The sequence below is a fragment of the Balaenoptera ricei genome, chromosome 21, assembly GCF_028023285.1.
Source record: "Balaenoptera ricei isolate mBalRic1 chromosome 21, mBalRic1.hap2, whole genome shotgun sequence".
In the NCBI taxonomy this organism is placed as follows: domain Eukaryota; kingdom Metazoa; phylum Chordata; class Mammalia; order Artiodactyla; family Balaenopteridae; genus Balaenoptera; species Balaenoptera ricei.
The window spans coordinates 107,093-177,849 of NC_082659.1; the positions used below are offsets into that span (position 1 = coordinate 107,093).

A 70,757-nucleotide genomic window follows, 5' to 3' on the forward strand; every position below is an offset into this window, starting at 1 on the left:
TTGGGTAGTAAGAAGTGGACCTGGAGATCAAAGTCTGGTGAGACCCCGAGGCCTGTGCCCTTTTTCCCATGACAAATCAGATACCCACAGATTGGTGACTTTCCAGACTTCCTGCCTCTGTTTCTGGGTTGCAAATCACATCCTTTCCTGGGTAACAGAGGTGATGGGAGAGGTGGTGAGTGGTACCTTGACAGAGCAGACATCTATGAATACCATCAAAGCCCCATGTGAGGTCACCCTAGAGGAATCTTACTTTGACTTCTGTCTCTTTAACCTGGATCTGCCACCTTCAAGGTACTGAATGTATTCCAGGTTGTGCTACAGATCAGACACAGATAACCTGCAGGCTGGTAAATAGCGGTGCCGAGCCAAAGCCTGTGGCAGTAATCCTCCACACAGCTGATTGTCTTCACCCCGTGTGAAGGCCCCTCTGCTCACAACTGATGTGGCTGAAAACACAGCGAGCTTCTGTGTCTGTGGTGGGTGGAGAAAGACCTTTAATCATAAACCACAATATGAGGTATTAACAGGAGCGCTTTAACACCTACAGTTACACTTGGACTTACAGGGTGTTCATGAGCAAGATAAACCAAGGAAGGCGTTTTTTCCCCTCCTGGGCTGCCTGGGTTCGCTGTGGGTGTAGGATAATTGAAACCTCAAGCTGTGAGACCATGAATCGGAGGGTTTCCTGTATTACGAATGATGTCATCTAATAAGATGAGAGACTTCCAGTGAAATGCAGGAACCTTCAGGGTAATGTGTTTGCAGCAAGCAGGATCCTGAATTTATGGCAGAGGGGAGTGTGTGAGTTGACCAAAGTGGAGAATGATGAGAAGTCACTAAATTATGTATGACAGTCTTTACAGAGCACAGGAAGGAAGAAAGCTTAACGATGTTGCGGTTGAAGCACCAGCAGCAATTGGTGATGCATGGGTTGGAGGTTGGTAAGAAGAGAAACGGATCTATGAAGGCTCAAAGACTATAGATGAGTGTGACACGGGCCAAGCAGTGGATTTGGGAGGGGGAGGGGAACCAGGGGCTCAGCATATAATAAATTTTAGTGGCAAGGAGACAGCCAAGTCAGGTTAACTTGACATTAAAAATCACCATCTTACTCTATAGCTCTTTCCAGCCTGAGTCTTATCAAGGCAAAAAGAAAGAAAAGAAAAAATCTACAGTTAATGATGAAGAACTTTTCCCCTTTGCTTTCCCGGCATCCGCTGAAGGCAGTACATAATTTAATTACTGAATCTACAGGCTGGACCACGGAGATGAAGAATGATGTGCCTTCTGTAGTGAGAAATTAGATAGAACCAACTGTTTATTCTGACCATTCTTGCTCTGTTAGGTGAAAGGAAAATAGTTAACAAGCTTTTGTTTGGAGTCGAGGCTCAGATCTGGGACGTCCGGATCAGAACTCAGGACTGCTACCGTAGCTATTATTTATGCAGTCCTGACAGTATCCTCAAGCCCCACGTGGGAAACAGAAAGGGGTCCTTCCCTCATTCTCGGCCGTGTAACCAGTGTTCCAGCGACTTAGGGGCTAGACGTCTGAAGAGAGTAAGAAAGTTCAAGAAAATCAGATTTCGTTCCTTGGAGCAGCTGCCTTCAGAAATGTCACCCCAGGTCTTCCCTATTGACCCGCACCCTGTTTTTCGGATGTTTGTAACAATCGTAACAAGATATGCACAATCGTAGAGCCGGCAAGCGTTACGGGGACCACCAGGAAGGGGTGTGCACGGCGGCGGGGTTGGGAAGGGGGAGCTCGGGCTCGTCCCCCGACCGGCGCGGGAAGCGTAAGCCGGCCAAGCCCAGCGCTCATGCAAATGCAGCCTCGAGGCATTTGTGCCTCGAGGGCAGAGCCTCCCCGCCCGAGCCGGTTCGCTGCCTGCAAACAAGCCCCTCCCGCGAGGAACCGTGACGCCGCTCCGGCGAGGCCGCAGGCCGGCTGCGGGGGCCCAGAGCGTTCGCCCCTGCCCGCCGCCCCGCTCAGTCTTTCTGCTGTAGGCCCTTCCGGGTCTTTTACTGACATATCATACATATATATATATATATATACACACATACAGACACACACACATGAATATTCACACAGGTGCATGTATATATATATAACATTTCTTTACAGCGAGCGCTTTAAGTAGCTGACGGTAAATTCAAGCGGGAGGAAAACCCCAAACCCTCGCCAGCAACCGCTGAAACGACCCTCAGAGTCCGAGACCCGAAACTGCGGCGGTTTCGAGGAAGTCGGAGGCCTGCGCGCGGCCACGAGCCGTGCCGTCCGAGGGCCCGGGGCGGCGGGGCGACCGTGCAGGCGCCGGCCCAGGCCTCGGCGCGCGTTCGCGGGCGCCACGTGGAAGCCAGGGCGAAGCCCCAGCGCCGCCGGCACAGGGGGCGGGCGGCCCGCGCGCGGCCGCTCGTGCGCCGGCCCGGAAGGTCGCCGGCCGGCGGGGACGGGCAGGCGCAGGCGACCTGGGCGTGGAGCCCCGCCACCTTCCGGCCACGCGGCGGCCCCGCCTCCTCCGCCGACTTCCTTCCCGGGCGGGACGGCGGGACGGCGGGACGGCGGTGGCGGGACGGGCGCCGGCCTGCAGGTCGCGGGCCGGGAGCGGAGGGGCGGCCGGGGCAGCGGGCGGCCGCGGGGACGCCGCCTCCCGGTCCAACGTGCTGCCGGGGAAACGGCGCGGGGCCGGCGGCGCTTGGGCAACCTCGCGGGGGGCGCCGCGGCCTCCGGGGGGTCCGAGAGGCGCTGCCACGTGGGCGGCGGGGCCGCGTGGGTGCGCCCCGGGGTCGGCATCGCGGGGCGGGAGGAGCGTGGCTTGCGGCCGGGCCGGTGACCAGACGTGTCTCCCTGGATCCGTTCTGCAGCGGGGCGCAGGGCACCAGCGAGCGCCCACCCGAAGCCGGTAGTAAGTTCCCTTCCCTCCGCTCTCCTTCCTCGCCTGGCCTCCTGCCCAGCCAGCACCCCGCCGGGCCCCCGGCAGCGATTTCGGATGCTACCCCTTAAACCGCGTGGCGAACCAGTTCCGTCCAGCGTCGCTCCGCGTTAAGAGGGTTTACAGGCCCCTTAGGACCGGGGAAGCGTGCCCAGTGGGTCGCCGGGTTCCCAGCAGGCACCGACGTGCTGCACGGTCGCGTCCGCTTCACAACTAGGTCCCGAAGCCCAGCTCTGTTGGGAAAGCCTCCCCTTCCTTCAGCCCGCCTGTGCAGGCTTTCTCCAGACTTCTCCCTGAGAGCCACCGGGCTTCTGCCTTGCCCTCCTTCCTGGCCCTTGGTTCGTCTCCCTTGAAAGGATGCCCCCACCCCCTTACTGGAAGTTTTAGGTCCCTTCAGGGCTCTCTCCCCGTTGGAGAGACGCTTGTGCCTGCCCGCGAGTAGAGCCCAGTGTTACCGAAATCCTGCCTTACTCACGGCACTTGGCAGTCTTCATCGTTTCTCCTCTTTTGGTTCAGTACTCAGAGTGGATAACGTCTGCGCCACCTGGGGAAACTAGGCGGAAGGGAAGGCACACATGAATATCACAGTTGGGACAGCTCCAGATGGAATCCAACTGGCATGGAGAATAATCCAGTGTGGTTTAGGGAGAGTTACCTATTCTCTGAGCCTCTCTCTAAGAGGGATGTTAGTTACCTTTAGCTCAGAACGAGGCTTCAGTGAGATGATGTGTACAACCTTCAACAGTGTCTGAAATATAGTAGATGATCAATAAGTGTTCTCCTTTCCCTTTCCCTCTTTTGCTGGCTCCATTTGATAAGGGAGAGAGGTAAAGGCTGACAGTGATTTGTAGGGCAGGCATGTGTAGCAACTGGCAAAAAAATCCCATGAGAAAGCAGTAAGTAGATGTAATACCTGGGAATGCACATCCATACAAGCCGAATCCAAACTTCTGAAATAGTAACTTGATTTCTTATTATTTTTTTTTTTCTGAAGACCAGAGACCGTCTGGGGTTCATGTGCTGTGATTTCTGATTGATAAATGTAAATTGAAATTTTCTGAGTTTGGAGGTCCAAAGTTGAAGTGTGCTTGGGTTGAACTGGAAAGCAGATTGACCAAAATGTGTTTGTCCACTGCTGTTTTGTTGTGTTTTTCTCCTAGACCCAGCATGAGCGAATTTCCCTGTAAAAAACGTGACGACTATTTGGAATGGCCTGAGTATTTCATGGCAGTGGCCTTCTTATCGGCACAGAGGAGCAAAGATCCAAATTCCCAGGTAAGTGAGTTTTACAGGAGAATGTTTGGACACTCAGACACGGAGGTGCCTACAAGTGAGCAAATTACAAGAGGAAGAGGGTCAGTGGACACCTGCCAACTTACAAAAAGCAGAGTAAATCTGCTGTCTTTTGTGCTGCATTCCTGCCTGCTTACCTCTTCCTATGAGAGAGTAAATTGTCACATGCCATCGTTCACTGTCTCTCGTACCCCAAGGAGACAGAGCTCTTAGCCCCTCCAGAAGCTGCGTGCCCATCTTGGAGCTCTGTAGGCCTCTGGTCTCATTTATTGCCTCTCCAGTGGCAGACCAGCCACCCAAAGTCACCAAGCCTTTGGGCATGTTTTCCTGTAGGTCGGAGCCTGCATCGTGAATGCAGAAAACAAGATTGTGGGCATTGGGTACAATGGAATGCCAAATGGATGTAGTGATGACCTCTTGCCTTGGAGGAGGACAGCGGAGAGTATACTGGATACCAAATACCCTTACGGTACGGCACGTTGTGTGTTCCATTCTGCTTGTTCATAGCCTCGGTGAGTGCTTAAATACGGTAGATGGTCAGAAAGCACCATCTTCCTTTTCAGTTACCGACAGCCGGAAAGAAAAAAATCCTATTGAAGTACCCCAGTTTCCCGCCTCCCTCCCTTAAGTGCCAAAGAGAGCCAAGAAGTGGAGGCGTGGTAGTGGTCACACAGCCTGGCCCTGGGGCCAGGGCTCTGGCGCGGGCCCGGCGTGTTTCGCTGGTGGCGGGCTTCTCTGCAGCGTGCCACAGCCCCTGGGGGAGGTGGCCCTGCCATTTGTTTCTTGGCTACTTGGGAGCGGGGCCAGCTAACCAAGTGCTGGCCAGGGCTTTGCTCTGATGAGGAGCAGCGTGCATTTCCATCTACTGAGGAAATGTGGCTCAAGCTCATCTCTGGGAAGCAGGACGCAAGCTGTGAGCTGGACACCAGGAGGGGGACGATGCAGTCGCCTGCCCCTGTTCCCCAGGGCGCCGCAATCCCAGAGTGGCCGCTGGCCGGACCGCGAGCCAGATGCGTGGAACCGGAGGCCTTTGGCCTGGCCAACTCTGCTTTTCACCTTTAAATTAGGGGAGGGTGCTTGTTATAATCTGTTGCCTATCTGAGCCCCAGTGGGGACTCACTTCAGAGATTATCAGAGATTATCTGGGAGCGACCAGCCAAGCCTCACTTTTCCTTTAACTCCCTGGAGAATATGCAACTAATGCTATAAAGAGGCGCGTTGGGCTGCATATGCTGGTTGCTGAATTTTCTTAACGTTTGGACCTGACTTTATGTCTGGAAATGAACAGACGGCCTCTATTGGAAGTAACGTAGACACAGGCCATCCGGATGGGAAAGCTGTGCCTTCAGGAAATAAGGGTCAAGTGTCGTGTGAACGCTTTCTGTTTCATTGGCTCTTCCCTGCTAGGTTTTCCTCTGGAGTTTTTCTCACGAAGAACTCCAAGTCTACATGTAGCCTAATTTATATATTTTTACTAACGTTCCTGGACCTTAATCATGTTAAATAAGCCCCATAAATTTCTTTCTAAGCTGCTTCAGGGCAACTGCTTCGTTTTTGAAAGAAAAAGAAAAAACCGTGCCTGGAGGTGGAGAAGGAATTGAGGAATGAGACTGGGGAGACCTACAAAGCACTCGGGGTTCTCAGGGGATAAAGCAGTTTAGTGATTACGGGGATTTCATAGTCGGGTTAGTCCATTTAACTCGCCCCCTTGTCGGAGGAGGAAGAGTTGGATCCCGGGGAAAAGAGGGTAGAACTGCCTTCTCAGCCTCGGCTTTATAGCTGAGTGGAGCGCGGGAAAGATGTGCCAGCGTATTTTAGAAACTTGTGGTCATCCTGCTTTTGATTCTGTAAGCTTTCAGTGATGAGAAAGAAGGGAAATGATTCGTTATTTGTAGGCACACGCAAAGGTGATTTTTCACCGGACAGTTCAAGGTCCCATATAAAAATGAAAGGGTTGATGAATTCAAGGTCCACAGTGAGGTGTGTAAGGACCCCAGCCCTTATTCGCTGAGTCAGGGTGGTGGGCTCTGGGTCCTGGTGCTGAACTTGCCTGTAGAGGAATTCCTGGAAGGTGTCAGTCTGCGACGCTGAGGCTGGTTGCAAAACGATGCCAGCGGTCTGCACGGCGTAGAGCTGTCCTCACTGGTTACCGGGCGGCTCTCCCGTGGGGCCTGTGCCTCCCTCAATCACCATGAGCCCCAGGCACATTTCTGGCAGTGACCTAGAAGCCCAAGGCTTTGCAGCACGTTTACCATCCCCCGACTCCCCGCTTCCATAACCTCTCCAGTAGCTAATTGTGTTTGTTCTGAGACACTTGCCTTTTGTCCAAGTTGGAGAGTACCTTTCAGAGCTCCTTTCCAGAAGGAATTAAAAAAAAAAAAAACCCACACAGGCGTTTGTCCAGCTCCACTGATTGTTTTCTATTGAATGGTTGCTGAGTTTCAGGGCACTGGTTGTCCGTGTGCATTATTTTTTACTATCCATGTGATACCTCTAGGTTTTCAAAGCTCTTTGCCCCTTACTTATCAATTATTCATTTTACACGTAGCCGTGTTAGAATGTAGACAGTTTTCTTTCACGAGAGTAAGCTTATAATTTGATGTACCGTAAAAGTCGGAGAACGTATTAAATGGTTTTTAAAAGGCATTTAGTATCACTACCATCATAATACATGTAAAGATGGGCTTTAAGTCTGAATAACTATGACTGGCTGTAAACTATCCACTCGGTCTTGTCTTTTGAAGGGATTTTGGGTCACAGAGAAGTAAATGTTTAGGTAGCCTTGGATGTAATAGAAATGTTTGGTGCTAATTGACTAAAATGCAAATTCTTTTTTTCTGTTTTAAGACTTAAAGATAATTAATTAAAAAAAATAAGTGATAATGTCTGGACTTGGGTGGGCGTAACCCTTTCCTTCCTCACTGACATTAGCGGTGGCTGGGCTGTCTCAGGTATGACTCTGTGTCCATCCCTGTAGAGAAGCTTTAGAGGTTATCGAGATTCCAGACCACCGGCTTCCTAATTCTTCTGAATATATGGGGACCCTCTTTTAAATGTCAAAAAAGACTTCCAAGACCCCTATATGATGCTAGTTAAACTAGTAGTATCTTTTTTAAAAAACGGAGGTATGATTGACATACAAAGTTACACTAGTTACAGGTATAGGACATGATGATTCATATGTATCAATATTTGATATGTTTACAAATTTTTTTTCTTATGATGAAGATTTGCAAGACCTACTCTCTTAGCAACTTTCAAGTGTGCAGTACTGTATTATTATTAAGTACAGTCACCATGCTGAACATCACAGGACTTATTCATTTTATAACTGGAAGTTTGTACCTTTGACCCCTCTACCCATTTCTCCCACCCACCTCCCCCCTCTGGCAACCACCCATCTGCTCTGTGTATCTGTGAGCTTGTTTTTGTTTTTCAGATTCCACACAAAAGTGAGATCATACCTTTTATTAGTATCTTTTGAGTAAGAAGATCCATGATGACAAAAAGCTATTTGATATCAGTAACACTTTGCATTAATCTGAACTTTACTGATGTTTGGAAAAAAAGTGTATGTAAGTGCTAGACGTATGTTTGCCAGTCTGTGGACCATCCCTGTAGCCCTGGCAGAACCTCAGTGGTACCTTGGGGTTTGTGCCCATGGGGTCTAAGCTACCCGCTTCATTCATGGATGGGAACCTGAAGGCCCAGAAACGTTAAGTAACTAATACAATGCCACACAGGCAGGGTGACATCTTCTAATGCCAAAGCCAGTGCTCTGTGCTTCCTTGGGGGGGAGGGGGGCACGGGAATTCGGCTTTTCTGAAGCAGGTAGATGGCAGCACAGTGGGCCACCCATTTTCTTCTTCTCGCTATGCACTTGAGCAAACAGAGGTTTCGATGAAATGACCCCCCGGAGGTCGAGAGCTCAGGTGGCCTGTACCTAGGGTGAAGCAGGAAGCCGTTGGCACCTGGCTTCCCTTCACATTTCTCCCAAGGGGAGCTTGGGAATTGTGTAAGTTTAAGTTTACTGGTTAACGTATATAGCTTAATTCTCCTTATTAATTCTGTAAGTTTGGAAGTCATTAGTCTTGACTGACACTCTGTGGAAGGGGAGGTAAACACAGAATACGTGTAACAGAGTAGGAAGATGGTGTTTTTTCTGGGCTGTGTCTCTAGAGAGGCATTTTTAAAGGGTGTTTTTGTTCTTCCAGGCTTAGGATCAAAACTTCATTGAAACGATTTGATTATAATGTGGTATTAATATGGAAAATGAAAATTCCCCCTGCCAAGGAAACTGCCTTTTATCTCATCTTTTTCCTGAGAAATCCAAAAGATAGTATGATGTCAGTAACAGTAAGTGGCAGGAAGAAGTCAGCGTTATTACAGTGACACCTTTTCACATGAATGACAATGAAAAAGAACTGGAAAGGAGCAGATATATCTAATTCACCCTGTAGAAAAGCTTGGGAAGACTTCAATTTCTATGCGGGGTGGCTGGTAACCCCAAGTGAAGCGTTCAGCTGACACTTTCCGCTCCTTTCTCTTCGTGGGGTTCATCAGAGTGAAGCACATTTAATCAAAATACCAATTTTATAAAGTGGAGGCGAAATACTTGTGGTAACTCAGAGATCACTCTTTCCTCAGGTTTTCATAACCAATTTTGATGACATGGCTTACAGACCAGAGTGCTGGCGTAGAATCCGCTTCTTTCTTCCTCGGGAGCCATTGTTCAACTTCATGTTTTTAACAGAGCTCCCACGCCCATCAGACTTGAATGCATTTTCCTGCCATGCTGGTTCCCACTGGGGAAGGGATTGGTGGAGAAGCAGGCCTCTTTGCTTGGCCTCCTCTTCCACCCCAATCAATCAAGAAGCCAGGATTGCTTTGGCTGTTGCATCGCACTCGTGGAAGGGACCATAGTCGTGATGCCCCAAGATGGGGGGTAGCCCTGCACTCTGATGCACCGGGCAGACATGGAGACATGGGACTTTTTCCGGAGTCAGTTCATATTTATGCAGGAAAACTCTCACTGGTTAAGAATCTGCGCTTCCACTGCAGGGGACGCGGGTTCAATTCCTGGTCGGGGGACTAAGAGATCCCACATGCTGCGCAGCGTGGTCAAAAAAAAAAAAAAAAAAAAGTATAATGCTGGGAAGGAAAATGCTGGAAATTAATTAAGGCAAGAGTTTAGCGTGGCAGCTTGAAACAGTTTTGCCAGCGTGTGGCAGTGCTTCTTTATTTAAATGTATTCTTTATTTTTCAGATTTAGCATGTTGTTAAGCATGCATAGATGTCATTTTAGTGATTACTTAGCCATTTACCTTACCCCTTTGAACACTGACATTTTCCTGACTGCCATGCATGTGATATATTTCTTTGGCATCCAAAAGGTTAGTCTTGAGAAACTAATTTATCAAGAAGTTAGGAGGCTGATCCTTCTTAAGCTGCAACTTCCTCACAACTTGTAAGAGCTTCTTAGTCATTAAGATCAAATTTGTTCCCTCAGCCAGTTGAAACTGAATGCCCTCTGGTTTTGTTAGGCAGATCCATGGATTTGACGACTTGCTGTTTCTTTTCCTGCAGAATTCTAATTTCACTGGTGGCGACCCAACATCCCTCCCCTGCCTAGCCATCCAGCACTTGTGGCCTGACAGTGGGCCTAATTAGGGACTTTTGTACAAAATAACTAGTGTAACCGATGGAAAACCTTGGAGCAAGTTTACAGTAAAAAAATAAAGTATATTGTTTTTATGAAAAGAGGGGCAAACTCGGGTTTCACCGTGTGGTGTTTTAGACAAACAGGGAAACACAACGGCTTATGGATGAGGCGCCCCCTGAAATTTAACCAGCTTAACATAAGTGTATTTCACTTTCAGGTATAAGTGTTTATAAACAGCCTTCAGAAAAGAATAAATCATGATTTTGTTCATTTATTTGATTTTTCTCTATACGTTTTAATCTATAAATTCAGGGCTAATTATCTTCTAAGAGCTAGAGATTACTGCTTCACCATGAATGTCTACAAGGGATGTATAGTAACAATGTATCGTAACTACCTGTCCTGAAGAGCAGATGTAGGAAAAGCTCAAATGCTTATCTATAGGATCAAACCTACCCATGAAAATACACATATTGGTCTTTGTCTATAAAAAGTCAGTTTACTTCATGGACATTTATAATAAAACTTAAAAATCATTCAAGGTTAGTGATTTCCAAATTGATGACCAGGAAGGGGGCTGAAGTTTGTACAATCTCTCTAAATAAAAGGTTTGTTGAGAGATTAATAGCGTCAACAAAATGTCAGGGCCACACTCAACCTATTTTAGGTTGTATTAAGTATGTGAGCTCATTAATTATCTGAATGATAAATATAACTTCTTTAATTCTCTATGTTTGATAAGCCTTTGCTTAGAAACTCAGGGTTGCCACGCACTGTGGTTCCAGGGAGCACTTGACACTCCTTGAACCTTGGAATCTTTATTCTGTTGATCTGTTCTGTCCGTTATGCTGGTTTTGATTGATATTTTCTGAAATTGGCCTGAATTATTAAGGTTTTGTTTTGAGTTTTTTTCATCAAGACTCTATCTTTCATAAGCTTTGTTAATACTGGTATTAAACTAGAATATATATATGTATATAGTTTGCTCCCAGAAATATGCAATAAAATCTGGTTCCCAGAGATTTTGCAACTATTTATATTGTTTTTTACTTTTACTTCTTAGGACTTTTGTTTTATATTTGCGTGGGACTATACAAACCTTTAATATGCATGTTGGCTAAGAAAAGCTCCACGGTGCTTAAAATGACAATTATCAGGTTCAAGTGAGAGAATCCTAGACTGACTCTCCAGAGCCCGGGCTCCAGGGGTGGTGTATGTACATAAACCCAGGGATTGTGGGGTTGTCAGATACACGACTTGACGTTCACTTCTCAATATCTTTATGAAATAAATGATCACTGAGGACTCCTCCAGTTCTAGAGTTCTCAGGAAAAATTAAACAATATAGCTTTGATTTTATTTGATTAGGGCGCTGTTTCTCTGCTTAAGGAGTTTTAAGGGTGTTCGGGAAGCATCCTGGGGTGAAAGCTGCAGTAAACAGCTGTTGATGTCAGTGACACAGAGGGAATATGCATCTGTGCGTGTGGACAAATTAATAGAGAGAAACAGAATTTATTCCCCCCCTCCTTCTAGTGATTCAAACCTGCTCCAGTTCTGAGATGAATATAAACTGATGGAGATGGTACACAGATGTAGGTTGCCCCACAAACATGGATGAGAAAAGGTTGGAGAACAGCAATGAAGAAAAAGACCCCGTGCGTAAATAGAAGAAAATATATATGAAGAGAGGAGAGACACTTAGAACTCTTTGGAGACAGGAGGTTATTCTAAGACCAAACAGAAAGAAAGGACTTGAGAAATCCTTTTGTGACTCAGTCCGTGTGGTGATGTTTATTGAAACGTGGGTACTGGCCTGGCTTCAGGAAATCCCTTGATAAGTGGAGAATATTGGTGAAAGCAAGGTGGCTGGAATGTGCCTGTCTTCTCTCTGCTCATGCCGTCTGACGCGCAGGTTGTAGCCAGTGCGTGGAGGCGTAAATTTCATCTCTCTGCTTTCAAATGATAGATGCCGTAGTAAATTTAAAATATTGAATATGATAAGTGAGCATGAATTTTTAAATTCTACAATTAAAAGACTTTGTTCAAAATGCCATTAATTTTGAGTTTAGGTGGAAAAGGGAAGCAGAATCCCTCATTGTCCTTTTTCCTTCTGCGAGTGAGTTATAACTTCTAACTTGAGTTAGAAATTGAAATAAATACAAATGAGTCATCTACTCATATTAGTTTGAGTTTTCTGTTGGTGAGTTCTTGAGGCATCTTGCTTCCTTTTTAAAAATTGTAACTATATTTTATAATACATGACATTTTTCCAAGTACGTTCCCCTGTAGTCGTTCATTCACTCAGCAGATACTTACAGGGCGTCTATTTTACGTGTTCTGTGCCAGGTGCTCTACAGCAGTAAATAATGTACATGTTCTCTGTGTTCAAGGAGCTTGCAGACTGATGGTGGAGCAGGCAGACATGAATGGGATAAACAGATGTTATTGAATGTTTCTTTCTGAGGAAGTGACTGTCACACAGAGGTCTGAAGGATTTGATGGGCCCCCATCAGGTAAAGATGGGGTAGTGGGTGTTAGGGGATGAAAAGAGCATTCCACAGAGAGAGGTGCTTGGGTGAAAGCCCTGGAGGAGGAAGGCTCTAGCTCATTGTGCACCAAGGAGACAACTTGGCCCAAGCTTAGCACGTGAAGGCTGGAGTAACACGGCAAGGCTGGGGGCCCGCAAGGTCAGGAGTTTGGATGTGAAAGCTCACGTTGGGGTGTGTGGGAAGTGGATTGTTCGGGGGCAGGTGGAAACAGGGATACAGCCGGGGGCAGTTGCAGGAGGCCAGGCGAGAGGGCAGTGGAGAGGAGGCGAGGAGAGGGGTGCACTGGAGGAAGCGTCACGAGGGCTGGTGACGTGGGGTTGGGGAGGGAGAGCCACTCCTTCCAAACAGTTCTGGTCCGAGCGCCTAGGTTTGGGGGAGGAGCGAGGGAAATCTGGGCCTCTGAGGTTGCAGGTGTCTGTAAGAGCTCCCAGGGAGGGTGTGAGGTCGGCAGGTTGGGTGTGCGAGCGGACAGCCATGTCAGCGTGGCATGCCAGCTTTGGGTGACGTCACGGGCGTGGGTGAGGTGACGTAGGGAGAGGGTGCAGAGGCCGGGCCCTGGCCAGAGCCCTGAGAACCACGGAGAGAGGTTGGTGGAAGTGGAAGGGCCTGCAGAGAAGGGCAGTGACATCAGGGAGCGCACGGAGCAGTGCTTCCAGAAGGAGGGAGCGGCCGGCCGCGTCCGAGGCTGCTGAGAGGTCCCAGGAGGTGGAAAGGTGCCTGTGGGGATGAGCACGTCAGAAGTCACGCTGACACTGCAGAGAGCGGCTCCGTGGAGCGGGAGGGTGGGAAGGCAAACCGGAGCCAGCTGAAGGAAGGACAGAAGGGGGGGAAATGGGCAGAGCGGAGAGAGGTCCGGTTTTGAGGTGTCTGGGAAGAGAGCGGAACGGTAGGGTGACGGGATGGCGGCCAGAGGGAGGGGGCCGAGGTAGAGGTTTCTGTTGTCTGTCCGAGGGGAGGGTCCGGGTGTGTTTTCCTATTGTTACAGCACGCATTTGCATGCAGCTGGGAATGGTCCAGGAGAGGGAGACAGATGAGGGTGTGAGAGGGACGGGCCCCAAGCTCACAGATCAGCAGTGAGGGGAGGACACCAGGTGCGGGCAGAGGGGCGGGTGACAGCCGACCTGCGACCTTCGGTCGTGGAGTCCCAGGTGGAGACGTGATCCGCTGCAGCATTTCAGCAGCGGGCGGTCATGGGCTGAAAGGGGAGGGGGCTGCGTGGGGCAGGGAGCCGGGGCCGCCCTGGAAATGCAGGGCAGGGCCGCAAGTGTGGTCTGTCCTGGGAGTCCTGAGTTAGATCCGGTAAGCCCCGTGTTCTGCACGCCAGATCGGGATCAGCGTGTCACCCGGGGTGTGCCTTGTAGAGCTGGGATCAGTTAGAACACAGGCCCCGACTGATGTTCCAGCGCCCACTGGTCAGTCCCGGTTCACCTTTGAAAGCTGTTAACCCGAGAGGGAAGCTTTGAGGCTGGACAGTGTGTCTTTCCGTCACAACGCTGTCCAGCCGTGGTGAGTGCTCTGCTTCTCTCTGTGCTTCCTCGGTACGTGTTAGACATCAAACAGTGTATGTATCGCACGCGGACAGTGGGAAGGGCGGCGGGCTCAGCTCACCCCTCGATGAAGTGCGCTGTCTCCACTCCCTCGTCCTTCTGACCTGACTGTGTCCTTAGCACACAGGGAAGCAGAGCAATTAGACTTCTGGGGGCTCTATTGTCAGTAATGGAGACACCACAGCCAGAAGTCTCTCTAGCCCTAAGCACTACCACTGGGGCTAAGTGGATCCCCTGGGTGCCCTGAGTTGCTGCCAGCGGCCTTAGCAAGAGGCGGGGAGGAGAAGGGGGCAGGGGATGGGGACCAGGGCAGGGGAGGGAGGGAGGAAAAACGTCTGTCCTCCTGTCCGCCCAGCCGAGCAGCCCGGGAGGAGAGGTCGGGGGCACCGACATTTACCAGGTCCATCTTCTGTGCTGTGCTCGTCACAGATTTTAGTCTTGGTGGCGGGTCTCAGAGGCAGGTCTTTGTGTGTGTGTGTGAAAGATCACAATTTTAATTTTTTTTAATTTAATTTTTTAAATTTTTTAACATCTTTATCGGAGTATAGAACTACCATACGACCCAGCAGTCCCACTCCTGGGCATATACCCTGAGAAAACCATCATTCAAAAAGAGTCATGCACCACAATGTTCATTGCAGCTCTATTTACAATAGCCAGGACATGGAAGCAACCTAAGTGTCCATAGACAGATGGATGGATAAAGAAGGTGTGGCACATATATACAATGGAATGTTACTCAGCCATGAAAAGAAACGAAGTTGAGTTGTTTGTAGTGAGCTGGATGGACCTAGAGTCTGTCACACAGAGTGAAGTCGGTCTGTTTCTTTCAGGTGCGTAGGCCAGGAGGCTGAGGCTTCACCGGATGCAAAGGGTCATTCACAGAACTAGCAGCTGGGGGCGGGGCCAGAGTCTGAGGAGATGGCTGGGGTCCATGCAGGAGGAAGCGGGGCTCTGGGGCGTCTCTGGACCAGCCCAAAGCCTTGTTCCAGGAGTGGCCTGGGCCAGGGCAGCTGAGCCTGGGGCTTCATGCAGAGCCTGGAGGATTCGACTGCCTTTTTTTTTTTTTACATTATTTTTATTTTATTTATTTTTTTAACACCTTTATTGGAGTGCAGTTGCTTCACAATGGTGTGTTAGCTTCTGCTGTATAACAAAGTGAATCAGCTATATGTATACATATATCCCCATATCTCCTCCCTCTTGCGTCTCCCTCCCGCTCTCCGTATCCCACCCCTGTAGGTGGTCACAGAGCACCGAGCTGATCTCCCCGTGCTGTGTGCTGCTTCCCACTAGCTATGTAGTTTACGTTTGGTAGCGTATACATGTCCATGCCGACTGCCTTTTGAGGGAGCTCACCCTCTTCGGATCCCAGATCTGGCCAGAACGCCCTTCTGCTGTCGTTTGCTCCCAGCAGAGACCCCCTCTCTGGGCACAGGGTAGTAACAGAGCAGCCCCCAGACGTCTTCCAGGGGCAGGGCTGGGGTCCTCTGCATTAGCACTACTCCCTGTTTTTATGTTCACTTACAACCTTAGACGGTAATAATAGACGCCTCTGCACTGGAACTATGCGCCCCTCAATGCCAGAAGCTAGGGGCGCAGTCGCTTTACCTTCTGAAGAGAAAAGCCACTAGCCGTGCAGGGGGCGGGGCTGGCGGGGCAGTCGTGTCCAGTTCTTAGCAGAGGGCTTCCCACTGTTCCGGTGTGGCCAGGTGAGGCCCAACTGCTGTCACCTGTCGCCTCTGCTTAGGAGGACCCCGCTCCCAGCTCCCCCAGGTCTTCATCACAGCAAGACCCGGCTGGATTGGACGCCGCTGTTCTCAGCAAACACGTGCAGTTCTGATTTGGCAACAGTGCTTCACCGGCAGAATTCTCTCTACTTCACAAAGCGTTTTCCTCCCGTGCTCGGCATTGTAACCTTGCAAGTTAGGAAGGGAGGTACTCATATTCCTGTTCATTGTTGAGTGAGGCTGAGCTTGAACCCTGGTGCCCCGGTGTAGGCAGGTGCCAGGTTTTAGCCCCCTTGGTTCTGAAAGCCATCTGTAATCCAGATACATTTTTCTGCAGGAACAGTATTGCCTGCGGATTCAGCTCCCCTCTGCCTACAAACAGTGCATTTAAGCCCTCGTTTCCTGGGTTTTTGCCACACTTCCCACCTTCCGTGGCCTTTCTTCTGTAGTGCCTGCAGCCCTGGCTCTGGTTTGTCCGTGCTCGGGCGTCTTCTGCCTGGCGGGGCATGGGCTCTGCAGGGGGGACCCGCCAGCTCCTGCAGTGCCAGCGCCCAGGCCTGTAGGCGCTCTGCCTGCAACCAAGACTTAGAACGACACGCATCTGGGAGGCGTCTACAGTTGGAAACCACTTTCCCTCCCTGCTGCAGCCCGGTGCCAAGGGATGCCCCTCTGGCGGGGGTAAGGGGGGACGGGGACGGGCAGAACTCTCCGTGAGAAGCCGTGGGAGGGAAGTAGGCTTTGGAGCGTTAGACGCTGTCAGAGAGGAAGACCATGGCGGGGGCTCTGGGGCAGAGGCTGGGGGGCAGAGGCTGAGAAGAGCGGGCGGGGCCCACCAGGCCTGTGCCGTTGGGCTTGTCTCGGAGAAGTAATGTAGTTGTCCCTTCCTGAGCCGGTTCTCCCTCTCCCCTACCCACCGTAACCTCAGATCCTTTGAAAACTCGATCGCGAGTCCAGTCACTGCATTACCAACATGGAAACTTGGCGGAGCGGCGGTGAGGCAGAGGACTGACGGTGTTTGGGGCCAGATTCTGGCAGTGTTTGCTTCGGATTGGGGGTAGCCGTGACGGCAAACACGTTGCGACCTTTGTGGGGTGCTGGGGGTGGGAGGTTGGGGAAGGGTTAAATCTGGAGGCTACTCTCTTGTTTAGCTCTTGACTTGAAGGATGGGTCCTTTGCATGCTGGTGGTGATAGATGAGGCCCTGTCAGGACATCTTTCAATAATTAAGAAATAAGTAGTTGAAATTCCAGCCCATCTCCTGAAGCAGTGAAGCGCTTCCCTGAATGGACCTGTTAGAGGAGTGGGTGCACGTCCCGCCCCTCGGTGGAAGCCTCCATCAGACGGGCACCTGAGGGGCACCCAGAGCGGGGGGTACCCGTGCTCCGAGAGAGACGGGTCCGATTCAGCCACTCTGATCCCTGTGTGACGCCAGAAGTCAAAACACTTGGACCCTGATTTCAAGAAGTAATGACCAAGAGCTTTGTCATCAGAACAGAAGTGGAGTATCTTCTAAAAATTAACGTTGCGTTATTTTTTTAAATGCACAGGTCAACCTTGAACTCGGGTACCCCGTTTTGTGTCAGTTATTAATTGCAGGGTAGAGCGTCCCACCTTTTCACGGCCCTCAGCACACCCTTCTTGGCTCTCGAGTCTGGACCCTCCCTCTTGGCAGCAAGCTGAAGTGTCCGTGCTCAGAACGCGGGTGGCCGCCCGGCCCCGAGAACCATCACAGCCATCAGTCAAGGGCACGGGAGCGTTCCCCAGGGACGCTGAGGCTTGTACAGTACAGCCTGGAGAGTGTTGGCAGAAGGCAGGGCAGGTCAGGCTAAGTTCCACAGGTGCTCTGTGTCTGGACCTTTCACCTGCCCTAAGCCAGCTGCTTCACCAGGCTGCCCCACTTTCCAGGTCAGCCTTGGTGGAATAGCCCTCAGGCCCCAGGAAGTCATTTTCTTCAAGTAAAAATCCTGTACTACTAAAAATGAGGAATTTTAAACAACCTGGAGGGTTTCTTTAACTGGAATAGAAACATAGTTTTCCTGACCCCAAATTTTATCAGGCCCCAGTACCTCCCATCATGTCCTGGTAGCCACATGACGATCAGTTTGGGGTAGAATCACACTATTAAATTATTTGTGCAGCAGTTAACAATTGTTTAGCCTTATTCTGAGGTTTCTTTTCTTTTTTTTTTTTTTAAACCTATTTAAGTAACCTTAACAATGCTACTGTCTAAAATAGATATTGTATTAGTCTTACATGAAACGAGATGAAAGTTAAATCTATAAAATGTTGAATCTCTTAAGTCTAACCAAGGATGGAATATATCCTGTTAATTTGTCAAACTTCTAGAGAAACGCCTACATGAGACAGTAAGGATTAATCAAGCCCTAGTAAGAGGGAATTTGAAAAATACAGTTTTCTAATTATGCAGTCTCTTCTCAGTGGGCCAAGGTTAATGCAGTTCTGAATTCTGACAGTTAGTAATATAAAAGAAAAAAAAAAAAAGACCAAAGCATGTGAATTGTCTTATAGTTACCTGAAACAGAGGTTCTCCTTCTAGCAATCAAGAACTTCATACGCATTAATCTGATATTTTCAGCGTTTGATTCTTTTCCTTTTAAACAATGTTGAGAATCGTTGAAGGTTCCTGTGTCACTCTTTGTGCTTAACAGATATACATGTAGTATTTGGAGATTTCTTTTGCTTATTGCTCAGCCAAAGATGAGTAATTCTAGGTAAATGGAAAATTTGTCTTCTTGTGTGTGTGTAACAATTTAGCTGTCTTTTGAATACTTTCTAGACACTGTGTATCTTGGGAAGACTTGGTCCTGATTCCTGCTATGAATGTAGCAACTAGGCTTATCTCGAGATCAGTAGCAGAGCCACCCTCCTTGGTGGGTTTTTGTACTCAGGCCTATTTGTAGTTCTTGCTGCAGCTCTTCCTAAGCCACATCATAAAAACTCTAGCACTCAAAAAAGATAAATGTCTTCTTTAATTTAGTGCCATCAGATATCTACAGAGTGTTTTTAATCATAGTGAGAAAAGTTGCAGAGGAGACTCAGCCCACCCAAAGAAGAGGCCTGCAGAGAAGATGGGAAAAATTGGGGTTAGAAATGTAGATTTCCGAGTTTTACAAGTAGATCTGTTCTCTGAGAATCTACGGATGGATGAATCCTTAAAGTCCAGGACTATGGCAGGAAAACGAAAGAGCAGGGTTGAACCTTGGGAAATGCCCAGAAATGTGAGAGCAGGACAGGGACCCACAGAGAAGTGGTCTGGTGATGCTGAGAGGGTTAGAGCAGGGGATGTGGGGTGGTCACGCATCAAGGGCCAGGAGAGCAGGGAACCCAGAGACTGCAGCCAGAAAAGGACTGGGTTTAGGTAACTACGAGGCCGCCCGGCGGGGTGTGGGGACGGCCTCCTGTCAGCTCACGGAGCAGATCCGACACATCACATCTCTCCCCAGCTACGCACCACACGTTGGGGGCTTGGAATTAGCCCTGCGGGAATATTTCCACCACAAAGATCGGCAGAGGCTATAAATTAGGGCTTAGTTGTTTTTGTTTGTTTAGTAGTTGGTTGTATACATGTAGTAGCACATTACAGAGGCCAACAGGTTTCCACAGACTGGTATTTCTTAAGCTTTTTACATGGCGATGCAGCATGTTTACATAGTTTACACCCGAAACAGTTTTCAGGAACCTCCTTAACCTTGCCACGTGGCATGCATTCTGATCTCTCCCCTTCTCTTTCCACCTATTTCCTTAAAAAGGAGGAAAAAATGCTGTTTATAACTCACTAAACTGATCTCACGACCTACGGTTGAGAAAGCATTGTTTTACAGAAAACTAGAGGTTCTATATGCATCATAACACCAAGAGGTGATTATTTTAAAAATAGAGTAGCAGTTGTAGATAAGACAGTTTCATCTCGAAAGGAAGAAGAAAAGAGACCCAAAATGCTGGAAAGGCAGCCTCTTCAGAATGGGGGCTAAGTGTATGTGTGTAAAGGAGAAGAAAAATGGAACAGCGGGAGCCCCCATCATCGGAGATGCCGGGTGAGGGGCTGCCGAGGGCGGGGCCTGGCCCTTGGCGACAGGAGAGAAGCCTCATGTTTTGTTGTGACAGCCTGTCTTGGAGAAGGTCAGCTGTTCTAGAGGATGAAGGAAGGGAACTGGACACATTGGGAAAAAGTTAAAAACCGGATTCCCTTGGGATTGTAAAAACTGCCTTTATTTAGTTAGTTGGAGCCACTGTTACTCCTGCAAACCAAAGAGCACAGCTTTCAGTGGCAAGACCTGGCCGTGAACCCCGGGCTGACTCTTGTCGCAAAGCTGTCTTTCCAGACTTGCCCGAGAGGACGCGAATACGAGGGAAAGATGCTTGGCCCCGGAGCAAGCCCATCACAGGCAGGCCCGGCTGCTGGGCGCTCCTTGTGGCCTGGAGTGGACCCCTCCGGGCGGTTACCTGTTAAGTGACCAGTGGAGATGCCAGACCAGGTGAATGAATCCCAGCCTCCACCCTGACTGGCCCACGTTATACAAGCCGAACGGACAGTCGTCAGTCACGTTGGTCTGCCCACAGGACAGTCTGGGGCCCGAGGCCTGTCTGCCTGGTGCCGCCTGGGCGGATCGGCCCCAGAGAGAAACACGGGGCGGTTCTGGAGGGGAAGCGAGGGTCAGGGCCGCGGAGGCCGAGAGGTCAGCCAGGCCAGAAGCACGCAGCCTTTCAGACTCGAGGATCTGGACCCACGGCGCAGGGGTCCCGAGGTGGGAGGGGCCGGGGGTTCCTCCCCTCGACCCTCAGGTGCAGGCTCGGGAAGCAGGTGCCAGGTGGCTGGGGTGGGTGTTCGCCACGTCTGGAGCTGGGGGTGTGCAGTGCTGAACGAGGGCGGCGAGGTGTGGATGGGACGCCTGAGTTTCGCACTCGTCATTGTCTGGTTTTGAACGTGTGGGATTGTGGGTCGTGACCTGTTGCCTTTCCAGAGCCTCACGTGTGCCTGGCACTCAGCCATGCTAAATGCCCAGTAGACCTCTTGTTTCTCTACCAAGAAGCTTTGTATTTTCCGTCCTGTGATCTTGTGGTTAAGAGAAAGGAAGTCTGTTTATAGTCCAGCGAATTATTTCTATAAACCACCCTTTACACAGGGGTGTCGGATGCTGCCCGAGAGAATCTGTTTCATCTGATAGTTTTCGTTAATGAATCCAGACATAATGTTATATTTTGCCCCAAACTGCCTCGGATGAATTAGAGGAAGATAGTTGTAGTCAGTGTGACAACTTTTAGAGATTCATAAGAGGACGATATCATAGTGTTTCCTAACAGATTCAGAAACTGTAGTTCTGAATATTAATACCAGCACCATCAAAAAATAGTTATTAGGTGGGAAAGCGTATTTTTGATATTTGAATTTAAGAGGACTTTCTGTATTTCCCAACGTTGCCATCAAGACTTGGAATCTGAATTTCCTCCTTTATTCATTCAGTAAACATTTAACACCCATATGTTCATGGCATAGCATTAGGCTCTGAGGGAGTTACAAAGAACCTAGAAGCCTGGGCTCTGCCCTCAAGGGGGAAATAAAAGAAACAAGTACATCTAATTGTTTTTAACACTGAGCAGTGTTGATCCCAGCTTGGGAACATCTTGGTCACCGGGGAAGGAAATGGGGCCGGGGGCCCCTCCGAGGCCAGTGCCCTGACAGCCCTGAGGGTCCCCCCAGCCCTCGGGGTTGACAGGACAAGGTCTCAAGGAGCCAGGCTCGGGTCCCTCTGCAGCCAGCGAGGATTGTTCTCTGACGGGCTGTGACCTGATTAAGCACGGCTTTTTTTTTCCCTTTAGATTTTCTTAACAATGCCAGAGACTGTTCATTTCTACACACAGCTAAATCGTGGTGTTCATAGGCTAAGGTGAGCACCGCCAGCATCTCCTGAGAGGCCCCAGCTCAGCTCAGCTCTCTGCCTGCAGGACTGCAGAGCTGCTGCAGGACTCACAGGGACACTTACAACGTCCCCTGAAGACGGGAGGCCTGCGGAGGACGGTGGACCAGGGTCTGAGCCAGAGCAGGCCCTCAGTAAAAGTTCATTGACTGAGTACATCCGAGCTAAAATATACAAGAGCCACGAGTTTAGGCCACTCTTTTTTTAAGGCCTTGTCGACAAAAAGAAAAACGCAGAACGTAAGAGCCGGGAGTTGAGTTTTATTCAGGGTCTTACTGAGGACTAGAGCCAGGAGACAGCCTCTCAGAGACCTCTGAGAAACAGCTCTGAAGAGGTAGCGAGGGATGTCCATATATATAGGATTTCGGCTAAGGGGTTTGTGCAGTCAGCATACAGTATAACTAGTCACAAGGAAGAGATATCGCAGTTAATGAATTTAGTGCTTTCCTAAGTAGGGGAAGATGCAAGAATCTGGGTTCATAAAAATATTTTCTTGGAATTGACACCTAATTTTTCCTGAAATGTGTATCTAACTAAGGGCCTGTTGTGCCTCTTTTCCAAAAGCACAGAGGGCGCCCTCCTGTTCTTCGTCCCGAGCTCCTTTCAGGGCGCACGGTAGGTCAGCGGCTGCAGTGGCTGACGACTTGATCTTGTAGAACTGGGTGGTGGGCAGGATTCTTTGTTTGACAGCCTCAGTGCTCCTGGAAGAAGGTGCTCGGGGTAGGAGGTTGATAAGGTGGAGAGAGAGGGGGAGACCTACGAAGGCCCCCGTGTTTATAATTAGAAGCTTTGTATGATTTGGACCAGGGCCAGATGGTAATTCATTCAGTAAACATTTATCTAGCACTCGTGTGCCTAGAGTGTGCTAGGTCCCCTGCAGATATGAGAGGGTTCTACACGGCAGTGTTTTCTAAGCGTGTCTGCAGCTTAGAATCATGAGGGAGAATCTCTTAGAAATGCCAAAGCCCAGGCCACACCCCAGACCATCACAGTCTCCAGCTGGGGGACACAGACATGGCGGTTTCCTCCCTGGGGGGTTCCACCAGGCAGACACGTCTGCGAATCACCACCCCAAGGAGAACAGTTTTAGAGAGCGCACCCGGAAACGTAAGTAGGGATATTAGAAGTCAGTACAGCAGCCTCAGAAAGCAGGCAGGGGATTCTGGAGTGGGTCCGGGAGGTGAGTACTGCTGGTTCCCTCGAAGGAGCGCCCTGTGGATTAGGCGGTGGGAACACCTAGCCTAGCAGCCTGGGAAGGCGGGCGGGCGTCAGCAGGTGCGGGACGGGAGAGGAGGGAGCCTCCTCAGCCTTGAATTCAGGCAAGTCTGGGGTGACCTTGTATCACTGACCAGTCTAGCAAGAACTTGACTTTCCACGGTCGTTAAGTGGGTGGATGTGTTTCGTAGGGAAGACAAAGCACTGGTTATCCGATGGCATTTTTCTTCGGCGTGTGCGGGCTGAGGACCATGAGGTGCAGCAGATCCCTGGGGACAGAAACGCTCAGCTTCAGTGCCGGATTCTCTTGCTCTTAAAATTGCCCCTTGCCCTCGGAGCGGCCCTGGTGAACATCCCTGCATGTGCGGATCAGCACACAAATGGGCCGTTTCATGCTGGTGGTTCCACCCCCAGGGTCTCGTGGAGCGGTGAGCTCTTGCTCTGCTCGTGGTGGGTGAGGACAGTTGACCTTGGCCCCTCCTGGCTGCTGGAGGTGCCGACAGACCCAGGGCTGCTGCGGTGTCCGGCTTCGCTGCTCATCGCCAACCTGTCAGACCACACGGCCCGCACTTCTCAGGACTTTCCGTCTCTAATCATTTCTTTAAAAATTGAGTCTATTATCTGTGTTATTTCATAGGGGCAAACGGAATGCCTCAACACTCTTAGCGAATTCTTCATGAGCTTGCAATCTAAGTTTTTCTTTCTTTTTCCTTCAAACCCACAGTGTGCCACGCCGAGCTGAATGCCATTATGAACAAAAACTCAGCAGATGTGAAAGGCTGTACCATGTATGTCGCCTTGTTCCCGTGTAATGAATGTGCTAAGCTCATCATCCAGGCAGGTAGGACCGGGCCGTTCCCATTTGTCACATTTGCATTGCTGCCTGCTCACCGCAGATGTGTTTGATCTTAAATCGCTATTGTTTAGATCTAAATTAACTGCACTATCAACTTTGCAAGATATTTCCTGTGTTTTGTTTTTGAATGGTGCCAGGTATTCTAAGACTAATTGCATCCTCTGTGATTCTTAGCATGTTTTTAATTTAGTTTGCAACTTCCTAAACTGCAAGCTGCCAAAAAACAACACAGGCGTTGCATATAATTACTGTCAATTTACTATTCTCTGACATATTGTGCATAGATTAGGGGGGAGGGAGAGAAATGAACTTCTGTCAGAAACAAGGTCAGCTGGGAGTCTCTGTATGAAATTTTAATTTGTGTCTAATATATGGTAGATATATGAGGACCTAAACATCTTTTTGCATACGAATGTCATATGACTCAAATGGTACAACTTGAAGTTTTTCTTATATTACGGTTACCATAAATCTGCACCATTGTGTTCTGAATATTTCACCTTTTTCAAACTGTCACATCTAAGATTCAGCTACACTTTATCTCCATAAAGCTCTCGGCTTGAGATTTAAAGACTTACCATGTTAGCCAGAGGTGTGCTTTAACGGGGCTGTTTATCACGAGCCCGTGGATCTCTGAGCAGAAGAGGTCTGGCGGGACCAGGATGAAGGGTCTCAGTTAAGGGATCTCGTGGGCTCCCTCACTGGTGGCGCACGACCCTTCGCGAGTTTTCCTCGCCATCCTTAGGCACAGCGGCGGCGGCAGGTGCGTGGGAAGAGCAGCCTCCTGTGGTCCCTTCTGAGACTCGCGGAGGACCAGGGTGATTGGTCAAGTGCCCTCCAGATTCTTGGCCCTCAAGTTAGAACTGCCTGGTGAGACAGGGATAGGAAACAGATCTGCCCTCTGTCGAGCTGGCTTGGACTGGTCTGCAGAGCCATTCCTGGCAGCACGGTGGTCCTCATCTCTGATTTTGCCAGTATTCTCCACCACCCCCGTGAGCCTCTTGAGTTAGGAGTCGTTGCCTTGTGAATAAAGAATATTTGGTTGCCTGCAGTAAAGAAAATTTGTTAATCGGATCAAGGCTTGACTATTTGACATGTTTTCACTTTGCATTTATTAAAAAAAAATCCATACAGGCTGGAGGGCAGATTAAATAGAATCCATGTGCTGCTGTATTTGAGAGCAGCAGATACATATTTCAGTCACTGGACGTTGTGTGCTCGCACCCTCAGGAAAGGTGATGAATCAGACTCCACCAGGGCTTCTGTCCGCACGCCTGTTGTTGTATCTCTGTGTGCACATGATGAGGTTTCTTTCACTGTTGCCTTTTAAGGGATAAAAGAAGTCATTTTCATGTCTGATAAATACCACGACAGCAAAGAGACGACAGCCGCGAGGCTCATGTTTGAAATGGCCGGGGTTTCCTTCAGGTGAGTGGGAGGCACGTGGAGAAGAAGGTAGTAGGAAGGCCTGATGAAGAAAACACATTTGGCCTTGTCTGATGTTTAATTTCTACTTGTGATGCCTGACCTCCGCACTTGGAAGCATCTTTTTATTTATTTTATTTAAAATTTATTTCTTAATTGAAGTATAGTTGATTTACAGTGTTGTGCTAATTTCTGCTCTATGGCAAAGTGATTCAGTTATATATATGTATACATTCTTTTCCATGATGGTTTTTCAGAGGATACTGAATATAGTTCCCTGTGCTCTGCAGTAGGACCTTGTTGTTTATCCATTCTGTATATAAAATCTCACATCTGCTGACCCCAACCTCCCTCTCCGTCCCTCCCCTAACCCCCTTCCCCTTGGCAACCACAAGTCTGTTCTCTGTGTCCACGAGTCTGTTTCTGTTTCATAGATAGGTTCATTTGTATCATATTCTAGGTTCCACATATAAGTGATATCATATGGTATTTGTCTTTCTCTTTCTGACTTAGTTCACTTAGTTTGATAATCTCTAGTTGCATCCATGTTGCTGCAAATGGCATTGTTTCGTTCTTTTTTGTGGCTGAGTAATATTCCATTGTGTGTGTGTGTGTGTGTGTGTGTGTGTGTGTACACACACACACACACACACACACAACATCTTTCTTATCCATTCATCTGTCGATGGACATTTAGGTTGTTTCCATGTCTTGGCTATTGTGAATAGTGCTGCTATGAATATAGGGGTGCATGTATCTTTTTTGGATTAGAGTTTTGTCTGGATATAGGAAGCATCTTTTTAAATATGATGGGCTAAGGCTCTAAAGATTATCCTAAGGGTAGATTTTTACGGGCAGTGACAGAAGTATCTGAAGACAATCTGTGTAATGATTACACTTTACTTTTAGTAGCTTTCCAGGGCTTGAACTAATTATTCTGGTAGTGAGAAATTTTAAAATTCACAAGTTTTATAATATTAACATTAAATCTTTTTAAATTTTGCAGATGTAACATCTCTGGCATAAAATATTTAAGGTGAAAATAACCTGCCAGGTTGGAACACTGGGAATGCTTTTTACAGTCATAGTTTAAATTGAGATTTGAAGTCATTGAGATTTATATGCTTACCTTTGGTAGGCACAGACTGGGAGGTGTGTGTTACTTGCAAGTCAGTTCAACCACCTTTGGTTTCTGGTAGAAACTTCTTTTAGACTGAAAACTTTTGAAGAAGTTCCTTTACAGTATTTGGGGTCAGCAGTTGGGGTCCTTGTAATTGGTAACATACCTAACCTTTTGGATTACTCATTAGGGATATAGGTTATATGTAATGAATCTCTTGCACTATTGTGCCTTCTGAGACACATATTATTTACATAATATTAATTAGATATTTACTGTATACTGATTTTTTTTAAAGAATATGTTTAGTCCCCATGTATGTTCTTTTTACCTGTTTGAGAAAGTACATAATGAGTAAAAAATGTCATGGGTTTATTTTACTTCTGCATTTATAGAACATGATTTTAAAAATGACTCCTCACCAGAGCTGGTTGTTTTCTATTGAGAGCAAAAGAAAATTTACTCTTTTTTTGCTTTAGAGCGATTCCAAGTTGGCTGCAAAAATTTCCTAGACAGTAAGATAAATCTGGTGGGGAAACTCGTCATTGGATGTCATGTCATGCAGCTAACTTGTTAGAAATCCTCTGACTTCCCGATAATTCATGAACTCAGCTAGCTGACGAACACGCAAACCAAGGCACCCCATGCATCTTTTTTTGTCCTAGTCTTTTCCAGTCCGTGTTTCTCTCGGTATGGTGCACTGTAATTGGCTCCTTTAGAGACAAAATATCAAGCGAATACCTGGAAATTTTTTTCCTCCCCGCAGAAAATGTAGGTTAAGCCAAAGTAAACAAATGGCTCTAACTACTCACCAGATAATATCTTTATATGTTTTGTTTCTTACCTTTAGGAAATTCACACCAAAGTGCAGCCAGATTGTCATTGACTTTGATTCAATTAACAGCAGACCGAGCCAGAAGCTCCAGTGAGTTACATCTCATTAAATCTCCAGAAGATTGGCATTGTCCTCTTCTAAGAAGCTGCGAATGCCTTTCATCGTAAAGTTACACATAACTTTTTAATAGCCGGGACGGCAAAAGTCGACATCTGAAGAATGTAAAAGCTCACATCTTCCTGACTCGCTCCCTGTCACGTGGAATCTGCATCTGTTGAAACCATCGATTTAGGGTTTAAAAGGAAGGAGCTGTGGGTGCGCCCGGGGCCGGAGCGGCGCCTCCCCTCCCGTCCCCCGGTTCGCTGGGACGCGCGTGGTTGCGCAGACGGGCGTCAGCCGTGCGTCGCCCACTGCGTTTCACAGCCGCTCTTCGGCGCCACGTGTGCTGGGAGGACGGACGAATAACTGTGGCTGAGTTCCTAGCGGGATGAGCAGACACGCTGATCTGAACATCGGGCCGAATGAAGCGTCGCATGTAACGCCCTTGGGGAAAGGAAAGGAGCCGCAAGACGCAGCGTTTAAGTGTTTGCCTTCGAGAGCTGAGGGAGCCCCCAGCCGCCCAGCCGCCCACCCGGAAGCCCTGGACGGGGTGCGCCTTCGTCCCGGCAGATGACGAGTGCAACCGAGCGGGCGTTCTTTCCGGCTCTGCTGGCCTGCTCCCCACAGGGCGGTGCGCGGAGCGCCGCTGCGCCGCGGGGACCTCTGTTGTTCGTGCTTCTTACTCTGGCTTTGTGGGTGACGCGGAGCTCTTACATGAGTGTATGTGAGTAATGAGTCGTTCCCGGGGAAGGCAGCCCGTCGCCCTGCGTTGCCCCCAGGTCCACAGCCTGCCCGGGGGGCGGAGGCCCGCACCGGCTGCCCCACGTGCCAGCACGGTTCATTTCCAGGGCTGCTGTCTCCTATCCTGTAAGTGAAAGGGATGTGAGGAGACGTCAGTTCCGTCCACATCTCTTGGTGCTGGGAGCTCACTTGTGCTCCTGGCGCCCTGCCTTCACTGACACGCATCTCACCTTCCTAATCACTTCGATTTGGGGAATGGGTAGCAGTGCACCTTGTCTTTAATCTCATTTCACTTTTATTCAACGTGCTCAGTACCTTCGCTGAGAAAATGGTTTCTTTATCCTAAAGATCATGACCGTTTTAAAGTGCTCTTACATCTTTATGAGTTTTTATTTTGTCTCTTGAGTTTTGGATTCCATATTCTGGGGCATTTGTAATTTGGCTTCTTACCAACATTATTAAAATCTTATTAAAATCCGCCACACCGAGGTATGCTCATTTTTATGTTATAATTATGTGCCTGACAATCCGTTTGTCATTTCTGTGTTGTCTGTGAAGCACGCTGCATATGTTTTAATGCTCAGAGAGCAGTTTGAGGCACGGATGCGGTGTGCCTTCCCCAGGGCTGAAGGGCGATGCGTCTCTGTGGACCAGATTGAAGATGTCCAGGAAGGCTCTCTTCCCTCTCTCTCCCCAGCGTGCCCTGCTCCTGTCTCAGGTGTGGCCATCTGACAGGTCATCTCCGCCACCTGACAGGTCCCAGGCCTCCTCCCTCCGTCTCCAGTGCTGGCTTATCTGCTGCTTTCCTACCGTATTCTTTTTCTAAATCTCCTTTTCTCGCCTCAAATTTTTTCTCTCTTATCTCCTCCAAACCCCCTGCCCTCTGCTCTAAAATGCATAAAACAAAAACAAAAGGTATGTAGAAGCAAGAAATCAGTAAAGATATTGAAAGATAGAAAATATGTTAGATTTTTCTGTTGCTGTGAATGAGTTGTGAGCCCTTTTAGCAAGAAGTATGTTGTTGTTTATGTCACATTCGTAAATATGTCTAGGGGCTAGCACCCCATACGGTCAGCCCTCTGTGTTGACGGATTTCTGCAGCTGCGGATTCAACCAACCTCACATCGAAAATGTTCAGAAAAAAAATTCCAGAAAGTTCCAAAAAGCAAAACTCGGGTTTGCCGTGCACCTCACAGGCAGATACTGCGTGTTTTATGTATTGGAGGTCGGTGGCAGCCCTTCTTGGAGCAGGTCTCTCGGCGCCATTTTTTCAGCAGCATCTGCACACTTTGTGTCTCTGCATCACATTTTGATAATTCTCACAATATTTTAAACTTTTTCTTTATTAACGTTTATTATGGTGATCCGTGATCTTTGAGGTTACTGTTGCAAAAAGATTATACGACTCACTGAAGGTTCTGATGATGGTTAGCATTTTTTAGCACTAAAGTATTTTTTGATTAAGGTATGTGCATTTTTTAGACATAATGCTGTTACACACTTAATAAACTACCGTAAACATAACTTTTATATGCACTTGGAAACCTAAAAATGTGTGTGACTTGATTTATTGTGATACTTGCTTTATTGCAGTGGTCTGGAACCGAGCCGGCAGTATCTCCAAGGTCTGTCTGTACATAGTGTTTATATTGTGTACAGCTATTTACATAGCGTTTACATTGTATTAGGTATTATAAGTAATCTAGAGATGATTTAAACTATACAGGAGGATATTCGTAGGTTATATGCAAATACTACGCCATTTTATTTAAGGTACTTGAGCATCAGCGGATTTGGGTATCCACGGGGGTCCTGGAACCAGTCCCCCAGGATACCAAGGGATGACTACAGTGCATCTAATTTATTTAACTTTGATACTATCTTATATTTTGTCCCATTTTGTTACATTGAGTTTTAGTGGAAAAAAATTTTTTTTCTTTTCCTTATTGGGAGGAGGTTAACGGGGAGGATCCTTGCTAAGAAAGAAGCACGTCTTTTGACAGTCCGGTGGGTTGTGTATGTGGTGGTGATCCCCCCGGTGTGGGTATATCAGGCTTCCAGATATAGACCATGTTGCTGAGCTTGACTTCCTGGTGACTGGAATGTAAGTAATTACGTGTTAGTTTCCCGTATCACTATAGGAGTAGTGGAATCTTCTGGCCAGAGAACTCTGTAGATATCAATGTTCCAGTTAATAGAGGTTTGCTCTGAACTGTTGCCTTCGGGAACAGTGTTCCAGAAGAAAGGCAGTTCGAGCCTTCTTTTGCCTTGCAGTGTCTGCTAGATAATTGTGGTGAACGGCGGTTGTATCCGAGGCAGTTTTGCTGCCTGTCATGGGTAATAAATGACAATAAGGAAACCATCTTTCACTGAACCGTTGGTGGGAGAACTCCATTTAAAAGGCAAAGTTTCTGAGGGAAATGATAGGAATTCCATTTCCCTGACACATTTTATGCTTTTTCTTCTTTTTCAAAGAATCCATCCTTAAAGACTTCTGAAGCCCAACAAGATCCAGCAGTGGAAGTGATCTAAGATATTAGCCATTTCCTCCTAAATTAAAAATTAAGCAAAATAAGGGAACAAGCATAAAAAGAAAAATTGAGAAGAGCTTGAATAACAATTTAGGCCTATATGACCAGTGATCTAAACTTCCTCTATTCCAGGCCTGAGTTCTGATCTTCCAACATCTATATCCACTTGAGGATTAAAAATATTTAGGTTGGCGAATCGATTGTTGCAGAAGGAGAGCCCGAGAATGCAGGACAAGGAGTTTTCCTGTGAGTGACACGGGTGAGAACTTTTCACACGCATAGTTCACTTGGTTTTGCTTTTTAAAGTGAGGCTACTCTGAACGTGGTAGATTGCACAAGTCATCAGTCAGGAGGGCTTCCTTAAGCTCCGCGGGAGGACCAGGCTGTCTGTGGGAGAGCCTGTGCTCTGCCCACTTACCTCCTGCCAGGGAACCATGGTGATGGGGGATTAGCATCGGCAGAAGCCAGCAAAAGAACCCTGGGCCCAGGACTTTTTGGAATCGGTATCACATTTAGAGGGAAAGGCTTATCCCATTTAGATGAGAAGTGCCCAAGAATTCTGGAAAGACCTAGAGCTAGGCCGATTTTTCAGGACTGTTGGAGCGGTCGAAAGCCATTAAATTCAAAAGCCATTAATTCGGCTTCCCTGGTGGCGCAGTGGTTAGGAATCCGCCTACCAATGCAGGGGACACGGGTTTGAGCCCTGGTCCAGGAAGATCCCACATGCCGCGGAGCAACTAAGCCCGTGCACCACAACTACTGAGCCTGCGCGTCTGGAGCCTGTGCTCCGCAACAAGAGAGGCCGCGATAGTGAGAGGCCCGCGCACCGCGATGAAGAGTGGCCCCCGCTTGCCGCAACTAGAGAAAGCCCTCGCACAGAAACGAATACCCAACACAGCCAAAAATAAATAAATAAAAATAAATACATTTATTTTTAAAAAAAGCCATTAATTCCAAAAACGTATTTAAAACAGAGAAAGACTAGCGGCTGGCAGCTGAAGGTACGGAGCGGACTTGAAGCGGGAGCGCGGGGCTGGAAGGGAGAGATCTGCTTGGCAGTTGGCCTCCAAAAATAAGGGCAGCTTCAGACTGTATGAATCTCCAAATCGTTATTGAGTGCCTAACCAAGCATCAGGTGGGTTCTGCAATGCTCCCTCGTTTAGAGTTGGAAGACAAAGAATTGTCAGGTGAAGCCCAGCTTTGCCAGTCTCAGGCTAAATAACACTCGCCACCTGCCAGGGCCTGCTGACGCGACCTGCAGTTTATCTTCTCTGGGCTTGAGTTGTCTGCAGTGTCCATATCCATCTGGGTGAGGCCAGTGGGGAGAGGGCAGGGGTCAGAAGCGGGTGTGTGCAGATGCCTGGCTCTTACTCCATTGCCAAGGTCAGTTATTTTAAAAGATTTTAAAGGTTTTTCATTAAATTGAGCTCAGTATTTCCAAAGAAAATCGGGGAAGAGTTCTGTACGCCACCTGCGCATCACTCAGTAGCAGAGTTGCTCGGTGGAGCCCACGGATCTCCCAGGCCTGGAGCCTGAAAATGACGCTGCCCTTATTTTTGGAGGCCAACTGCCAAGCAGATCTCTTCCTTCCTGCCCTGCGCTCCCTCTTGAAGCCCAGTCCGTATCTTCAGCTGCCAGCCGCTAGTCTTTCTCTGTTTTTAAATACATTTTTTAAATGTAAAATATACATAGCAAAATTTACCCTCAACCATTTTCAAATATACCGTTCAGTGATAACTAACTACATTCACATTTTTGGTGCACCCATCACCACCATCCAGCTCCAGAAGTCTTTTCAGTTACAAAACTGAAACTCGGTGCCTGTTAAACAGTAACTCCCCATTCCCCTCTCCCTCCAGCCCCCGGCAACCAGCATTCTACTTTCTGTCTCTGAATTTGACTAATCCAGCTACCTCCCATAAGTGGAATCATACAGAATTTTTTCTTTGTGACTGGCTTATATCACCTAGCACAGTGTCCAACGTTTGTCCATATTGCAGCACGTGTCAGAATTTCCTTCCTTTTGAAAGCCGAATAATACTCCATTGTACATCACATTTTGTTTCTCCACGTGTCTGTTGATGGACTCTTGGATTGTTTCCACCTTTCAGCTGCCATTTTGTTTTGAACGTCTGATGTTCCTCTACAACCTGGCATCGTCCACGTGGGTCCCTGACTGCCTCCTTCCCTCCACCAGTCACCCAAACATCCTGGAACATTCCTCGCGTTTTTTTGTGTGTGTAAACCAGCCTTTCTGAGAGGCTTGTCATGTGCTTCCTTTGCTCGCGCACAGCTTTCTATGTCTCTTTCAAGACTGAGCTGGGATCCTGCCTTCTCTGTAAAGTCTCCCCAGGCCTTCCTCAGCTGGAACTGATCTATTTCTTCTCTGAAATCCTACAGCAGTTATTGTCAGCAACAATCTTTTCGGCAGTGAATCATGCACAGTTTTATGACATCTCTCCTACTGTCTAGAACTGTTATTGAGACATTTCATTTAACTTTTCACAATGATCTCTTCCTGCTCTAACAGGATGATTAACTCCACGAGAGCATGTCTGTCTCGTGTATCTTTGTACCCACTGCCTTCCATTCCACCCACATCTTTGAATCGTACCTTACATAGATGTGTTTAATATTTCCATTTAAAAGTTACGGACCTGATTGCACTTTAATTCAGTGAAGCAGCTGATGAGGAGCCAACTTCCTAAATCATTTTTTTCCATGCCGATTGCCTCATGAACAGCCTGAAGAAATATGGTCAAACAGAATGCAAGAGAAAGAAATCTTCCTGTTAGCTTCCGGGGTTAACGGGCACATTTATCTTTGAGAGAGAAGGGAGATTATTATTTAAATGTCTTATTTTTAGCTTCTGTGTTTCAGTTAAAGCATTCTTATATATGGTTTTGGATTAGGAGGTTGGCAATAATATACGCTCTTGCCAGGACCCTAGAGATGATGTTTCCATTTAAACCCTTCTGATTAGAGGATGCCTTGACCTTTACAGGTCTTAAATCACTATAGACTGCTTACTGTTGCAGGGATGCTTTATTTTAACTTTTGTTAGTGAAAATTGTTACATCTTTGGTATTGTTAAAAATGCCATTCGGTCCGGGTTTTAGATGGGCATTTCGTTACTGAATTGCTTCCCCTGCACAGTAATGTGTGGCGTGCAGCCTTTTGTGCTCATTCTCCTGCCTTTCCCCTGTTCTTCTTGAAGAAGCAGTCATCAGTGATATATGCAGCTATAAGTAACAGACGCCTGACTCTCAGCGGCTTAAGCAAACAATATATTTTTGTTACATAATAACTGCACTTGCTGGAGTTAGTTCAGCAGCTCAATGATGTCGGCAAAGATCTAGGCTTTTTTCTTTATTTTTACTTGGCTTTCTTTAGCATTATGTCTTAAAGCTTGTTTTGTCAAGCGCCAAGCGTCCCTATTAAGTACAAGAAGGAGGAGTTGGGAGGTGGGGTAAGCAAGAGACTTCTCCCCTCTTGCCTGTCCTTTTTATCAGGAAAGCAGAAACTTTCCCAGAAGCTCCCAGCTAATATTCCTTTATGTCTCATTGGCCACAAGTGGGTCAGTGGTCCCCTTAGCTGCAAGGGGGGCTGTCAGGGTGCTTGCATTCCAAGTTCTGTAGCGAAGGCTGCAAGGGAGAAGGAGGTTGGTAGCAGATGTTACTAAAGATTCGGGCCTTACTTGAGAAATTGCATAATGGTCTAATTATGTAATTTCTACTCAACTGCTGTTCACATACTAGGTGTTCAAGTATTGAGTTGAAAAGTGATACCTCCCTCACAGGAATTTTGTGGACTTTTGTATTGACTTTCAAACTCTTGTGTAGAAAATCTTAGTTTCTTATTTGGACAGAGCTATAAAAGAGAAACAACATACACACACACACACACACACACACATACACTCACACAACATTTGAAGGTAAGTTACATCATAGCCTTTGGCCCCTAAGTACTGTGTGTGTTTCTCAAGAACAGGGCTGTTTTCATAGATAACCACAGTATACTTATCGACTTCAGTAAAGTTAATATTGTTACAATACTTTAACCTCATTCATATTCCAGTTTCGTCAATTGACCCGATAACTTTCTTTGTAACATTTTCAGTACAGGATCCAGTCTAGGGTTTGATATTACATTTAATTGTCATGTCTGTTTAGCCTCTTTAATCTAGAACATTTCCACAGTGGCACTGATTCCTCAGAGAGCCCCTTTTCCCGGCTGCCTTATGCTAAGATTCCTTAGATGCAGCAATTTTCAAACTTTTTGGTCACAGGGCCCCTTTACCACTTTTGTTTACGTGGGTTATTGCAATTGATATCTAACCACGTTAGAAATTAAAACAGAAGTTTGACAAATATTTTAATTGATTTAAAATAATAAACTCTTTACATGTTAACATAAATAACATACTTTTGTGAAAATAACTATTTTCCAGAACAACAAAACATACTTTGTGAAAAGAGTAGCATGGTCTTACATTTCTGCAACTCTTTTAAATGTCTGGCTTAATAGGAAACAGTTGGATTGTCATTTCTAGCGTGCTTTTTATGTGTTGTGATACGTTATTTTGGTGGAAGTATATGAAGGAAATCAGGCCACATGCAGATAGGTAGTTAGAAAAGGGAGGAGTATTTTAATAGCCATTTCAGAAAATTGTAAATACTCTTCTTTGATACCACACCAGAAGTTGATGTGATAGTTTCTTAAAGCATAGCTGCTATGTAAAATATGAAGCCACATCAATGAACGTTTCCTGTTATCTTACATTGAAATCCACTGGTCTATCTTGTACTTTGAATTGATGCTTTGCCCGTGCGTGCTGTTATAACATGCCTTGGTCATTTGGAAAATCCTGGTTCACTGAGTTATGTAGATCTTCCACATGTTGACTCCTTTCATGCTACAGTATCCAAAAATCACTTTTATAAATATCACAACTGATCTCATTCGAAAGATCCTTTAAGTACTGGGAAGCTGTCGAACTCATGGCGCCAGACAACAAGTTTACCGCAACTCTGTTTTTGTCTTAGAAGCTTGACCTTTAGCGTTTCTTTTTCCTTGATGCCCTGAGTTCCAATGGAGACTGGGACCGCTTTCTGGGCCTGCTTATTCCTTGCTTCCTTCTCACTGAGTGGGAACGGTGGCGTTTCTGTCTAACTCCCACGAGGCTGATTGGCCCTCTTCTTGGTAGAGTTTGAGCTTTTAATTACCCGCGGCAGCCCTCGAAGAGGTGGTAAGCGACAGGCATCACCACCACTTGGACAACACAGGTCGGCACTGCTTAGCGCGGCTGGTGAGAGCCACGACTAATGAGGCCGAGGTCACGGACTCGGCCCCGAAGCCCAGGTAGCCGGCCACCCTCCAGATCGCCGCCCAGCCGGGTCAGCTGCCTCCGCAGAGGCCCGCTGCCTTCTGGAAGGGGGCCAGGGAGGCGCGAGCCAGCAGCCAGCAAGGGCTCCTTTCGTTTAAAACCAAACAAAATAAGAACAGGGTCTCTCATGTGCCACCCCCGGTGGTCCCTCTCTAGGAATATCAGACTTAATTACTTACATTTCATTTGTTAGCCATTGGCTGGTTAATTTTTTAAAAACCCGATGATTAATTCGCATTCTTATAATAAGCAACATTAAGATCTATTAATGAGAGTTCAAATGGATCAACGATTTAATTTTCTTATTAAAGTGAACCGGGAAAGTATTGTTCAGGAGGAACTCCATACTGTGAGCGTGCCCTCTGCCTGTTTTGTGACCTTGACTTGTTTTGCGAGCCAGAAATGGAGGGCAGGACAAGCTGATCGCGGTGCGTCCGCCCGCAGCTCTGACTCCCCAGGGCGAAGCCGGGCTGGGCGAGAGGACGGCGGAGTGTCCACGTAGCTCGCAAGTATCACAAGCTAAGGAGGGCGAGTCCGCTGCACCCTGCCCTGTCCCTTTCCTGCTGTACCCCCGGTGACGCTCGCCGAGCCAGGCTGACCGCAGCCTGTGACCCACGTCACACCCAGGACCGGGGCGGGGGGGCGGGGGGGACGGTGCACTGGCTTCAGAGACGTGCCCGCAAAAGCGCGCCTGTCGGTAAGTCGAGCGCTCCGGTGCTGGGCATGAACGTCCGTGCTCACCGCGCGTCTGGATTAAGCAGCCCCCGGGAGGGAGGGTTCCAAAGGGCAGGCCCAGCTGGCGAAAGGCGAGGAAAGAGGCACAGAGCCGCGCCGTGGCACGAGCCTGCCCCAGCCCCCGAACAGCGATCTAAAAGCATCGGTTGAAAAGCGTCGCGGCGCCTTCTCCCGAGCGGTGGCGCGCGGCACGGAGGCGACTCGGCGAGGAGCTTGTCGCGCGTCACGGAGCCGTCGGGCTGCACAGGCCCGGCTGGGCGGTGCGCGCGGAGCGGGAGGCCCGGGCCTGAGCCCAGCGCTCCGGGCTCTGCAGCCTGGACGCGGGACCAGAGCCAGCGCGGGTCCCGAGGGTCGGTCCCCCGCCCGTCCTGCCGCCTGGGGGGCCCCGGCTGAGCGAGCAGCGCATGAGCTGCCCCAGCCCCGAGGGTGCTGCCAGTGCACTTGGCGCCTGCGAGCGCTGGGGCGCCTCGGCCCCGCCGGGAAGTCAGCCGGGGCCGGCGCAGGCCTCCCGGGGCCTGCGGGCCGGTGCTCTTCCCGCGGGCTTCCGCGCGCTCGCTCCGCGCGGCGGGGACGATGTTTCCGTTCAGGCTCTTCGGCGCCTCGCCGTGTGCGGCGCGCGCCCCGCCTGGGATGGCCCTCTCCTCCCGCCTGTCCGCTCCTGGGCGCGACCGTGGCCTTGCTCGCCGGCCGAGGGAGTTCTGTCCGCCGGCTGCGGTTGGGGGGCCTCCGCTCCGGCGGGAGCGGCGGCGGCCTTGCAGGGAAGGTGCCAGGCGCTTAGGTGCCAGCGTGGTGCCCGTGCGCTCGGAGCCCTGGAGCTCCGTGTGAATCTGCGGCCGCGGGAGAGCAGCCTCGCGCAGCGGTTGCTGAAAAACGGCAGAGTTTACAGTCGTCTGTTCTGGAACCGTCCACTTACCCAGGCTTCTGCAGCTTCAGAGCTAGAACCGGGATGGAAATGCAGGCTCCCCGACTCTGCGGCCTCGCCAGGATCCCGGCCTGAGTCACACTGAGCTAAAGCGGGCACGCGGGGCTCAGCAAACTTCCACCCGCCGCTACATTTCCAGCCTCCCTCCGAACCCCCTGTTCTTGATGCTCTGACCCTGCTGGCCTCTGTTTTGTTTCTTGAACATTCCTTCCCAGGTCAAGGCTGCCGCACTTGCTGTTTTTCCTTCCTGGACGGGAGCTCCCTCCCCCAGCTCTTCCCATCACTGAACGCAGCTCAAGTCTTGCCCTTCCGAGAGGCCAGCCCTGACTGCCTGCTCTCCGGTGACCTCAGCCTCTGGTTACTGTTATCGTGCCCAGTAGTCTGCCCAGCAGGGGTCGTGCTGTGTAGCTCCTGGAAGCCCCATCCTCTGGGTTCTCTGTGAATGATGCCCCTACGGTCGGGCCACAGAGGGATCCTCGGAAGCTTTCTTATCTTGGAGTAGGGCTGATCACGGTCAGGCCAGCTGCAGGGGAGGCAGACTGCCAAGTTCCAGACCCTGGACTCAGATCTTCTGCGGGGGTGGGGCAGGTGCTGGGGCGACAGGCCAGCTACAGCTTTGGAGACACAGTGCGGACTCACAGTTGCGCAGTAATTGGGGCAGGTGATGATGGGAGGGATGGAAGGCCACAGGTTTTCCAAGAGGCAGTGAGCGAGCGAGGGGACGAGCCCGCGGTGGGGACCACTGGCGGCTCAGAGGAGCCAGTGAGGGGCGCCAGGAGTGGGGGTCTAAGTGAGCAGCAGGGAGAGACGGTCAGCAGGTGACAGAGCCCCAGTCACCAGGGCAGGACCGCGAGAGGGGAGCCGCCGGAGCAAGGCAGGTCACCTGTCCTCAGGGGGCTGGGCTGTCAGGCAGTGACCTCATCGCCAGAACTGGGAACGGGCTGCGTGGAACCTCGGTCACCGGGACGAGCCAGGGGCTCAAGCTCCTCAGTCCCCGTCTTAAGGACCCATCCTTCCTCCAGTATGTCAGGAAGCTCTGCTCAGGGCTAGGAAGCCAGGAGGACGTGGACTCAGGACACAGTCCCAGGAGGGCGCGGGGAAGAGCTTATTACGACTGAGAACCACATGGAGAAAAAAAAAATCTGATCATTTGATACATTAAATACAGTCATTTTTCACTTGAACATTTACTTGCATTACACCCTCCTGGAACGGTGTCAGAAGAATACATAACCCCACCCCCCTTTTTCTTTTCAAATAACAATTTTTTCCAATGACACAGAAGAAAGGATTCCCAAGTTGGCTCAGGGCTCCCATCACCTCGTGTATGGCATCTCACGGAGAAACCTCAGCAGGAAAACCAGAGTTCACTCTGTCCTGCCGACACCCCCTCCCTCTCTTGGGATTTAAACAAGGATGTGTGAGGCCAACAGAGACTCTCGGTAGAAAGTCTCACGAAAATTGGTGCTAAGTGTGATTTTAAATATGGCTGGTGCCCAGGGGTGAGGTGGGAGGGAGGGATGAACAGGTGGATTTTTAGGGCAGTGAAACTACTCTTAATGATAGAGCTGGATACTTTTGTCAAAACCCACAGAATGTACAACACAAAGAGTGAACCCAAATGCAAACTACAGACCTGAGTTCATAATCACATATCGATATTAGATTATCAGTCATGACAAACGTGTCACGCTAATGCAAGATATTAATAATAGGAGAATTTGTGTGCATGGCTTCTAGGGGGAGAGAATTGAGGGATAATATGGGAACTCTCTGTACTCTCAATTTTTCTGCACATCTACAACTGCTTTAGGGGCTTCCCTGGCCGTCCAGTGGTTGAGACTCTGCTCTTCCACTGCAGGGGACGTGGGTTCAATCCCCAGTCGGGGAACTAAGATCCCACATGCTGCGCGGCAAGGCCAAAAAAAAAAAAAAAAACTTCTTAAAAATAAGATCTGATATTTTAAAAAATCTAAACTTCCAGCTATAAGATAAATAAATACTAGGGATGAATATGATATGGTACAATATGATAAATATAATTAATACTGCTGCTGTACATTGTGTATGAAAGCTGTTAAGAGAGAAAATCCTGAATTCTCATCACAAGGAAAAACATTTTTTTTAATGTTGTATCTCTAGGAGATAATGGATGTTCACTAAACGTATTGTGGTCGTCATTTCATGATGTGTGTAAGTCACATAAGTCTGCTGTACACCTTACACTTACACAGTGCTGTATATCAGTTATATCTCAAAACTGGAAGAACACAATCTAAAAATGAAGTGGCCAGGTCACAATGAACAATTTGAGTGAGAAGCCACTCAGAAAAGTACAAAAGGGCCAGAGAGAAAGGGCACATGCACCCTGTTTCCTTTGCTACTTTTTACACCATAAGGATGGACGTACGCGGATGAGAAACCCTTCTCGCGTTTGCACGACGATAGTAGTAATGAATTATGAGGTTTCTGAGGTGGATAGGTGTACAGCTATCCAAACAACGGAACAAAAATCACCAAAGTAAGTATCAGGATCTCCTTCACATTCTATGGTCTTTTTGTCTGTTGGGATCTCTTTCTCCCTAGGTGTGAAATAGAGACAAGTTAGATGAGTTTCCCTTTCTAGTATATTTAAAACAGGATCTTGGAGTCAAGCAAAACTGGAAGAAAAAAATTAGAACTAGAAAGGCTAGTGCTGGGTGAAATTCAGCAGAAGGGCTCCATAGTGAAACAGACTAAGGGTGGTGAGGAGTTTGAAGGTTGAGGGAAAAATGGAGAAAAAAATAGTTATTCTTGAAGGCCTGAAATAGACAAAAGTGGAGACATTTAAAGGGATAGGAGCCCCGGGAAGAAATAAGTCAAGGACAGCACTGAGGAGAGGGTACAGGTTCTTAGGATAATAGAGAGTGGCCAGTCCTTTCAGGAGGAGCCGGATGGGGTTACGGGGTAGGTCGACTGACCCGAGTGCTGCTATCGTGTCTGAAATGACCCCTTTACGAAACAGCCGCCCACCGCCGTGTGCACGGCAGCGCTGGTCACGAGAGCCAAGAGGTGGAAGCAACCCAAGAGGCCACTGATGGACGGGCGGATAAACAAACTGTGGCATCTCCATGCAATGGAACATTATCCAGCCTTAAAAAGGAAGGAAATCCTGACACCTGCTACAACACGGATGAACCTTGAGAATATTATGCTAAGTGAAGTAATCCGGTAACAAAAAGGCAAATACTGCATGATTGCACTTATACGAGCCACCCAGGGTAGCTAAAAATACATAGAGACAGAAAGTCGCAGGGTGGTTACCAGGAGCCGAGGACAGCGCGGATGGGGAGGTTGTTTAATGGATACAGAGTCTCAGTTTTGCAAGACGAAAAAACTCTGGAGGACACACTTCACACCACTGAACTGTGCACTTAGACATGATTAAGATGGTCAATTTTATGGTATTCGTGCTTTACCACAATGAGAAATAAAACCAAAACAGCTGCCCCACCCCTGGAGTGGTCACCGGGGGCCACATCGTGAATTTTCTCATCATTTTGGGGGACCTTCTGAGCTGCACTCCTGACTTAGCCCCCTTGCTCTGTCCCTCTCTACAGTCACTCAGTCCCCAGCCATCCTTGCTCTCAACTCAAGGATCCAAGGAAGCACATGCTCAGCTCCCTGCGTTATGCCTTGTTTTCTCTGCCTGAGGGTCTCGGGCTGTCTCAGGAGGATGGCCCTGCCTTGCCCGCTCCCTAGGACCCCACAGTGCAGACTGTCCCCCACCGTGAGTGCCCCTTAGCTCCCTGGGCCTCTCACCCCGGGGCTCAGCCAGATGCTGCTCTCGTTGGCATACGTACAATTGTAACACGACTGTGCAGGGAGCAGGGCTCGCTCTGGACCCCGTGCTCCCGAGAATTCGAGGCAGAGCCGAATTTCTATTATCACTTAGTAATTGGAGTTTTGCAGGCTTGGGATTACTGCTAATGGAAAGCAAATGGGCTAAGAATCAAGAAATAAGCACTTCAACAGCCAGCGCCACTCAGTAAAGCAAGGAGGCTATCGTGGCACTTCACGTGGCTAGAGATCATCATTTGTAGAAAGATTTGCAAACTCCTCACTGGCCCAGAGACACGATGCCCTACTAGGCTGTCCAGCGGCCCTGCCCCGCCAGGCGGGAGCGGCCAAGTGGCTGCCCCGGGGGAAGCACGGCTGGCTGCCCGAGGCCCAGGCGCACCTCCTTGGCAGGGGAGAGGTTTAATTTTGTCTTCACTCTCTGTCTGGTACCCACACCTCAGAGAAGCCCTCGTATGCCCCTTCCTAGACTCCGTCAGCCTTGTCACCCGCCGCGGCCCAGAGGACAGGCGGGGACAGGCCTGCTGCCGGCGAGGAGACTGGCACAGTGGCTCTTGACTCTGGGAGAGAGAAGCGGCTCTAAAGACTGACGTTTCCTGGGGTTTGCTGACCTCTGGTCTCCGGGCTCATCTTGCCCTTTCTCCTTCGGGGATAGTGTCAGCCCATCATACATTTACATGAGGGGCCTCTTCTCCACAGATCACACCACCCCCTTTCCAGTTGCTAAAAGGCAATTTAATATGCAGAAGCTCTGCTAGAACAGCATTAGGTTATGACATGAGGAAATGGAAAAAAGAAAAAAACAACAACACAACAACCTAAGCCCACTCTCCGCCCTTCAGTCGTCCTCTGAGAGTGACGTGGCCATTGCCCAAGGACGGGGCAGGTGTGCTGTGGTCTTGGGCTCAGCCAACAGGAGGGAAACTGAGGCAAGTTCAGCTGTTGGCCAAAGGCTGTCAGGACTCATGTGAGTTCTCAAGTTCAAGTTGGTCCGAGGGCTGGAGGGGCTCAGGTTTCCACTCCCTCGGGCTGGCAGACGCTGGGACATTTCCAGACCACCTCCTGGAGGTGTCCCTCAACCCCTCCACTCAGCGGTGACTTCCTCACTTAGCCATTAAATGTCACTGCAGCCCTTTCGCACAGGGGACAGAATCTACATCTAGCCGTAAAAAAGGTGATGAAATGAAAGAAGTTGTGAAATGACATTTTTTTCCAGCAGGTTTGTCATATCTCCTGCATGGAGGAAAATTGCTTTCTGTAAATCTTGGTCCAACAGAACAAAAACACCTATTTCTTTCCAGTTGGGGAGACAGCCATTCTCATCGGCATAATGAAGGTATTGTAAGCTGTGACTTTTACAAAGTCTGAGGGAAACCAATCTGAAATCTTGACAGATATGATCTTTCCAGGATGCACTGTTCATTGACGGTGGCGAGAGACCTCAATTAATTTACGAACGAGGACAGCGGGATGTGACCCCTTGTGCATAGTCTAGGTGGGGCTGTGCCTGTCTGCATTTATGTTCTGGTAATTTAAAAGGATTTATATTAAGCTTTTCTTTCATTTTGAGAGTAGATTAAAATTCTAATGGAAACCATTTGTATGCATTTGTTGAATTGAATAGTATTTATGGCTGTGTTAAAAAAAGCGCTGCAAAATTCTGCTGATAATAAAGTCAGTGAAGCAAGAATAAGTGTAAAAACACGAAGAGAAGGCTGAATAGAAACCATACTGTATTATTATATGCAAGTAGAATGAGGCTGGGATCATACAAGTAGAACGAGGGAGCCAAGCGGGCAGAACGAGGCTGGGATCATACAAGTAGAACGAGGGAGCCAAGCGGGCAGAACGAGGCTGGGATCATACAAGTAGAACGAGGGAGCCAAGCGGGCAGAACGAGGCTGGGATCATACAAGTAGAACGAGGGAGCCAAGCGGGCAGAACGAGGCTGGGATCATACAAGTAGAACGAGGGAGCCAAGCGGGCAGAACGAGGCTGGGATCATACAAGTAGAACGAGGGAGCCAAGCGGGCAGAACGAGGCTGGGATCATACAAGTAGAACGAGGGAGCCAAGCGGGCAGAACGAGGCTGGGATCATACAAGTAGAACGAGGGAGCCAAGCGGGCAGAACGAGGCTGGGATCATGCAAGTAGAACGAGGGAGCCAAGCGGGCAGAACGAGGCTGGGATCATGCAAGTAGAACGAGGGAGCCAAGCGGGCAGAACGAGGCTGGGATCATGCAAGTAGAACGAGGGAGCCAAGCGGGCAGAACGAGGCTGGGATCATGCAAGTAGAACGAGGGAGCCAAGCGGGCAGAACGAGGCTGGGATCATGCAAGTAGAACGAGGGAGCCAAGCGGGCAGAACGAGGCTGGGATCATGCAAGTAGAACGAGGGAGCCAAGCGGGCAGAACGAGGCTGGGATCATACAAGTAGAACGAGGGAGCCAAGCGGGCAGAACGAGGCTGGGATCATGCAAGTAGAACGAGGGAGCCAAGCGGGCAGAACGAGGCTGGGATCATGCAAGTAGAACGAGGGAGCCAAGCGGGCAGAACGAGGCTGGGATCATACAAGTAGAACGAGGGAGCTAAGCGGGCAGAACGAGGCTGGGATCATACAAGTAGAACGAGGGAGCCAAGCGGGCAGAACGAGGCTGGGATTAGGCCCCGGAATGGGATAGGTTTCCTTATTTAGTGTAAGGTTTTTATAGCTCTTTTATGACTTAAAACCAAATTTACATTTCAAAGTAGGCCAGATCGGGCCTCACAAATCCAATGGCCATGTCACCCTTTCCCATCGTTCTTGAACCTGTGCCAGTGTCCGGGACACACGGGAAGGAAGAAAAACCTAAGCAGCGACCCGGAGAAAAGACGCTGATCCCAGGAAAAGAGGACACAGCGCGTAAGAGGCCAGAGGTTGGCAAGTAAGGGGCAAATCTGAGCTTAGGAGCGTCGGGCAGGTGGCAGGGAGGTTGCCCCCGGCACCTTCGGGGCGGGACCAGGGACGTCCCGGTGCTCGGATGTGTCCGTGCGCCCCTGGTGTCCACGTTCGTTGCCGTGGCCACTTGGCCGGTACCTGGACTTGGCGACACTGCAGTGACCTCCGTGGTGAAGGGCAGGGCGCGCTCAGCGGCCTTACGCCAGCCGCGGAACGAGTGCCAATGACGTGACGATCTGCGAACACAAGCATGCACAAGGCTTTCTCTCTGTCACCTTCTCCAGGGGACAGAAGCTCGGGCCTCCTATCTTGCTGAGAGGGCAGAGAAAGCTGACATCCTGCCGGCATCCATCTCAGAGCCGACAGAGGGCATTTCACCAGGAAACTCACGTTTTCTCAGAAATAGCATCTTAGAGTCAGGGAAACAGCAAGCATGATGGTTAACAGCTCTAAGCGAGAAGATGGAAATTTCCTGAGAGCCCACACTGCTCTGCTCCTGGGCTGCTGTTCTTTCCTCCCAGTTGTAAGCATATTCTTTAACAGAGTTGCACGGATGTCATAAAATGCCTTACAATGCATCAGAGCGGAATTGTGCGTTAGCGAATTTCACAGATGTGAAGCTGTGTTGCTGTCAACAGAAGCCTGCGCGGAAAATCAGGGGTCTCTTAAGAAAGTACCGTCTTCTCTCAAAGTTACACCAAGGCCGGAAATGCGGACGTCCCCACACCGCCCAAAGCACAGCCCTGCGAGTCTCACCGGCCCCAGAGTCTGGACACTTCTCTATTTAGTTCACATTGCCTCTGTGAGGCTAAAACATGGGTCTCTCTGGTCACCTGTGTACCCCTGGCACCCAGCACAGTTCCTGGCACACAGAAGGTGCTCAACACATCTTTGCTGAGCTAAACATATATGTTCTAGGCCCCAGGGGAGATGCAACATGAGTGAAACAGGAAAGGTTCCTGCTGGTCCCAGGCTAGAAACCTCAGCCGGGGTGGGTGGTGTCTGCACCTAGTGGGCACCCAGCTCAGGTCTCAGCCTAAGTTTAAGTTACTAGTGACAAGTTTTCAACACTTACTTTTCTATTAACTGCCCTTCACCCCCAATATCAGAACACAACTTTATATAATTTAATAGAAACCCAGGGCTTCCCTGGTGCCACAGTGGTTAAGAATCCCCCTGCCAATGCAGGGGACACGGGTTCGAGCCCTGGTCCGGGAAGATCCCACATGCCGCGGAGCAACTAAGCCCGTGCGCCACAACTCCTGAGCCTGTGTGCCACAGCTACTGAAGCCTGCGCACCTAGAGCCCGTGCTCCGCAACAAGAGAAGGCACCACAGTGAGAAGCCCGTGCACCGCAACGAAGAGTAGGCCCCGCTCGCCGCACCTAGAGAAAGCCCGCGCGCAGCAACGAGGACCCAACACAGCCAAAAATAAAAGTTAATTAATTAATTAAAAAAAATAGAAACCCATAAGCCAGTTGCTAGAAATTTTACATACTTTTGTCCTCCTTGGATTCCCAAATTAATCCTGGAAAGCAGGTGACATTATCATTATCATCGTCTCATTCACAAATGAGAGAAGAGTCGTGGAGAGATTTGATAGCTCACCTATTGTCGTATAACTGCCGTGCAGGAGAGGAGAGCTTGATTCCACGTTTGATTCCAAGCCCAGTTAGCAAGTACTGGCTGGGCGTCGGTGCCCGGCACCGTGCTGGGCAGGGTTAGGGGGTCGCAATACACGGTCGCTGCCCTCAAGAAGCTCACCAACTGACAAGGGAAGCCCTTCATAAGCAAAAAAAACAAAAAGATTGCCTAGGATGCCAAGCATTGTCCTAGCGGGATGTGTGGAAACTCGCTTGGCCAGACCAACCCACCAGGGCAGGTGGCGGATGGCACCGGGTTTTCCGCAGGAGGGGGACTTGCACTCGTTCTCGGAAGATGAATAGTTTCGCCAGGACCGCCACAGGAGTACCAAGGCAGGTAAGGTCTGTGCTCAAATGTCACCTTATCTGTGAGGGTGCCCCTGACTCCCCCATATAAAGAGCAAACCCACTCCCATTCGGCCACAGCACCCTGAGCCTGTTTTGTTTCTTTCCGCCCGGCACTCAACATGTACAACACGCCCCATGTATTAGGCTGAATGGTGGTCCCCCCCAAATGTCCACGTTCTCATCCTCAGAAGCTGTGACTATGTTAGCATACACGGCAAAATGGACTTGGCAGATTTGATTACGTTAAGGATCTTGAGATGGGGAGATTATCCTGCATTATCCAGGAGTCCCTGACGGAATCGAGTCCTTATAAAAGGGAGGTGGGAGTTCAGAGGAGAGAAGATGCTCTTCAGCTTCTCTTGAAGATGGAAGAAGCTTCTAGAATGTGGGAAGCCATGAGTCACTATTAGATGCTGAGAAAGACAAGGATGTGGATTCTCCCCTGGAGTCTCCAGAAGGAGCCAGTCCTGCTGGCTCCCCAATTTTAGTCCTGTAAGACCCATTTTGGACTCTAACCTTCAGAACTGTAGGAGAATAAATTTGTGTTGTTTCAAGCCACTACATTTTTGGGAATTTGTGTTACAGCAGCAATAGGAAACTCATACACCACACATCTCCTGGGTATGTGTTCATCACCTGTTTTCCTCCACTGGAGGATGAACTCCACGAGACTCAGGGACTTTCTCTACCGTCTTGACCCTTGTATCCTTGCTGGCACAGAAGGGGCACCCCATGAGTGCTTGTTGAATGAATGAAGACAGAGAGAGGCTGTGCAGAAAGAGGAATGACTTGTGGGGAGGGGTCCTGGGGTAGGAAAGATCACGGTGTTCTCTAGAATGGCAGGTGGACTTGGCTACTCCATTAGCTGCAATGGGGGAAGGGGCGGGGTTTGGAGATGCTGGAGGGAGCTGATGCTGGAGCATTTATCCTGTGAGTGAGGAAGAATCTTTATGGGTGTTATGTAGAATGGAGGCATGACCATATTTGCTTACTGTTTTCTAAGTGAATTTTAAAGTATTTTCCCTGTTTATTGTTTTTTCTTTTTAAATGCTCTATGGAGTTATTTCTTTTTGTCTTATTTTATTTTATTTTATTTTATTTATTTATTTATTTATTTATTTATTGGCTGCATTGGGTCTTCATTGCTGTGTGAGGGCTTTCTCTAGTTGCAGCGAGCGGGGGCTACTCTTCATTGTGGTGCGCGGGCTTCTCATTATGGTGGCTTCTCTTGTTGTGGAGCATGGGCTCTAGGCGTGATTTTATTTATTTTATTGCATTTGCGCCCCTCCTACCATCTCACTGTAACTTCTCCTTTGTCTTTGGACGTGGGGTGTCTTTTTTGGTGAGTTCCAGTGTCTTCCTGTCGATGATTGTTCAGCAGTTAGTTGTGATTCTGGTGCTCTTGCAAGAGGGAGTGAGCACATGTCCTACTCTGCCATCTTGAACCAATCTCCTATTGTTTATTGTTACAAATTGGGAATATATACAAACATGGGCTAAAAAATAAAAATCACTCATAATCTCATTTCCTAGAGATAGCCACTGTTGCCATTTTAGTGGAGGTGTGTGTGTATTTCTCCTTTCAAAATTGGGATTATACTTTATATACTACTTTGAAACTGGCATTTTTCCCTTAATGTGGATTTCCCCATGTCATTAACTATTCTTATAAAAGCATGATATTTAATGACTACATAGTATTCTATCATACTACCGTAACTAAATTTATTTAACCAGTTCCCTCTAACTGGACATTTCTTTTATTCCCTCAATATTTTGTTATTAAAAGTAATAATAGCAGTGCCTGGTATATGGTAAGCATTCAAGATTTGTTGAATAAGTGAATGAATGAATGATTCAGAGAACATTCTCATGCATAAATCTTTCTTGTATCTCTGCTTCTTTAGGAAAATGATTCTTGCAAGTCAAAGTGTTGGGTCAAAGGCTGTATTTTTTTTTAATGACTCTCAACACATATGGCCGAATTGCCTTTCAACTATGTTGTAAAAGTTCTAACCCACCAGCAACATATGAGTGCAGAATTCCACTGCACCCACTGCCTCAGCGGTGGTACTGTAATGTTTAAATCCCTTATTTGCATTTTAGAAAAGTTTCCATGGGGACAGGGAGGTAGGTAGTAGTTAAGGGGTCGTGTGAAGTTCAGGCAAACAATGGTAGGAACCCGAAATATAGCCACGGAGGTTATATCAGAAAGAAAACAGATCTGAGAGCTATGCAGGATGGAAAGTCTATGGGACTTGAACGCAAAAGATTGGAAGAGATGTTAGAATCCAGGTTTCTGTGTTGGGTAGAGTATTGGTTAGGAATCTTTGTTGCAAATGACAAGAAACAGCTCTGACTTCATTAAGTAGGGCTTTATTGTGAAGATATGGAGCGAATCACAGAGTCAAAGCTGAGGCACCAGGCCCCAGAAACACTGGGACCCCAGCACCACTCAGGGATCCAAGAGGCAGAAAGGAATGGACACCACCAGCTCAGGACCCTGCTCTCAGGACATGGCAGTTTCTGTGTCACTTTACTGAAGGTTCAAATTCCACGGGGAAGGATTAATCTGGTTCACTTTGGGTCAACTGTCTATCCTGTCGCCAGAGGCAGTGGGGCCCATTCGTGGACAATCCTGCCAAGAAGATCGAGGGGACTATACTGTTCCCTGCAGAAGACCACTTCAGTGAATGCCAGGTGTGCAAAAACCAATGGCTGACTTCTCCATATGGGGGTGCCTTCGTGGCAGCAGGGGTTATGGAGGTGGATGGAATATTTGGGACAAGTGGGGTGGTCCAGAGCTGATGAGGTCATTACTTCCTATGTTTTAACAGTTCCTGCTCATATTTCAATGTCTCAGTGAATACAGGGATGACTCCCTTCTAAGAAGAGGAGATGGGAAGGAGATAGAAATAGGCCTTCTTGACCTTGTTGGGATCCTGGCTCAAATATCCCTTTGCCTTTGCCCTCTAGCTGCCAACAAACAGCCTTCACTGAATCCACTGTGACAGTCAGTCTGTGACCACCCATATTTTATGCTCCATCTATCACACCGCAAAGTTGCTTTTGGGAAGCCGCTGCCCACCCAGAGACATTTCCCCCAGCCCCACTTGCATTGAGATAGAGCCACGTGACAAGTTCTCATGAATGGAAAGACTTGGAACAGGGTTTTTTAGAAGCAGATGTGCCTTCTCTATTTTCTTTTCCCCTTTTCATTAGCTTGAAGCAGACGGGATGGTTGAATCACAAGCTGCAAGGAGCCTGGCACCCTGAATCACCACATGGGAAAGCTATACACTGGCCAAGAGCCATCATGTGAGTGAGAAACAAACTCCGAGTATGCTACACCATTGAAATGTTGGGGTTTATTTGTTACTGCCACCTCATAAACTCCTCTGGATACTCATTTAATAAAGCGCTGAGAAGATTTAAACTAGCAGTGGGCAAAAAGGACCCTATAGGATTCCAGAATAACATGATTCTTAAAAATATAGACAATAACCCAGCAATTCCACTCCTAGGTACATGCCCAAGAGAAATGGAAACATACATCCACACAAAAATTTTATACGTGAATGTTCCTAGCAGCATTATACATAAGAGCCCAAGAGTGGAAACAATTCAAATGTCCATCAGCTGATGAACAGATAAATAAAATTAAATGTCCATATAATATTATTCAGCAATAAGAAGAAACTAAGTATTAGTACATGCTATAATATGAATAAACCTTGAAAACTATGCTAAAGTGAAAGAAGCCAGTTACAAAAGACCACGTATTATAGGAGTCCATTTATGTGAAATATCCAAAATAGGCAAATCTATAAAGACAGAACTAGATGAGTGGTTGCCGGTGGGTGGCAGGGGGTGAGGGCAGGCTGGGAGGAAATGGGGGGTGACTGCTAATGGATGTGGAGTCCCTTTTTGGGGGATGAGAAGGTTTGACAATTGATGGTGGTGATGTTTGCACAACTCTGTGAATACACTAAAAAGCACTGACTTGTACACTCTAAATGGTGAGTTGCATGGCATGTGAACCATATCTCAATAAAGCTATTTTTTTTTTAAGAAAGAGAGAAACATATAGGGAATAACAACACAATGAGATCATGACAGGAGGAAACAACTAAACCCGACCGACCATCTCCCCTCGTCCTAGGGACCAGTCTCACAGGGCAAAGGCAAGGCAAGCGACAGCTTCCGGATGAAAGCAGAGCCATCTAGCAGTTCTGCAGAAATAAGCCGAGTGCCTGTTTCACAATGAGGGTGAAGACTCTCCGGATTCCACAGGATAACAAAGCTTTGTTTCCAAATAAAGTATGAAAATGAAGATCAAAGGGGAGCTGACCCAGCACCAATCCTAAAAGGGTTCAAAGAGACCATAGATCTTTGCTGGCAAAAGTATTAGAACTAAAGCGACACAACCAAAGACACTTCACAAGAAACTGAATCATAGAGAAGAGCGACTTGAGCTTGTCAGTATCGCCAGAACTGGAAGGAGATCGTGTTGGCGCCTGGAAGCGTGTGAGCAGGTGAGGAACAGCCGAGCTGAGATGAACTCAGACACCCGTCAGGGTGCCACTGTGAAAAGCATGAAGTCCTCTCCCATATGACATATTATTGGGATGTGTAAACATTACTTTCATCTGAATGGAAGGAGAAAAACAAACAAACAAAAGAAGCCAAAGGGACTCTCAAATATTTTACTGTGAATTTGTACTCTGAAAGGAAAATCAGAAAACTGAATTCATGATGACTGATTAAAAACATCATTGTTTGCAGGCAGAGATCAAAAGCTAGCAAGATTGTGGTGCCTTAATTTAGGGGGGACTCTGCTAGCCCCCAGTCAATGAATCTCAGACTTCTTAACCCCCCACTGTAAGAGCTCTGAGCCCCCAGATACCTCCCCCAACTCCAGGCAGTCCTGGGGACCCTGGTTTCTGAAACCCAGGGCAGACCCCCGACTGAAGAGAGGCTTGTGGAACAGATGTTCTGTTTTGTGGCATTAGCAAGTCTTAGGTGCTCACCAAGGTCTGACCGATTCCAGACGAAAACCTTGGAAGCTTTCTGTCAGAAGAGAGAGGCATGCAGCATTGATAGGGAATTTCAAGTTTGATGAAGTAAAACACGGGCTTTGCTCCTAACAAGCATACGATTTTATTAGTTCCGTAGACTTTTTCTCTCGAGAAGGCACCTCTTGCTGCCTTTCTTAGAGAAGGAGTCCTCTGTTTTATTGTGGCGGAAGGGAAGAGAAAAAGGTAGGGGCTTTTCCATCCTCCTGCCATCTGGTGGGTCAGCGGCACTTTATAGATGGGGAGACCGCGGTGTGGAAATGTTTATTTTCTCTCCCTGGTCCCGAATTCAAACCCAGCCCTGACCTCCAAGTTCACGGTCTTTCCATCGCTTCCTACAGCCTCCAGAGAAAAACGGCTTCCCCTTCTCCCCCTTGTGCAAGAAAAATGAGCTTACCTCGTTTCCTATGGGGGAAAGTGGTGGGAACAAAATTACCTTGTGTTAGTAGGTAATTCATGCTGCTGGCTGCACTGAATTATTTTGTTAGGTTCAGGCTTCCTGACTTCCGGAGGCTCTTATTTATGGCTTATTTTCTGGTGCAAGTTAAGAGTAAAGTGGATGCCCATCCTTTCTGGTTAGCTCAGAGGCTGGACCCGGCAAAAGCTGAAGGGAGGCTGTGGGACGGGATTCAGACTCACTTCTGCCATCCCGGGTCCTGGCTGGGCTACAGCTCTGTGTGGTTCTATGTGGTTGAGATTTTTGTGAGAAACGTGGGTGCTGGGATTCCTTTCTCCAGCAGCGTTTCCAGGACCCCGGTCTGTGTTGGAACATGGGGGGCTGTGGCTTGGTCACCTGGTTTGAGGCTGGTCCTTTTGGTAAATGCAGGAGAGGCTGCTCCTTCACTAAGACCCAGAGGGTGACGGGCAAGTCTCTCGGGGTGTTTCCCGTCCTCAGCCTCACCTCGTGCCACTTCTCCAGCGTGGCTGCTTATTTTTTCTCCCCTTAGCCACTGCGGCCTGCTGACACCAGAAACACATGGGAAGTTTTTCCGAGTGTGGTTTTAACTCAGGGATTCTTAAACTCTTGGGGGGCAAGGACAACTTTGGCCCTAAAGGGATCTATGGATCCCTTTCCAGAACAATATTTTTAAATGCATAAAATAAGATACAGGGCATTACCATGGAAACCAGTTATATTGATATACAATTATCAAAGTATTTTTTAAAACTCACTTGTGATAGAGAAAATACGTGCTTTTTTATTAATGACTTAAATAACAAGATCCCTGATTTAATAACCGCCATAGTTTTGAAGTAGTGATAAGGGTAAATAATATTTCGAGATATTTGCAGCAATTAGCACTGGGGTGTGAAAATATCTGTGATTTCTATTGGGAACAAACCACAGGAACTAATACTGCCATGGGTCAGTGCTTGCATTTATAATGAAAGGAAATGTTAAATTTCAGCTAGAGGTTAGTGAAAATAAAGAAGTAATTGTTTTCTTACCCAACTTGAGGGTCCCCCTGAATTCACAGAACTCCTGAAAAAAGCCTAGCTTTCTTCCCTCAAGATTTTTTAGAGAAATAACTAATTTATTACTATTCTTGTTATTTTCCTTTTTCCAGTTCTTCTAATTTCCGAATTACTTGATTTCTCATGTTCGTCCTCTCTGCAGGCTCGGAATTCTTTTCTCAGTCTTTTGAACAACTTTCCTTTCTTTTTTAAAAAAAGCATTTTACTTCTCTCTTCTCTGTCTTAAGTCTGAGGTCCTCCCATCTCTGGAGGCTGGAGGTCCACCCTCCTCTGGATTCTAGGGTTTTCCCGCTTCTGGAGTCTGGGGTCCTCCTGTCCTCTTGTGCCCCTCACCTGTGAATCGCCTGTAGTGGCCCCTACCTTTTTGCTTTTTTGCCTGTTTAGCCCCTAAAACAATTTTGAAACAGTGTGTATCTCGTCACACATTTTTAGGTAAACAGCTCAAATTTTTAATTATATGTTTAAATCATTTTAAAAGATTTATTTTCCTGCATATTTTATATCGTCTACCTGCTTTAAACACATATTGTATTAAAATCTTGGAGCTGCAGATTTTAGCTCATCCAATTCATGAAACCAAAATGACAAAGCCAGTCTTTGCTCTCACATCAATCAGCGAAATCAGACATCATTTGGTAGAAGATGTATCAGTCCCCATGACGACCACCTCAGTTCTGCATTTGAGTCCTGGCCTCAGCTGGAGAGAGGTAGCCGGTGGGCAGAGACGGATGCAGGTGGAGGGATGGGGCGGTGCCTGGGCTCCTTGCCCAGGTAAACTGCTCCCGTCAAAGCGTCTAACGCTCTCCTTGCCTCACCCTCAGGGTGTCCTCAGGAATAGTGCATTCTGGCATTGTCCCTTTTCTGGTGTCCTAGAGATGTTTACACTCCAGAGCGATTCAGGATGAGTGACGGGAAGCTTTTCTTTTTTTTCCCCTCCAGGTTTATTGAGATATAATGGACACACAGCACTGTATAAGTTTAAGGTGTCCAGCGTAATGATCTGACTTCCATGAATCATGAAATGATTACTACAGTATGTTTAGTGAACACCCATCATCCCTATGGATGCAACATAAGGAAGGTCTTACTTCTGTTCACTGAAGAGACAGTTGCACAAGGGGACGGAGTGAGGGATAAACACTGCACGATGCTGGCATATTCTCGGATGGATCAGTTTCAGGAAGTTGAGAACCTGGAAGTGGATTCCCCGAAATCTGTGAGGGCTTTGGTTTCTCTGAAGACTCATGAAATAACGAAAGGGGCTTATTCCCTCCTTGATTAACTGCTTATTCCCTCCTTGATATCAGTCACGCCGCCAGCACGTCTCAGTTCTCCAGTCACCAGAGAGTCCCTGAGAACCTACCACGTGCCAATACCGTGCCAGCCGTCAGGGACAGCCAAGCCACGGTTCCTGCTCCGTCTGCAGAGTCAGGAAAAGGGGACAAAGGCGGGATCGTGAAAGAGACAGGGAGCCCAGAGGGGAGAGCTCAGCTAAGGGGGGTGGCAGGCGTGCCCAGGGGGCCAGGCAGGCTTCCTGGGGAGATGTGTCCGCTGAGGCTGCAGGGGCGGCCCGAGAGACCACAAGAGAGGGGGAGGGATGGGTGAGAGTGGGGAAGGGCTCTGCGGGCCCAGGAACCAGCATGGGCAGGGGCTCGGCGTCTAGAGCAGGAACACGGAGGAATACAACGGTCCCTCCACCAGACAAAGAGCAGGCAGTAATAAGGCCCTTTCAGTCCACTGCCTGCAGCGCACAGAGACAGAAATATCGAGGCCACACATTAAAACCAGTGACTGGTGTTGAATTATGATTCCGCCATCTCAGCAGGAAGGCCGGAGCCGTGACCTCTCTTCATGAGACGTGCTATCTATTCTAGCAGTTTTTGATTTCAAAGCATTTAATCGCTGTCAATTAATTAAGCCTCTAAAGATGCAAAAGTGCAAAGTGGAATTATCTCCAGTTCAGAGAGGGAGAGCGTCAGTCCAACAAAACCCTACGGCCTGCCTGAGACTGGCTCCAGCCTGGCGTCGGGGCCCGGGTTTCTGCCCCTCGGCGGTGACAATGGCCACACTGCTCCGCTCGCCCCTCGGGCCCTGTCTAATGAGTCACCAGGTGCGGCCCGTGAGGAGGGGGCCCGGCCCCGCCCAGCCATCCACCTGCCCGTCATGGGGCGGCTGCAGCCTGGAGCTTGTGCTCCTGCCTTTGCTTTTCTTTGCACAGCAAAGCCAGTCCCGGGAGGAGAATGCGTTCCCAAGAGGAGCTTAAGCTTTTTGGCTTTCGTTTCAAATATGCCTTGCTTTACTTTTTTTTTTTTTTCTTTTCTTTTCACTTCACAGAGATAAGTGAAAATCCCACAGGTGGGACTGGTCCTCACCAAAAGGACAGGAGAACCCAGGCCTTGCTGAGGACGCAGGGAGAGGGTTGACCAGGTGGCTCGTCGCCGTCGGGGAGGTCGCCCGCGCTGTCGATCAGGGACACAGGTGCCCAGGGGCAGCTGCAGGTCGGCAGCCCAGGGGCCGGTAGGATACCTGAAAAGCTGCGTATTTGAACGGAAGGTCTCGAGGGCACAGCAGCGGCAGCGGCTTTTGCCATTTTGTCTCATAAGGGCTGTCAGCTGGCGTGCAGCAGGTACCTGCTTTAATTCGGGGTTTGCTGGAGCAGCTGCCTTTTGGACGAGGGAGTGGCAAGAAGTCCCCGGCTCCCGGTGGCCGTGCTCGCCTGCGTGTGGCAGTCAGGGCCACGCTCTGCCAGAACGCTGTCGCTGGCACAGGGCCTAGGGAGGGGGCATCCTTTTAGCCAGAAAGATGCATTTTTCTTCTTTTGGCTTCCGAGCTGCAGGAGAGCAGGCTGACGTCTCAGCATTGGCCTAGCAGAGGTGGGCCACCTGCAGCGTCCTAAGGTGGCCGCAGCGACAGGGCTGTGGGAGGCGTGAGCCGGGAGTGGGGACGAGGGACGGCTGGCCGGCTCTCCCGCCTCCCCCCTCCCGACGGCTAGTCGCTGTGATGTGCGTGCACCTGGCCCTTTACCCAGGGCCCCAGGGGACAGGCAGGCCCTGAAACGAAGCGGTACGTCGAGCTTCCTTTTACGCCATTCTCTTCGCTATATTTCAAGGCTTTGACTAAACATCTCACAGCACACAACGCAGAGTAGGTGCTCAATAACTCCTTGCATGGGTTAGCAAATTAAAATAAATGGCACCGTACTATCAACATGCTGGCCTTGGACTCAGTGTCCCAGAAAATAAGGGCCGTGGCTTTTTAATATGCTCTGTAAGCCCCTGGCATCCTGGAATAGGGATTTGCTAACACTTTTGATAATGATTATTAATACTGTGTCTGTGTTCTCTGATCTAAAACAATAATGGAATAGTGGAGCTTGCAAAGTTAGAATCATGTGTATTTATAAGGAAATCAGAGAACCCTGGAAAATACACCAGCTCAATCCAATAGACCCCTCAATCCAAAGGGCTCCTAGAGGACACATGAGGTTTCTTTCTCTGCCCCAATGTATCCCTTTATAGCAAGAAAGTGAGTGGGAATATCTATCAGTTTCCTAGGCTGCCATAACAAATGCCACAGATGGGGGTGGGGTGAGGTGAGTGTGGAGGTTAAACGACAGGAACTTATTGGCTCACAGGTGTCAGCGGGTTGGGTTTCCCATTCCCCCAACTTCGGGTGGTTTGCTGGCCATCTGGGCTGTTCCGTGGCTTGGAGAGGCGTCACCCCAGGCTTCGCCTTCATCTTCACAAGTCTTCCTCCCCGTGTGTGTCTGTGTTTAAACTTCCCCCTTTTATAAGGACAGCAGTCATACTGGATTAGGGGCCCATCCTCCTCCCGGTCTGACCGTATCTCAGCTTAACTAATTCTATCTGTAATGACCCTATTTCCAAATCAGATCACATTCTGAGGTCCTGGGGGTTAGGACTTCAACATGTAAATGGGCGGGGAGGCTCGGTTCTACCCACAGCAGAGCTTTCCCACAGCCTCCGGAGAGGAAGAGAGAAGCGTCTAAGGGCAACTGCCCGTGAGGGGCGAGCAGGGCGTGGAGGGAGACGGAGGAGGAGGAGGGGAAGGGGCAGGCTTGGGGGCAAGAAGGAGAGCCGAGGCAGCGGCGTCAGAGAGGGCTGCCTGCACGTGTTCATTTAACGGGCGCGCATTCCTTCACGCACTCCTTCCCTCACTCCTGAGGCCCTGCTGCTGGCCGGGCCACATGCTAGACGGCGAGCATGAGTCCGTTTCCTCAGTGGCCTTCTAATTGACAGATCAGTGGATCAATGGCTCTCAACAGCCACTGATATGGCTACTGAAATTAAATAAAAGGAAAAATTCGGTTCTTCAGCCTCAGTCGCTACGTCGCAAGGGTGGCTTGTGGTTACCATTTTGAGCATCGCAGCTACAGAGCCTTTCCAGCGTCACACAAAGTTGCATTGGACAGAGCCAGTCCAGAGGGTGGCACCTGGGACACGTGGTTGAGGAGGAAAGAATCCGGACCGGAAGGGGTGTGGCAAGAGGTCGGAAGCAGGCGGAAGGGCCACAGGTAGCCTTGACTTCCAGCGGCATTCAAGTGAGTGTGTAGGATTTAGAGATCAGCAAGGCGACCAACGGCCTGAAAGGCTGGGTGACAGGTCAGGTGACCTTGGAGTTGACCTTTATCTCACAGCCCACTTCTGAGAAGTGTTCATTCATCGTAATGGGTGGAGCTCTGGAAATGTCCCCAGAACCTCCAGTTTGGGAACCGCTGGCCCAAAGCAGAGCAGAGTAGAGGGAAGGGCACCGGCTGGCCGTTGCTCCCGAGGACCCAGAGAACTGCTGTCCAGGGCCCTCCACGAGGCTGGAGGAGGCTGGAGGTGAGGACCCGAGGCCCCTTCCTCAGGCTCCTGCAAATGTCTCCAAATTGGCCAAGTTCGGACGACGGGAAGAGAAGTCCAGGCAACCTTGTTAAGTTAGACAGACATCTGATGAATGATAAGGTGTCTTTCCGTAATAACATGGATAACATGCTTCTAAGGACTGAATACAAGCTATTTTATGCATATCCAGGTGGGAGACAGCACAGCCGACAAAACCTCGGGGATTACTGGGTCTCCGCGCCGGTGTTGACAGAGGGAGCGCGCGCTGGCCAGGAGGGACGGGGGCGACACGGGGTCACCAGGGAGCCGTAAGGGCTGAGCACACACAGCGGAGGTCGGAGGTCAGGCTCGGTGACAGGCCTTCGCGGCGTGCTTTGCTCTCTGAATTTTAAGAGCAATAAAGTAAAACTGCAGCAAATCAAAAGCAGAAATGAGCAAAGGTTACAGAGGAGCTGTAAGTTGTTTAACTTGTAAAAGAGAAATATGAGAAGCGCATAACACAGAGTCTTATGCTCAGGTGCCCGAGAAGCTATGACAAGGAGACCAGAGCTCCTTCTGGAAGAGGTTGAGGTGAGCTTCATTCCTGCTTGAGGAGGTCTGCGCGGGGAAGGGCTCTGATGATTGCCAACGTTTTCACTGATAACCATCTCCCGGGGGGCGCGGACGCTGTGGGCTCCCGGGGCAGGGGCCTGGCCTGGCCAGCACGCGGCCTGGCAATACATCTTTGAGGCCACACGTGATCGGACGTCCCCCCGAGATGCTCCCCGTTTCTGTCACCAGCACCTCAGTCTCACCCGCCATCGCCTCTCCCCTGGGCTGGCAGGAAGCCTGGCCTCTGCAACCGATGTGTCCTTCCGCGTCGAGGAATCTCGGTCTCCTTTCCTCCCTGCCTCTCTCCGCCCTTGACCCCTGGACCGCAGCGCTGGCTGAGGGGCGGCTCTGGGAAGCACGGGCTGGGCGTGTTCGTTCAGCTTTGCTTTCTTCCCCTTGGGAGCACTGCCGGCAGGGATGCCGCTGCTCGAGGGCCGCCGGCCCTTCCTGCGCGTGCGGCTGGGGCGCTGGCCCGGGGGGAGGCTCGGCAGTAGGAAGCCGTCCGGGCTCTTACACGTGGCTTTACCGACGTGAAGGAGAATAGTTTGGCCTCCATCTGATGCTCCGCTGTTTCTTCTCAAACGAGTCAGAACTCAGGCCGGAAAGAGGCGCAGCTGTTGGGGGGGCCCCTCCAAGACCCCAGCAGCCCGGCTGCAACAATATTACAGTGATCCCTACACTTCCCTCCCCTGAAATTCATTCTCACTGCCCCTGGGAGCTTTACAAAATACAAACCGGGTATGTCGTTTCCTGCCTAAAATCCTGCACTGGTTTCCCATCACAACTCGAAGAAAACTCAGCTCCTGTCCGTGAGCCCCGGATCTGGCCTCCTGCGCCCCTGCTCTCACCCCCCTTGCGCTCCGGGAGGCTGCCGCACGAAGAGGAGGCCGGATCGGGAGGCTGCCGCAGGAGGGGGAGGCCGGATCGGGAGGCTGCCGCAGGAGGAGGAGGCCGGATCGGGAGGCTGCCGCAGGAGGGGGAGGCCGGATCGGGAGGCTGCCGCAGGAGGGGGAGGCCGGATGGGGAGGCTGCCGCAGGAGAGGAGGCCGGATCGGGAGGCTGCCGCAGGAGAAGGAGGCCGGATCGGGAGGCTGCCGCGGGAGGAGGAGGCCGGATCGGGAGGCTGCCGCAGGAGGAGGAGGCCAGATCGGGAGGCTGCCGCACGAAGAGGAGGCCGGATCGGGAGGCTGCCGCAGGAGGGGGAGGCCGGATCGGGAGGCTGCCGCAGGAGGAGGAGGCCGGATCGGGAGGCTGCCGCAGGAGGGGGAGGCCGGATCGGGAGGCTGCCGCAGGAGGGGGAGGCCGGATGGGGAGGCTGCCGCAGGAGAGGAGGCCGGATCGGGAGGCTGCCGCAGGAGAAGGAGGCCGGATCGGGAGGCTGCCGCGGGAGGAGGAGGCCGGATCGGGAGGCTGCCGCGGGAGGAGGAGGCCGGATCGGGAGGCTGCCGCACGAAGAGGAGGCCGGATCGGGAGGCTGCCGCAGGAGGGGGAGGCCGGATCGGGAGGCTGCCGCAGGAGGAGGAGGCCGGATCGGGAGGCTGCCGCAGGAGGGGGAGGCTGGATCGGGAGGCTGCCGCAGGAGGGGGAGGCCGGATCGGGAGGCTGCCACAGGAGAGGAGGCCGGATCGGGAGGCTGCCGCACGAAGAGGAGGCCGGATCGGGAGGCTGCCGCAGGAGAGGAGGCCGGATCGGGCCTCCTAGTCCAAGCTAGTCCCTGCTCCCACTCTTCCCCGGAATCCTTTCGTTCTTTTGATGGTACCCACCACTAATGACGCTATCGTGTGTACCTGCTGACTCTCATTTATCCGCTGTCTCCATCACTGACTGAGATGGAGAGCCGTCCCTTGAGCGCAGGGGTCTGGTCCCCCTCCATTTGCTTTGCATCACCAGTACCTGGCAGAGCGGTCACGCAGTCAGTATCTGAGCAGCGAATGCAGGAGGGAAGCGTCCGGGAGAAGCAGGGCGATCCGCAGGACACACCCTGGACCAGGAACCGAGAGAAGTGGGGCTTCAGCCCCTGCTCACCGCTAATAACTGTGCGCTTGTTACTTGCAAGAAGATTTTTCCCTTCTTTCATCTCTAAAACAAGGAGGGTTCACCCTCTGCGTTGGGAGACTCTCGGAAAGGCCAGACATCCTTCTGGAGGGGTCTCTTGCTTCTTAGGAAAAGCGTGTTTTCCCGGCCCGGTGCTGCGAATATCTTCCCCTCCCGGCCCTCCTCCTTTTCAGTACTTAATGCGGCAGCTGGATCACTTAACCGTGTGAGTGCTCGGGGCCCGAGTTTGCAGGGCAAATAAGAGAACAAACGAAGCAGCGCCGCGGCATCATTCTGTCTGCTGCTGGGGGTTCTGGCGCGTTTACTTTTCTTGGGCATCTTGGCTTTCCCAACAGAAAGAGTAAAACAAACCACATACACAAATCACACCCCCAGCCCTGCCGGAGCCGCTGCGGCCGATCGGGAGCGGTTTTAAATGAGAAGATTATAGCCGCAGCGAATGGAGCAGGAGCGAGAAACACGTGGCCTGCGCTGGCAGCACCAAATACCCCTTATCACCCTCGAAGAGCGTATTATTTTAATGTTAAACACAGTAAATTGCAAGCTAGTAAAGTCACATTCAGACTTGCCTCCCCTGTTTGTCCGGTGACCGGCGCGTGCATTAATATGTTTTCCTTATTGTGAGGTTTCTCAACCGCCCGAGTCCGTTCAGCAGCCTTTATCTCCTTTGGTACCTTCCGTGGAACCTTGCAATAAAGTCTCCTTTTTAAAGTACAATGCATTTCCCTCAACCCTATTCTTCTGGGGCTTTTATGACTCAAAATTGACAAAGGCCTCGCTAATGGAAATGCAAATTCCCTACCTGTCAAAGACTGAGAATGCTTTCTTGAAAACACTGGCTGGCGGGGCAGAAAGTACATTAGCATTTGCATATTTGGGGGAGAAGCTGCTTCCCATGAATTTGCGGGATAAAAATGTTTATTTGATGCTGGGATATAAATGAAATAGCAGTGGTTAGATCTCCCATGCAGACAGGACAATTCCCTGGGAATTTCAAACTTTTTTATCCCTTTGGTTTCAGCACACGTACTATTCAGATTCAAATCACCCAGTACTGCCTTTATGAAGGCTTTGATTTGGGGACCAGGAAGGTTGGGTGTCCTGGATCTCTCCTGTTGCTTTACTGAGGAAGCCCAGCGGAAGTCAGTCCGGCTGATGTCTGGCTGTCGTGGGATTCGTCACTTCTGAAGCATCAACCTTACCCCTTCTCTTCATCCTCTTCTCTTGTTGTTATCATTTAACTGTTCACACGAACAGTGAGTGAAGTATGGTCTTTGCCTGAAATTATAGTGGAGAGCAGCCTGTGGGGACGGTTTCTGAAAATCAGGGGTGATTTCCTACACAAGTCTGCCAGGGCTTGCCGACTGAAAAAGAAAACACACGACCTAAAACTTGAGAATTGTGTTTTGCTTGGCAGACAAACTGAGGACTTAAGCCTAGGAGACAGGCTCTCAGAGAGCTCTGAGGGACTGTTCGGAAGAGGTCAGGGAAGAGCCAGGTTATATAGGAGTTTTTGCAAAAGAAAACAAACAAAACAAAACAGAAAATCCAGGTAGTGGGAACATCAAAAGATTAGTGCTGATAAAGAAAACCAGACATCTCAAGTTCATGCGTTTAGCGCTTTTCTGTGTACGGGAAGATGCAAGAGTCTGGGCTTACGGAAATTATCCCTTTGATATGCACCTTAACTATCGAGGACCAGTATCCTGTTTTTCTCCACCCTGAATCCTTCAGGGTGAACCCGGTGGGGGGGTGTGTGTGTAACTGCAGTGGTTGCTGGCTTGATGCCGGCAACATCCTTTGTTTACTGACACGGCAGGTGACATTCTTTGTCTACAGGCTGCTGTAACCAAGTACCCTAGACTGGGTGGCTTAAACAACAGAAATTCATTGTCTCACAGTTCTGGAGGCTGGAAGTGAAAAAAATCAAGGTACTGGTAGTGCTGATTCCTTCTGAGGGCTATGAGGACAAGATCTGTTCCAGACTTTTCTCTTTGGCTAGCAACTGACCATCTTTTCCCTGTGTCTCTTCACATCGTCTTCCCTTTCTGCCCATCTCTGTGTCTAATTTTCCTCTTCTTATAAAGATGCAGTCCTGCTGGACTAGAGTTCACCCTAATGACCCCATTTTAACTTGATTGCCTCTGTGGAAACCCTCTCTCCTAATAAGGTCACATTCTCCGGTACTGGGGGTTGGGACTTCAACACAGACACCTGGGGCGGTGGGGAAAACACCATTCAGCCCAGTAAGACTGCCCATCCGGAAAGGTGCATGGGGCTCTGATCAGCCAAGCTCTCCTCTGAGGAGAGAGGGTCGGGATGAGAAATCTGCGGGCCGCCCCTGCCCTCGGGCGCCTGCTTCCCATCACCACCGCCTGCCACTCAAGGGACTGAAGCTTTCCAAGGGCCCAATTATGGTTTCTCCTCAGTGGCCCAGCAGAAGTCCTAACGTTCAACACAACACTTTAATTACTTTTAAAATGTGCCCTAATCATGAAGACAGTGCGGCAGAGAGTGTGACCAGGTGACTCTGCCTGTGGAGGGCTGTCCTCTGTGAAAGCAGGCTGCTCTCAGGGAAGGAAGGGAGGCCAAGGGGAAACGAGGGCAGGAAACCCTCACCCTCGCCGTGAGCAGCAGCACGTTTTGGATTTCTTCTCTTTGGGTTAAAGGTGGCGGAGGTGTGGGACCTGGCTCTCTGTGGCGCTGCGAACAGACGGCCTGGCTTTGGCCCAGGGCGGGCCAGGTAGTCTGACCCCAGCGCCTGTAGCGTCCGCTGAGGCAGAGTGATTTGCCAAACGTTCAGAACAATGCAACAACCTGATGGAAAAAATGAACCGTATCTCCTTTACTTGGCTGTGTCCTTATAAATGGGAAAGAAAGAGAGATCATCTCCTTCTGTCAGTTCTGGAAGAGTTATCGGATATCGTTATTATCTTTGTTGTTATTATTGGCTTAAAACAACTGAAACGGATTGTCTCACAGTTCTGCAGTCCAGAAGTCTGAAATCAAGGCGTGGGCAGGGCCATACTCTCTCTGAAGCCTGTAGGGGAGTCCTCTGGGGCCTCTGGCTAGCTTCTGATGGGTTGCTGGCAATCTCTGATGTTCCTTGGCTTGTAGGCTCATCACCCCAATCCCTCCGGTTTTCTAAACTGCCCACCGTGTGATACTTTGTTACTACATCCCTAGGAAACCAATACACTCCCTGAGGACAGTGGGAAGCCAGGAAAGGATGTTTAGAAGGGGATGGACTGGTGCTCTGACCTGGAAATTGTTACAGAGCTACCAGATGTGACTTGATACATCTATATATAGCAGTGTGACTATGACCCAAGCACCCTAGCACGAGCAAATGCCTCCATCATGTCACGTAACTATCGTTTCTTTTCTGTGGTGAGAACAGTTAAGAATTATGCTCTTGGCAGCTTTGCAGTTTATAACACAGCATGTTGTCTGTTATCTCTCCACTCTACATTCGACCTTCGGGTCTTATTTACCTACTGGTTGCAAGTTTGTGCCCCTAAACCACATCATCTCCCCAATCCCCCCGCTCCCTAGTCCCTGGTAACCACCCTTCTACTCTCTGTTTTTATGAGTTTGGTTTTTAAGTTTCCACATACAAGTGAGACTGTACACTACTTGTCTTTCTCTGTCTGACTTATCTCACGTAGCGTAATTCCCTCAAGGTCCATCCATGTTGTTGCAAATGGCAAGATGTCCTTCTTTCTCTTGGGAGAATAATATTCCATTGTACGTACATATCACACCCTCCTTATCCATTCAGCCCCTCTGATTCTTATTTCCCCAGGACGGGAATGGACATCCCTTGACTTCACTAAGATGTGGCGTTCCCACGGCTTCTTACTCCTAAAACTGGATCTCTTTCCTTTCTCTCCTCCGAATTTCCTTGCTCACTCTTTCCATAGTCGCTTTTCCTTTTCCTGCCCGTTCTTCTTCTCCCTATTTCTCAGTCCTTACTTGATTAAAGGACTAAAGGACTGGATGGGGTTGGTCCCTGACCCTGGTCAGGTGCAGCCTTGCGAGAGAGGAAGGGATGGAGACGGAAAGGAGCAGGGCGTTGCCGTGACTGATGGATCACCAGTATCTCCGGTGTCTCCTGTTGTGTGGATATTGATTTCAGTTTACAACTGTCACTCATGACGAATGTGCCTCTGTTATGAGCACGTTTTGAAGGGGAAACAAACAGGGTACAATTGACTTGTTGCTGAAAATTAATTAAAACTAGATTTCAGCAGAGAAGAGGAGAAAGATGTGAGAATAATTTAGCAGGATGGCAAAGGGAAATCACAGAACACTCGATTTAGCAGCATGTTGGATTATCATCAGGAAGGAGAAGCAACAGGTCCCTTCTAGGAATTTTCAGACACAGCTGACTTGGGCTTCCAGGGCTTGGTGAGACCAGATTCTCCTGGGTTCCTAAGATCCTTGCGAAAGGATCTGCCAGAATCAGATTTACCTGCTTCACCAGAGGGTACGACTTTCCCCATCTTTTCCAAAATTAAAAAAGAAAAAGCATGTTTACTCTGTGGCACTTCCTCCCCCTCCCTCACCTGAGGTATTAGTGTAGGTTAGTTTCGCCCAATTTCTCTATCCCATAAAAAAGTCTTTTCGAGGAAGAGCTGAAATGCAAAGTCATCTAAAACAAGATAAACATTTCTAATTTGGACTTGAGGTCCTCTTGAGGTGATCTTTCAGAAGGCTTCATGGCCTTTGATAAATTAGTTCTCCAGCTCTAATTCCAGGAGTGATTGGAAGGGAGATTGAGAAAAAGTGTTGAGAGAAGAGGAATTTGGAGCAACTTTCCTTTGTCAAGGCCAAGATTCTCAACCTTCCAGAGTGAGGGGCTGGTTTGCTCAGCCTGCCCTCTGGGGGTGCACCCTGGGTGGCAGCTGGGTGGGCAAGGTAGGGCCAGGGCACTCCTTGGGAAGCACAGAGTTTCTCAAGTCACATGGCCCTGGGGTCATCGTTTCCACTTGACCGCTTCTGTAACGTCTGCCTCTGGCAGCTGACTTCATCTCTGAACCTTAGTTACTTCATTATAAAATGAGGGTAATCACAGCATCTACTTCACAGGTTGTTAAGAGGTTTACTATCCATATGAGCATATGAGCACCTAGAACAATTATCCTCTTGCAATAAGGGCCGAATTGAAGGTATTTCCCTTTATGAGCCACACAGTCTGAACAAAGCATCACTCTCCCTACCTTAGAGGCAGGTATTTTATTTATTCCTTTACTGATGCATTCAAGCAAAGGTTTTGAGGGCCTCCTACGTGCCCGGCGCTGTTTTAGGTGTTGAGGCCGGAGCCGTGAAGCACAGAGACGAGCCCCATCCATCACGGCCCGGACGTGCCAGCTGGGGAGCAGAGCAATGGAAGAAACCCGTCGGTTCAGGTTCACGTGGGGATTGGATTAGTGACAAAGCACCACAAACTGGGTGGCCTAAGACAAATGGAATTTAGCGTCCCAGAGGTTCTGGAGGCTAGAAACCTGAACTCGAGGTGTCAGCCGAGCCGTGCGCTCGCTGAAGGCTCCAGGGAAGCGCCCTTCGTGACCTCTCCAGCTTCCGCTGGTCGCCGGCGATCCTCGGTGCTCCTTGGCTGGTAGATGTATCGCGCCAGTTCTCCCTCATCTTCGCTGGGCGTTATCCCCTGTGTGTGTGTCTGGGGCCTTAGAAGGACACTGGTCACCGGAGTGGGGCCCACCCTCATGCAGTACGATGTCATCTTAACTTGATTACACCTGCAAAGACCCTCTTTCCAAATAAGGTCATAGTCACAGCTTCTGGTGGACACGAATTTTGGTGTGAGGCACTCTTCAGCCCAGTATAGTGAGATATGCTCTGAGGACTAGAAAACTGGGCACAGTGGCGGTGAGCGGGGGTGGGCGTGCTGTTGCTGGGGAGGAAGTGGGATGGGCTGGGGAGAGGCCCTCTGAGAGGATGACCTTTGAGCTCACACAGAAGGACCATTGGGTTACAGCTGCGGGAAGAGTATTCACTTCTCAGGGTAAATTTCTCTTTTTCTTTCTTTTTTTTAAAAAAATTCGAATTGTTTCTCTCTCTCTCTTTTTTAATTGATGTGTTACATCGTGTTCATTTTAAGTGTACAACATAATGATTCGATATGTGTTCACAATGCAAACTGATCAGTTCATGTCCATCAGCACACACAGTTCCGAAATTCTTTTTCTTGTGATGAGAACGTGTAAGATCTACTCTCTTACCAACTTTTAAATCTACAATGCAGAATCTACGGTCTATTAACCATAGTCACCATGCTGTACATTATATCCTCAGGACTTATTAATCTTCCAACTGGAAGTTTGTACCTTTTGACCCCTTCTACCCATTTCACCCACCTCTCCACCCTCTGTAAATTCCTGTTCAGACAATAAGTTTTCATTCTAAGCCACAACACCTCCACGTAGATGATGCACTAACATCAACTGGGAAGCTTCAAAATATACGTGCCAATTCTCAGAGAATTTAAACAGACACTCCCCAGACCAATTAAACAGAATCCGTGGAGGTTGGACCCCCGTGTGGGTATTTTTAAAAGCTCCCCAGCGAGAAGCCAGAACTGAGCACCCCAGTGGAACGCTGGCTGCACAGTGGAATCATCTAGACGCTTTATATGGACGTTCACATCTCCTTTCTCAATGAAAAATTACGGCTGCCTGGTCCCTGGGGATTTGACATGCAGTTCGGGGTGTGGCCAGGGTGACAGACTTGCTCAGACTCCCCAGGTGGTCCTGACAGCTCTGGCCGCTTCCTGAAGGTGTTTGGGTTGACACATGCAGAGTCAGGTAAAACTCCAGCTGGAAGAGGGCCCCAGGATTCCAGGAGTGCAACGCCGTGGAAGCCAGGGGGCAGCCCGAGGGTCCCCGCCCCTGACAGAGGAGTTGTAGAAAGGAAAGTAATGCCAGTCCCTGATACGCAGGGTTGCTGGACAATTCAAAGTCAAGACTACACAGAAAGTTTGCCACAAACCTGCCAGGTATTAACGTTTAGTGAATGGCAGGCAGTACGTTCCACGAGGGGCACTGCTCATTCTCCCCTCTTGCCGAGGCCCCAGGACCCCCAGAGTCCTGTCGGGGTCTCAGGTGACCCTCAGCTGGCCCCCTCAGCCCAGGCTGCTGGCCCTCCAGGTGTGTCGTAACGCCAGCAACGGCATCTCTGGGCTTGCTGGCGACACGGTGGAAGACCCCCAGGGGACGACGGCCGTGCGTGGGCGGAGCCCTGCGAAAGGGAAGCCTCTTCCTCCATCGTCAGGTGGGACTTGGATCTGGCTTTGCTGCTCCTCTGTCGCTGGAGGGTCAGCGCCAGGCCTGGCCAGCAGCGCCACCTGCGTGGACATTTTGGCCTCGGTGAGCGGGTGAGCCCAGCCCATGAGCAAAGGGGTGACAGGGCTCTGGAGACGCCCTTTCCTCAGGCCCACAAAGGAGATGCTCCCTGGGCCACCGCGGGCCCTGCCTGGGGGCTGCGGGCTGCAGGCGCAGCTTGATGAGGGGACGGGGTGGGGGGGGCGGCTGAACCACGGAGCTGCTTCCCGGGGGTGTCAATAAGGCCGCGCTGGCTGCGCCCCCAGCGCCGCATCTGTCTTCACTGAAGCACGCTCTCGGTGGTTTCACTGTGGCGTTTTCCATTAAAAAGTTTGATTAATTCCATAAATATTAAAATAAGACAGATAATTGGAATCCAGGTACTCACTGTTACACTAAAGCGGTAAAGTCTGCCCTAAATTATTATTGTTGTTAATAGCACCCGCACAGCACTGGTAATAAGTGCCGAGGAAGAAAGAAGGGCCCACGATCGCTGTTATTAACACCGTTCCCCCCAGGACAGTCTGAAGCCCTGGCTCTGAGTGTCTCGTGGCTGCAGGAGGGAGACGAGGGGCCTGGGTGAGGCGGTCTGTCCTCCGGCGACGGGGTGGGGGGGGTGTCTTGTCTGCTCGACTTTGATGCTCACCTTTCCAACGGGCTCCGGCTTCTGTCCCTGGAGACAGTGTCTCCTGCCGTCTCCTGACGGATTTCCCCGGACGCTCCCGAGCTCACGGGATGCCGGCGGTGATGGGGGAAGAGGCGCAGGACCTGGTGCCCGGGGTGCTGGCTTGAATAATAAGTGTCTCTGAGCGTCTCTATAAATCCTGTGGACGAGTTTGAACTATGAGTCATTGAGGCAGAAGGGCGGGTACATCGGATCGATAAACAGCAAAGCGAGGGGCCGCCCAGCGCTCTGAGGCCGAAGCCCCTCTTTCGCTGTGCTGGGTCCCTGTCGTAATGGTCTTGCTGGTCACTTGATGGTAGAGTCCCATCGTGGCCGCCTTGGAGAATGAAAAAAAGGCCTCTTCTTATTTTTAATCAGAGGAACAAGTCAACCATCCAGAACACTTTTTCCTTTTTCTTTTTTTTTAAGTAGTTGTTTAAAAAAAAAAAAAGCCTTCTCAGCAGCTGAGGAAATGGCTTGGTCTTTCGATATCGGGCTTTGACATCTGGGCCTCAGGTGGGACTGTTTCCCTCGTTGCTGGACGGAGCATCTTAGGACACACTCTGAGCGTGGTATTCAGTACTGAGCGGGTGTCACCACACTTAGGTTACTGGGCCAAGCTTAACAGAGATTGGTGACCCTTTTAGATGGGTGCGTATCCTGAGGAGAGTGGCTGGGTGAGGAACAGGGGAAGAGAAGACCTGATGAAGGTCGTGGCTGGTGCAGGTGGAAGCGGGCAGCCAGGATAACCCGGACGTTTGTGGAAGGGGGATTAGACTTATTCCACGGGGCCCCAGGAAGCCAAGTAAGGACCAGCGGTTAGAAGTCACAAGTATTTGGGGGGCCAGTACAAGCCGGGTGTTCCTAACCACGGAGCCGAGCAGCACTGGACTAGGAGACCTCAGGGGGCTGAGAGTTCCTTGTCACTGGGGGCATCCAAACAGGTGCCGCCCTGGCTGGGACGGGGAGAGGAAATCCTCTCATCTAAGGAGGTTTCTTGCAGAGTAAGTGTAGCTGGAGCCCACATCAGCTGGCACCGGCCCCAGAGAGGGTCTCTTTGAAACTTCCAAGAGCACCTGTTTGCGAGTCATCTCAGCTGCCCTTGGCTGGACCCTTAGGCGACATGTTTCTGATTGGAGACACGGTGCAGGGCAGAGAGGAACGTTTGCGGCCATTCTGTGTGTTTTACTTTCTGTTTCCTGGCAAACTAGGCAAGTAAGATGAGGAAATAGAAAACACTCAGAAATCTCACCTCTTTTTCTCTCTTCCCACCCCTCTTCTCTTCCCTCCTTCCTTTGTTTAATTTGCTTCCTGTTTCAACGAACAAACTGTTTTAAAAGAACAAATATCCAACCCAGGAAAGTGAGACTCTTTTAGATATGGGTTTAAATCTCTCCAACAAAGAATTGTCTAGATTAGTTAAGTATTCTGAAGGAGGAAGGTGGGGGAAATTTGGGGGTCTGAGCCGAGTGAAGGGATTTGTAAGGGAAAAAGTAAAGTTATCTTTCACGTCAGCGGTTAAGGATTCAAATGCCCATAGCCTCAGAAGCCAGATCTGGCACTTGGAGCACGACAGCCCAGGCCGGGCTGAGCTTGCAGTAGTGTCACTTCTTCGCCAACAAAGCTGAAGGACTCAGGTGATTTGAGAGACGCAGGTGTGGCGCTGAAGTCACTGTCTGGGACTGAACCCTGAGCCATTTGCTCATTACTTTCCCAAGACAGAAGATCTGTGCGTCCTTGGTGGTTACCCGGCCTCAATATCTCCATCTGCAAATTGGAACTGGTCAAGAGTACTTCCTTTATAGGGCTGTGGCGAGGATTAAATGTGATAAGGAACGTAAAGAGCTTAGTAGAGCATCCCGCCCAGCGTTAAATGCTGAGTAAATGTCACTGTGATCTTTTCTCCAGGAAGGTAATTTTCGGAGTTCCGTTATCCGCCACTAGGGGGAGCGCTGGCGGGTTTCTGCCTCGGGGTCCTGGGGGTGCGTGCGTTGTGCCCCCGCAAGGTGAGTGATCGTGCGAAGCAGGAGGAGAAGGCGGGGGTGGTGCTGGGAGCAGAGGCAGATGGGATGCCCTGGGGATCCAGGACATCTTCAGAACCGCTGGCAGTGCCTGAGGCGCCAGTGTGCAGGCGTCTCGGGGAGCCGCCAGCAGCCCTGCGGGGGAAGCCTGGGCTCGGAGACGAGGTCTCCCCGCCCTTCCTAAGCCTCTTCCGCTCCGTTCCCCACACCTGAATGACGAGGGTGCTCACAGAGGACATCTAAAGGCCACAGAAATTTGCACTGACCTCAATCTACACATGTTTCCTGTGAAATATCTTTGTGTATGACGGTGTTTTGCAAGCTTTTGGCAGGAAGCACTCTGTGTTCTGGTAGATGATGCCAGATATTAGAACTGGGAGCTCTTGTAAACGCAGCGAACGCTC

At 49.5% G+C, this 70,757-nt stretch overlaps 1 protein-coding gene across 3 annotated transcripts; it reads left to right on the plus strand.

Annotated features, from left to right (window-relative positions):
* Nucleotides 1-2,533: 2,533 nt before the first annotated feature.
* Nucleotides 2,534-29,451, plus strand: DCTD (dCMP deaminase). Of its 3 annotated transcripts, none has more exons than XM_059909513.1 (6): nt 2,534-2,594; nt 4,097-4,211; nt 4,563-4,698; nt 23,592-23,708; nt 25,055-25,151; nt 27,119-29,451. In XM_059909513.1, exons 2-6 carry the CDS (start codon nt 4,104-4,106, stop codon nt 27,195-27,197), a joined length of 537 nt encoding a protein of 178 aa, XP_059765496.1. In that variant the 5' UTR covers nt 2,534-2,594; nt 4,097-4,103; the 3' UTR covers nt 27,198-29,451. The 3 variants fall into 3 exon arrangements, with proteins under 3 accessions (XP_059765496.1, XP_059765497.1, XP_059765495.1); XM_059909514.1 differs by lacking the exon at nt 2,534-2,594 and adding an exon at nt 2,611-2,906; XM_059909512.1 differs by lacking the exon at nt 2,534-2,594 and adding an exon at nt 2,820-2,909 and having other exon boundaries at nt 27,119-29,450.
* The last annotated feature ends 41,306 nt before the right edge of the window (nt 29,452-70,757 follow it).

Excerpts from the sequence above, each read along its gene's own strand:
- DCTD (XM_059909513.1), top strand. The coding sequence starts at position 4,104 with ATGAGCGAATTTCCCTGTAAAAAACGTGACGACTATTTGGAATGGCCT. Across the intron at positions 4,212-4,562 it reads GCAAAGATCCAAATTCCCAG|GTCGGAGCCTGCATCGTGAA; the intron begins GTAAGTGAGTTT and ends GTTTTCCTGTAG. Across the intron at positions 23,709-25,054 it reads TAAGCTCATCATCCAGGCAG|GGATAAAAGAAGTCATTTTC; the intron begins GTAGGACCGGGC and ends TTGCCTTTTAAG.